Source organism: Leptonotus elevatus, chromosome 9, assembly GCF_054856555.1.
Source record: "Leptonotus elevatus isolate MCC_2025b chromosome 9, RoL_Lele_1.0, whole genome shotgun sequence".
In the NCBI taxonomy this organism is placed as follows: Eukaryota; Metazoa; Chordata; class Actinopteri; order Syngnathiformes; family Syngnathidae; genus Leptonotus; species Leptonotus elevatus.
This window is the reverse complement of record NC_141247.1, coordinates 10,963,759-11,035,847: the sequence shown is the minus strand read 5'-3', so window position 1 is coordinate 11,035,847 and position 72,089 is coordinate 10,963,759. Positions and strand designations below refer to the sequence as shown.

The window sequence follows — 72,089 nt, the reverse complement described above, 5'->3', positions numbered from 1 at the left end:
CAACATTTCAATGAGCTGAACAGTTTAAAATTTCAACCATTGAAATCGGTCAAGAAATGTGGAAGTTAACTAAAATCAACAGTATGTTACTGCCCCTTTAAGAAACATGCACATTCACGCACACACATTTGATTTTAAGTAACATTTCAATGAGCTGAACAGTTTAAAATTCAAACCATTGAAATCGGTCAAGAAATGTGGAATCTACCATAATTAACAGTATCTCACTGCCCCTTTACAAAACATGCACATTCACGCACACACATTTGATTTTAAGTTGTGAGGAGACGTCACGCACCAACACTCCATTGATTTGTATGGGATTACGCTCACCTCAAACAAAAGCCTCTCGCGACTTAACGGTTGAAGATGCAGATTCCAGAAATGGCTCGTTAGAACGGCAAGGGTTTGGGGAACGCGAGCATGTTCTCAGTTTTTTAATCGGATGAAAAATGACCAAATGAGAGCAGGTTGAAAACTTATGATTGATCGAAAATGAAGAGGGAAAAAACGGCGAAATTAACATGGAGGAGATAGGCGTCAAAGTCCGACTTCTCCTCGCTTAAAGTGAAAATAAAGGTACTAAATGACACCGTAGCCAAATAAAACTTAGTTCTTCAGAAAGCAGAGGCTTGTGGCTACAAAATGTGCGAATTTGATGTCTAGTGAGCAAAGATTGTGGCCATGGTGACGAGTTGAAGTGAAACTTTTGGAAATAGATTTTTTGGTTCCCGTCACTGAAGCCTTAATTAGTCACACTCTAAATAGGCGACTTTTCCCCTTTGCTCACTGTCTTTGAACCCTCACAGGGGGGAGAGCTTTCATTCCTTAAAATTTTTTTTGACACTGAGCTAAAGATGACAAAAATTCCAACAAAATGAGCTAATTTTCATATCGGTCGGTTAATGTATGCGCGCGCAGCGTGTCTTTGAAAAAGGTGCTTGATTGGAGTTGATCTCTTTCGGATTCCCATTCATTCCTATGGGACTTTATTTGGGAGTTTTTTGGGAATAGCGTCGCCATGGTAACTGGGAATTCTTAGAAAAATAATAGCGCAGCGAGTCAGATCGAGCCGCATCGTTTGATACCTTATTTGTCGCGGTGCGATCTACGGTACGGCCCCTATTTTTGCGGAAAAGTCGCTGGAAGATAATATAAAAACTAGAAAAATTCCCGCGGAAATTTTGAATGGGCCTGCTAACTCTTGCAACTCTTTTCAATGAGCTGAACAGTTTAAAATTTCAACCGTTGAAATCGCTCAAGAAATGTGCAAGTTAACCATAATCTACTAAAAGTATTACTGCCCCTTTAAGAAACATGCACATTCACGCACACACATTTGATTTTAACTAACATTTCAATGAGATGAACAGTTTAAAATTTCAACCATTGAAATCGCTCAAGAAATGTAAAAGTTAACCATAATCAAGATCAAATAAAGTATCTTACTGCCCCTTTAAGAAACATGCACATTCACGCACACACATTTGATTTTAACTAACATTTCAATGAGCTGAACAGTTTAAACTTTCAACCATTGAAATGGGTCAAGAAATGTGGAAGTTAACCATAATCAACACTATGTTACTGCCCCTTTAAGAAACATGCACATTCACGCACACACATTTGATTTTAACTAACATTTCAATGAGCTGAACAGTTTAAAATTCAAACCATTGAAATCGGTCAAGAAATGTGGAATCTACCATAATTAACAGTATCTCACTGCCCCTTTACAAAACATGCACATTCACGCACACACATTTGATTTTAAGTTGTGAGGAGACGTCACGCACCAACACTCCATTGATTTGTATAGGATTACGCTCACCTCAAACAAAAGCCTCTCGCGACTTAACGGTTGAAGATGCAGATTCCAGAAATGGCTCGTTAGAACGGCAAGGGTTTGGGGAACGCGAGCATGTTCTCAGTTTTTTAATCGGATGAAAAATGACCAAATGAGAGCAGGTTGAAAACTTATGATTGATCGAAAATGAAGAGGGAAAAAACGGCGAAATTAACATGGAGGAGATAGGCGTCAAAGTCCGACTTCTCCTCGCTTAAAGTGAAAATAAAGGTACTAAATGACACCGTAGCCAAATAAAACTTAGTTCTTCAGAAAGCAGAGGCTTGTGGCTACAAAATGTGCGAATTTGATGTCTAGTGAGCAAAGATTGTGGCCATGGTGACGAGTTGAAGTGAAACTTTTGGAAATAGATTTTTTGGTTCCCGTCACTGAAGCCTTAATTAGTCACACTCTAAATAGGCGACTTTTCCCCTTTGCTCACTGTCTTTGAACCCTCACAGGGGGGAGAGCTTTCATTCCTTAAATTTTTTTTTGACACTGAGCTAAAGATGACAAAAATTCCAACAAAATGAGCTAATTTTCATATCGGTCGGTTAATGTATGCGCGCGCAGCGTGTCTTTGAAAAAGGTGCTTGATTGGAGTTGATCTCTTTCGGATTCCCATTCATTCCTATGGGACTTTATTTGGGAGTTTTTTGGGAATAGCGTCGCCATGGTAACTGGGAATTCTTATAAAAATAATAGCGCAGCGAGTCAGATCGAGCCGCATCGTTTGATACCTTATTTGTCGCGGTGCGATCTACGGTTCGGGCCCTATTTTTGCGGAAAAGTCGGTGGAAGATAATATAAAAAAAAAAATAATAAACCCTTTTCTAGGGTGGATAGTAATATGTGCCTGCTTGCTCCGCAAGCAGCAGCTTCGCTGCTGCTTGCTCCGCTTAGCAGGCCCATAATAATATTAAACACTTTTCTAGGGTGGATAGTAATATGTGCCTGCTTGCTCCGCAAGCAGCAGCTTCGCTGCTGCTTGCTCCGCTTAGCAGGCCCATAACTAGAAAAATTCCCGCGGAAATTTTGAATGGGCCTGCTAACTCTTTTCAATGAGCTGAACAGTTTAAACTTTCAACCATTGAAATCGCTCAAGAAATGTGGAAGTTAACCAAAATCAACAGTATGTTACTGCCCCTTTAAGAAACATGCACATTCACGCACACACATTTGATTTTAAGTAACATTTCAATGAGCTGAACAGTTTAAAATTCAAACCATTGAAATCGGTCAAGAAATGTGGAATCTACCATAATTAACAGTATCTCACTGCCCCTTTATAAAACATGCACATTCACGCACACACATTTGATTTTAAGTAACATTTCAATGAGCTGAACAGTTTAAAATTCAAACCATTGAAATCGGTCAAGAAATGTGGAATCTACCATAATTAACAGTATCTCACTGCCCCTTTACAAAACATGCACATTCACGCACACACATTTGATTTTAAGTTGTGAGGAGACGTCACGCACCAACACTCCATTGATTTGTATAGGATTACGCTCACCTCAAACAAAAGCCTCTCGCGACTTAACGGTTGAAGATGCAGATTCCAGAAATGGCTCGTTAGAACGGCAAGGGTTTGGGGAACGCGAGCATGTTCTCAGTTTTTTAATCGGATGAAAAATGACCAAATGAGAGCAGGTTGAAAACTTATGATTGATCGAAAATGAAGAGGCAAAAACGGCGAAAATTACATTGAAAAGAGATCAAAAATGTGCGACTTCTCCTCGCTTAAAGTGAAAATAAAGGTACTAAATGACACCGTAGCCAAATAAAACTTAGTTCTTCAGAAAGCAGAGGCTTGTGGCTACAAAATGTGCGAATTTGATGTCTAGTGAGCAAAGATTGTGGCCATGGTGACGAGTTGAAGTGAAACTTTTGGAAATATATTTTTTGGTTCCCGTCACTGAAAGCTTAATTGGGTATCAGAGTGGCGATTACACTCACTGTCTTTGAACCCGCACAGGGGGAAGAGCTTTCATTCCTTAATTTGTTTTTTGACACTGAGCTAAAGATGGGAAAAATTCCAACAAAATGAGCTAAAATTCATATCAATCGGTTAACGTATGCGCGCGCAGCGTGTCTTTGAAAAAGGTGCTTGATGTGTGATTTTGTCTTTCCTTTTCCCATTCATTCCTATGGGACTTTTATTTGGGAGTTTTTTGGGAATAGCATCGCCATGGTAAGTGGGAATTCTTAGAAAAATAATGCCGCATCGAGTCAGATCGAGCCGCATCGTTTGATACTTCATTTGTCCCGGTGCGATGTACGGTACGGGCTGCATTCTTGCGGAAAAAACTGTGGAAGATTAAAAAATAAGATTAAGAACTAGAAAAATTCCCGCGGAAATTTTGAATGGGCCTGCTAACTCTTGCAACTCTTTTCAATGAGCTGAACAGTTTAAAATTTCAACCGTTGAAATCGCTCAAGAAATGTGCAAGTTAACCATAATCTACTAAAAGTATTACTGCCCCTTTAAGAAACATGCACATTCACGCACACACATTTGATTTTAACTAACATTTCAATGAGATGAACAGTTTAAAATTTCAACCATTGAAATCGCTCAAGAAATGTAAAAGTTAACCATAATCAAGATCAAATAAAGTATCTTACTGCCCCTTTAAGAAACATGCACATTCACGCACACACATTTGATTTTAACTAACATTTCAATGAGCTGAACAGTTTAAACTTTCAACCATTGAAATGGGTCAAGAAATGTGGAAGTTAACCATAATCAACACTATGTTACTGCCCCTTTAAGAAACATGCACATTCACGCACACACATTTGATTTTAACTAACATTTCAATGAGCTGAACAGTTTAAAATTCAAACCATTGAAATCGGTCAAGAAATGTGGAATCTACCATAATTAACAGTATCTCACTGCCCCTTTACAAAACATGCACATTCACGCACACACATTTGATTTTAAGTTGTGAGGAGACGTCACGCACCAACACTCCATTGATTTGTATAGGATTACGCTCACCTCAAACAAAAGCCTCTCGCGACTTAACGGTTGAAGATGCAGATTCCAGAAATGGCTCGTTAGAACGGCAAGGGTTTGGGGAACGCGAGCATGTTCTCAGTTTTTTAATCGGATGAAAAATGACCAAATGAGAGCAGGTTGAAAACTTATGATTGATCGAAAATGAAGAGGGAAAAAACGGCGAAATTAACATGGAGGAGATAGGCGTCAAAGTCCGACTTCTCCTCGCTTAAAGTGAAAATAAAGGTACTAAATGACACCGTAGCCAAATAAAACTTAGTTCTTCAGAAAGCAGAGGCTTGTGGCTACAAAATGTGCGAATTTGATGTCTAGTGAGCAAAGATTGTGGCCATGGTGACGAGTTGAAGTGAAACTTTTGGAAATAGATTTTTTGGTTCCCGTCACTGAAGCCTTAATTAGTCACACTCTAAATAGGCGACTTTTCCCCTTTGCTCACTGTCTTTGAACCCTCACAGGGGGGAGAGCTTTCATTCCTTAAATTTTTTTTTGACACTGAGCTAAAGATGACAAAAATTCCAACAAAATGAGCTAATTTTCATATCGGTCGGTTAATGTATGCGCGCGCAGCGTGTCTTTGAAAAAGGTGCTTGATTGGAGTTGATCTCTTTCGGATTCCCATTCATTCCTATGGGACTTTATTTGGGAGTTTTTTGGGAATAGCGTCGCCATGGTAACTGGGAATTCTTATAAAAATAATAGCGCAGCGAGTCAGATCGAGCCGCATCGTTTGATACCTTATTTGTCGCGGTGCGATCTACGGTTCGGGCCCTATTTTTGCGGAAAAGTCGGTGGAAGATAATATAAAAAAAAAAATAATAAACCCTTTTCTAGGGTGGATAGTAATATGTGCCTGCTTGCTCCGCAAGCAGCAGCTTCGCTGCTGCTTGCTCCGCTTAGCAGGCCCATAATAAAAAAAACTAGAAAAATTCCCGCGGAAATTTTGAATGGGCCTGCTAACTCTTGCAACTCTTTTCAATGAGCTGAACAGTTTAAAATTTCAACCGTTGAAATTGCTCAAGAAATGTGGAAGTTAACCATAATCTACTAAAAGTATTACTGCCCCTTTAAGAAACATGCACATTCACGCACTCACATTTTATTTTAACCAACATTTCAATGAGCTGAACAGTTTAAAATTTAAACCATTGAAATCGCTCAAGAAATGTAAAAGTTAACCATAATCAACAATATGTTACTGCCCCTTTAAGAAACATGCACATTCACGCACACACATTTGATTTTAAGTAACATTTCAATGAGCTGAACAGTTTAAAATTCAAACCATTGAAATCGGTCAAGAAATGTGGAATCTACCATAATTAACAGTATCTCACTGCCCCTTTACAAAACATGCACATTCACGCACACACATTTGATTTTAAGTTGTGAGGAGACGTCACGCACCAACACTCCATTGATTTGTATAGGATTACGCTCACCTCAAACAAAAGCCTCTCGCGACTTAACGGTTGAAGATGCAGATTCCAGAAATGGCTCGTTAGAACGGCAAGGGTTTGGGGAACGCGAGCATGTTCTCAGTTTTTTAATCGGATGAAAAATGACCAAATGAGAGCAGGTTGAAAACTTATGATTGATCGAAAATGAAGAGGGAAAAACGGCGAAAATTACATGGAGGAGATAGGCGCCAAAGTCCGACTTCTCCTCGCTTAAAGTGAAAATAAAGGTACTAATTGACACCTTAGCCAAATAAAACTTAGTTTTTCAGAAAGCAGAGGCTTGTGGCTACAAAATGTGTGAATTTGATGTCTAGTGAGCAAAGATTGTGGCCATGGTGACGAGTTGAAGTGAAACTTTTGGAAATAGATTTTTTTGGTTCCCGTCACTGAAGCCTTAATTGCATATCAGAGTGGCGATTACACTCACTGTCTTTGAACCCGCACAGGGGGAAGAGCTTTCATTCCTTAATATTTTTTTTGACACTGAGCTAAAGATGGGAAAAATTCCAACAAAATGAGCTAAAATTCATATCAATCGGTTAACGTATGCACGCGCAGCGTCTCTTTGAAAAAGGTGCTTGATGTGTGATTTTGTCTTTCCTTTTCCCATTCATTCCTATGGGACTTTTATTTGGGAGTTTTTTGGGAATAGCGTCGCCATGGTAACTGGGAATTCTTATAAAAATAATAGCGCAGCGAGTCAGAGCGAGCCGCATCGTTTGATACCTCATTTGTCCCGGTGCGATCTACGGTTCGGGCCGCATTTTAGCGGAAAAGTCGTGGAATAATAAAAAATAACTAGAAAAATTCCCGCGGAAATTTTGAATGGGCCTGCTAACTCTTTTCAATGAGCTGAACAGTTTAAACTTTCAACCATTGAAATCGCTCAAGAAATGTGGAAGTTAACCAAAATCAACAGTATGTTACTGCCCCTTTAAGAAACATGCACATTCACGCACACACATTTGATTTTAAGTAACATTTCAATGAGCTGAACAGTTTAAAATTCAAACCATTGAAATCGGTCAAGAAATGTGGAATCTACCATAATTAACAGTATCTCACTGCCCCTTTATAAAACATGCACATTCACGCACACACATTTGATTTTAAGTAACATTTCAATGAGCTGAACAGTTTAAAATTCAAACCATTGAAATCGGTCAAGAAATGTGGAATCTACCATAATTAACAGTATCTCACTGCCCCTTTACAAAACATGCACATTCACGCACACACATTTGATTTTAAGTTGTGAGGAGACGTCACGCACCAACACTCCATTGATTTGTATAGGATTACGCTCACCTCAAACAAAAGCCTCTCGCGACTTAACGGTTGAAGATGCAGATTCCAGAAATGGCTCGTTAGAACGGCAAGGGTTTGGGGAACGCGAGCATGTTCTCAGTTTTTTAATCGGATGAAAAATGACCAAATGAGAGCAGGTTGAAAACTTATGATTGATCGAAAATGAAGAGGCAAAAACGGCGAAAATTACATTGAAAAGAGATCAAAAATGTGCGACTTCTCCTCGCTTAAAGTGAAAATAAAGGTACTAAATGACACCGTAGCCAAATAAAACTTAGTTCTTCAGAAAGCAGAGGCTTGTGGCTACAAAATGTGCGAATTTGATGTCTAGTGAGCAAAGATTGTGGCCATGGTGACGAGTTGAAGTGAAACTTTTGGAAATATATTTTTTGGTTCCCGTCACTGAAAGCTTAATTGGGTATCAGAGTGGCGATTACACTCACTGTCTTTGAACCCGCACAGGGGGAAGAGCTTTCATTCCTTAATTTGTTTTTTGACACTGAGCTAAAGATGGGAAAAATTCCAACAAAATGAGCTAAAATTCATATCAATCGGTTAACGTATGCGCGCGCAGCGTGTCTTTGAAAAAGGTGCTTGATGTGTGATTTTGTCTTTCCTTTTCCCATTCATTCCTATGGGACTTTTATTTGGGAGTTTTTTGGGAATAGCATCGCCATGGTAAGTGGGAATTCTTAGAAAAATAATGCCGCATCGAGTCAGATCGAGCCGCATCGTTTGATACTTCATTTGTCCCGGTGCGATGTACGGTACGGGCTGCATTCTTGCGGAAAAAACTGTGGAAGATTAAAAAATAAGATTAAGAACTAGAAAAATTCCCGCGGAAATTTTGAATGGGCCTGCTAACTCTTTTCAATGAGCTGAACAGTTTAAACTTTCAACCATTGAAATCGGTCAAGAAATGTGGAAGTTAACCATAATCTACTAAAAGTATTACTGCCCCTTTAAGAAACATGCACATTCACGCACACACATTTGATTTTAAGTAACATTTCAATGAGCTGAACAGTTTAAAATTTAAACCATTGAAATTGGTCAAGAAATGTGGAATCTACCATAATCAACAGTATGTTACTGCCCCTTTAAGAAACATGCACATTCACGCACACACATTTGATTTTAAGTAACATTTCAATGAGCTGAACAGTTTAAACTTTCAACCATTGAAATGGGTCAAGAAATGTGGAAGTTAACCATAATCAACACTATGTTACTGCCCCTTTAAGAAACATGCACATTCACGCACACACATTTGATTTTAAGTAACATTTCAATGAGCTGAACAGTTTAAACTTTCAACCATTGAAATGGGTCAAGAAATGTGGAAGTTAACCATAATCAACACTATGTTACTGCCCCTTTACAAAACATGCACATTCACGCACACACATTTGATTTTAAGTTGTGAGGAGACGTCACGCACCAACACTCCATTGATTTGTATAGGATTACGCTCACCTCAAACAAAAGCCTCTCGCGACTTAACGGTTGAAGATGCAGATTCCAGAAATGGCTCGTTAGAACGGCAAGGGTTTGGGGAACGCGAGCATGTTCTCAGTTTTTTAATCGGAAGAAAAATGACCAAATGAGAGCAGGTTGAAAACTTATGATTGATCGAAAATGAAGAGGCAAAAACGGCGAAAATTACATTGAAAAGAGATCAAAAATGTGCGACTTCTCCTCGCTTAAAGTGAAAATAAAGGTACTAAATGACACCTTAGCCAAATAAAACTTAGTTCTTCAGAAAGCAGAGGCTTGTGGCTACAAAATGTGCGAATTTGATGTCTAGTGAGCAAAGATTGTGGCCATGGTGACGAGTTGAAGTGAAACTTTTGGAAATATATTTTTTGGTTCCCAGCACTCAGACCTTAATTAGTCACGCTCTAACTGATGCAAGAAAGGCGACTTTCACCCCTTTGCTCACTGTCTTTGAACCCGCACAGGGGGGAGAGCTTTCATTCCTTAAATTTTTTTTTGACACTGAGCTAAAGATGACAAAAATTCCAACAAAATGAGCTAATTTTCATATCGGTCGGTTAACGTATGCGCGCGCAGCGTGTCTTTGAAAAAGGTGCTTGATTGGAGTTGATCTCTTTCGGATTCCCATTCATTCCTATGGGACTTTATTTGGGAGTTTTTTGGGAATAGCGTCGCCATGGTAACTGGGAATTCTTAGAAAAATAATGCCGCACCGAGTCAGATCGAGCCGCATCGTTTGATACCTCATTTGTCCCGGTGCGATCTACGGTTCGGGCCGCATTTTTGCGGAAAAGTCGGTGGAATAAAATATAAAAAAAATAAAAATAAACCCTTTTCTAGGGTGGATAGTAATATGTGCCTGCTTGCTCCGCAAGCAGCAGCTTCGCTGCTGCTTGCTCCGCTTAGCAGGCCCATAACTAGAAAAATTCCCGCGGAAATTTTGAATGGGCCTGCTAACTCTTGCAACTCTTTTCAATGAGCAGTTTAAAATTTCAACCGTTGAAATCGCTCAAGAAATGTGGAAGTTATAATCAACTAAAAGTATTACTGCCCCTTTAAGAAACATGCACATTCACGCACATACATTTGATTTTAACTAACATTTCAATGAGCTGAACAGTTTAAAATTTCAACCATTGAAATCGCTCAAGAAATGTGCAAGTTAACTAAAATCAACAGTATGTTACTGCCCCTTTAAGAAACATGCACATTCACGCACACACATTTGATTTTAAGTAACATTTCAATGAGCTGAACAGTTTAAAATTCAAACCATTGAAATCGGTCAAGAAATGTGGAATCTACCATAATTAACAGTATCTTACTGCCCCTTTACAAAACATGCACATTCACGCACACACATTTGATTTTAAGTTGTGAGGAGACGTCACGCACCAACACTCCATTGATTTGTATAGGATTACGCTCACCTCAAACAAAAGCCTCTCGCGACTTAACGGTTGAAGATGCAGATTCCAGAAATGGCTCGTTAGAACGGCAAGGGTTTGGGGAACGCGAGCATGTTCTCAGATTTTTAATCGGATGAAAAATGACCAAATGAGAGCAGGTTGAAAACTTATGATTGATCGAAAATGAAGAGGGAAAAACGGCGAAAATTACATTGAAAAGAGATCAAAATAGTGCGACTTCTCCTCGCTTAAAGTGAAAATAAAGGTACTAAATGACACCTTAGCCAAATAAAACTTAGTTTGTCAGAAAGCAGAGGCTTGTGGCTACAAAATGTGCGAATTTGATGTCTAGTGAGCAAAGATTGTGGCCATGGTGACGAGTTGAAGTGAAACTTTTGGAAATATATTTTTTGGTTCCCAGCACTCAGACCTTAATTAGTCACGCTCTAACTGATGCAAGAAAGGCGACTTTCACCCCTTTGCTCACTGTCTTTGAACCCGCACAGGGGGGAGAGCTTTCATTCCTTAAATTTTTTTTTGACACTGAGCTAAAGATGACAAAAATTCCAACAAAATGAGCTAATTTTCATATCGGTCGGTTAACGTATGCGCGCGCAGCGTGTCTTTGAAAAAGGTGCTTGATTGGAGTTGATCTCTTTCGGATTCCCATTCATTCCTATGGGACTTTATTTGGGAGTTTTTTGGGAATAGCGTCGCCATGGTAACTGGGAATTCTTAGAAAAATAATGCCGCACCGAGTCAGATCGAGCCGCATCGTTTGATACCTCATTTGTCCCGGTGCGATCTACGGTTCGGGCCGCATTTTTGCGGAAAAGTCGGTGGAATAAAATATAAAAAAAATAAAAATAAACCCTTTTCTAGGGTGGATAGTAATATGTGCCTGCTTGCTCCGCAAGCAGCAGCTTCGCTGCTGCTTGCTCCGCTTAGCAGGCCCATAACTAGAAAAATTCCCGCGGAAATTTTGAATGGGCCTGCTAACTCTTGCAACTCTTTTCAATGAGCTGAACAGTTTAAAATTTCAACCGTTGAAATCGCTCAAGAAATGTGCAAGTTAACCATAATCTACTAAAAGTATTACTGCCCCTTTAAGAAACATGCACATTCACGCACACACATTTGATTTTAACTAACATTTCAATGAGATGAACAGTTTAAAATTTCAACCATTGAAATCGCTCAAGAAATGTAAAAGTTAACCATAATCAAGATCAAATAAAGTATCTTACTGCCCCTTTAAGAAACATGCACATTCACGCACACACATTTGATTTTAACTAACATTTCAATGAGCTGAACAGTTTAAACTTTCAACCATTGAAATGGGTCAAGAAATGTGGAAGTTAACCATAATCAACACTATGTTACTGCCCCTTTAAGAAACATGCACATTCACGCACACACATTTGATTTTAACTAACATTTCAATGAGCTGAACAGTTTAAAATTCAAACCATTGAAATCGGTCAAGAAATGTGGAATCTACCATAATTAACAGTATCTCACTGCCCCTTTACAAAACATGCACATTCACGCACACACATTTGATTTTAAGTTGTGAGGAGACGTCACGCACCAACACTCCATTGATTTGTATAGGATTACGCTCACCTCAAACAAAAGCCTCTCGCGACTTAACGGTTGAAGATGCAGATTCCAGAAATGGCTCGTTAGAACGGCAAGGGTTTGGGGAACGCGAGCATGTTCTCAGTTTTTTAATCGGATGAAAAATGACCAAATGAGAGCAGGTTGAAAACTTATGATTGATCGAAAATGAAGAGGGAAAAAACGGCGAAATTAACATGGAGGAGATAGGCGTCAAAGTCCGACTTCTCCTCGCTTAAAGTGAAAATAAAGGTACTAAATGACACCGTAGCCAAATAAAACTTAGTTCTTCAGAAAGCAGAGGCTTGTGGCTACAAAATGTGCGAATTTGATGTCTAGTGAGCAAAGATTGTGGCCATGGTGACGAGTTGAAGTGAAACTTTTGGAAATAGATTTTTTGGTTCCCGTCACTGAAGCCTTAATTAGTCACACTCTAAATAGGCGACTTTTCCCCTTTGCTCACTGTCTTTGAACCCTCACAGGGGGGAGAGCTTTCATTCCTTAAATTTTTTTTTGACACTGAGCTAAAGATGACAAAAATTCCAACAAAATGAGCTAATTTTCATATCGGTCGGTTAATGTATGCGCGCGCAGCGTGTCTTTGAAAAAGGTGCTTGATTGGAGTTGATCTCTTTCGGATTCCCATTCATTCCTATGGGACTTTATTTGGGAGTTTTTTGGGAATAGCGTCGCCATGGTAACTGGGAATTCTTATAAAAATAATAGCGCAGCGAGTCAGATCGAGCCGCATCGTTTGATACCTTATTTGTCGCGGTGCGATCTACGGTTCGGGCCCTATTTTTGCGGAAAAGTCGGTGGAAGATAATATAAAAAAAAAAATAATAAACCCTTTTCTAGGGTGGATAGTAATATGTGCCTGCTTGCTCCGCAAGCAGCAGCTTCGCTGCTGCTTGCTCCGCTTAGCAGGCCCATAATAATATACACTTTTCTAGGGTGGATAGTAATATGTGCCTGCTTGCTCCGCAAGCAGCAGCTTCGCTGCTGCTTGCTCCGCTTAGCAGGCCCATAATAAACCCCTTTTCTAGGATAGTAATATGTGCCTGCTTGCTCCGCAAGCAGCAGCTTCGCTGCTGCTTGCTCCGCTTAGCAGGCCCATAATAAACCCATTTTCTAGGATAGTAATATGTGCCTGCTTGCTCCGCAAGCAGCAGCTTCGCTGCTGCTTGCTCCGCTTAGCAGGCCCATAATAATATTAAACACTTTTCTAGGGTGGATAGTAATATGTGCCTGCTTGCTCCGCAAGCAGCAGCTTCGCTGCTGCTTGCTCCGCTTAGCAGGCCCATAATAATAAACCCTTTTCTAGGGTGGATAGTAATATGTGCCTGCTTGCTCCGCTTAGCAGGCCCATAATAAACGCAACAATAAACCCTTTTTTCTAGGATAGTAATATGTGCCTGCTTGCTCCGCAAGCAGCAGCTTCGCTGCTGCTTGCTCCGCTTAGCAGGCCCATAATAATAAACCCTTTTCTAGGGTGGATAGTAATATGTGCCTGCTTGCTCCGCAAGCAGCAGCTTCGCTGCTGCTTGCTCCGCTTAGCAGGCCCATAATAAGAAGAATAAACACTTTTCTAGGGTGGATAGTAATATGTGCCTGCTTGCTCCGCAAGCAGCAGCTTCGCTGCTGCTTGCTCCGCTTAGCAGGCCCATAATTAAGGTTTTAAAGTAGGATTCCCAGTCAGGGTTAGTTTTAAATTTTTGAACACTTTTTTCCCTTTCCAAATAAGGGCCATGGTTAAGTAGTATATAGGGTTTCACAACAGGGCTAGTTTTTCAAAATAAGGCTTCAAGTCAGGGTTTCAAGTTCGGGTACCAAAGTATAGCGTTCCAAGTCAAGAAAAACATTACACAGAGAAAATGAACTTGTGGAATGAAGTTTCTGCTTCAGTTTGCACAAGGATGTGCTCAAGGTCTGCTGTGTGCAAGACAGCAGAAGGACCATCTGCGTGTACGAGTGTGCACGCATGTGTGTAGACCAGAACACACACACACACACACATTTATACAGACATGTGCATTTGAAATGGCTTCTTATGGTGTGTTTCCATATTTGAATGCAAACACTGTGAAAACGCTGAGTCGAGAGACGCTTCTTTTTTTCATTTTTAAAATGTGACCTTTCCGATTGTTTCAATGACACCAAGCTCATCTGAAGGCTGATCCAAATCCAAAAGCCGATGATCAGGCCAACATGAGCATATGCGGATTTAGATGACATTGTAGCTACATTTAAAATGTTATTAAGTGTTATTTGATAAATATTTCTCATTTTTTTAATGGTAAATGTTGCTAAAATATTTTATACTATATGCACTATACTAATACAAGTATCTGCTATGTTTTACTTGCAGTTCTATATTTTATTACTTACAATCAAAGATCTGTGTTTGTCCATGTAGGAGGTTTAAATAGCTTTTGTTTTACACTCAAACACCTACATTCCCCCAGAACTTTATACTGAAATCGTCTATTTTGTTTTGAAAAAAACTTTATATTTTGCTTGGATTGTACAGAATCAGCATGTGTGAGCGCATGTGATGTGGATTGTGTCTGGATTCCGACTCAGACTGATGAGGTCAAAGTCCACCAGGAACTCGGAGGAGTCTGCTAAGGAGGACGGCATGATGAAGAGACAAGGAAGGCTGATTTACGGCTCCAACTCTGCACCTCTTGACTTGATGTCGTAACGTTTTACGATGCGTTTTTACTGTGGAGCACACAGCTGAGATACATTTAACCCTCTGCTGTCATTTACTTGAGATGCTGATGGGGTGAGTAACTCGTCAAAACTGATTAAATGCATCTCTAGGGATTGAGTGTTCAGATTATTAAACAGTCTTTTTTTTCCTTTTTTTTAAATGTTGATTAAATGACCATGAAATGCAAAAATACATACAGTACAGGCCATAAATTGGGACACACTTTCTTATTCATTGCATTTACTTTATTCTGATGACTGGTTACTTTGGAGATTCTCACTGAGGGCATCGAAAATATGTGTGAACTGATGTCGAGTTATGTATTTAACAAACAACAAAATGGTGAAATAACTGAAAACGTGTTTTATGTTATAAATTCTTCAAAATAGCCATCCTTTGCTCTGGTTACTTTTGTGCATACTCTTGACATTCTTACCTCTGGGAACTCTTTGGACTGTTGGAAACCCCTTTCAGGTGACTACCTTTTGAAGCTCATCGAGAGAATGCCAAGAATGTGCAAAAAAAGTAATCAGCGAAAAGCGTGGCTATTTACTTATGTATTTATTTTATTATTTTCACCTTTTTTTTGGTTAAGTACGTAACTCCAAATGTGTTCGTTAGTTGTCATAGCTGACGTCATAACTTTGATGCCTTCTGTGAAAATCTACAATGTACATAGTCATGAAAATAAAGCATGTATTGTACGAGAAAACCAAGCATTTTAAAGACAAAATATATAATTTTGAAGGTTAAAAAATGCAAGCAAAATATAGCATTTACAAAAGGAAATTGAGCATTATGAGTGTAAAATACAACCAAAACGTTAGCTTATTAATGGCAAAACTTATTATTTTAGGCCAAAAACCAATTCTGGCATTTCAATACACCACAATGATGTGTACTTATTATAAAAACATGCTAAAAGTTAATTTTCTAATATTTGTTATAAAAGACATATTTTTAGGGATGTTGATACAAAAAAATTTCAGCCCAATACCAGTATGAGTATTCACTCTTTGAGTGCTCTCTAATCCCAGCACTGATGTGTCATGAGTACCATTTAACACAATGACAAAAAAAAAATGCAAAAAGGACTTACTTTCTGACACAATTTAGGATTCGCCACAGCAAAATATAGCATTTACAAGAGGAAATTGAGAATTATGAGTGTAAAATACAAGCAAAACATTAGCTTAACGGCAAAACATATTATTTATAGTTTAGGCCAAAAGCCAATTCTGGCATTTTCAATACACCACAATTAAGTGTACTTATTATAAAAACATGGATACAGTTAATTTTCAAATATTTATTGTAAATTACATATTTTTAGGTATGTTGATTAAAAAAAAAATCAGCCCAATACCAATATGAGTATTCACTCTTTCAGTACTCACCGATACCAACACTGATGTGTCATGAGTACTATTTAACACAATGAAAAAACATTTTTTAAAAGGACTTTCTTTTTGACATAATTGACAATTTACTGCAGTATAGTGCCAACTACTGCCGAGGAGGACTTACTCCATATCAGATTATTATTATTTTTGCCTTAAGTATTGATGGATGGTATCGGCAGCCTCCACGAGCACCTGATACCTTAAAATAAGACCTGTTTTATAATTATTTTTTTAATCATCCTTCCACATAATGCATATCGACACCTGCTATAAATAATCGCCTATGTCATTTTTTTCAGATTTTTCAGGAAACACAAAAATGTAACCGTTTGCATCATGAGAAGATTTAGATTATATTTAAAAAAAAAAAAAAAAAAGGACGTAGGCAATTATTTCAAGAGTGTGATGATTAGTAACACTAAATTTAAAAGCATTTAATGACACAATAAACACAATCACATAAGTTTATATTTTGTCTTAATCAAAAGCCCTCACCATTACACCTAACCAAAGAACAATTTCCAAAACAGTGTATATTATTCAAAAAATTATAACTACTCTACACATGTGTAATATACTAAATTGCAATTTAATTTAAGCATTATTAGGGTTTCACTTCAAAATCAAAAAGCTACATCGCTCACAAACACACACACACACACACACGGATCCTCTGAGTGATGTGAGCAGAGGACATCAAATCCTCATTCTGTTCATTAGGACGTTAAGAAGAGAAAAAAAGATTAAGAACACGATTGTGGGCCAAAGAAGCATTTGGAGAGAGGATGCTCGTGGGAAATTACTGTTTTTAACTTAATAAGTTGTTTTATTCTTTGCAGATTGTGCGAAGATTTCCGGGATTCCAAAGCAAACACACACAAAATCCACGTGGGAACGCTGGCAGGGTTGACAACTAAATAAAGTTCACATCAAGTCTTTTGGAAATTTTACTTTAACTTTGCAAACACGCACAGATATGTATATCTGGGTTGTTGTTTTTTAACACAGATAAAGGCATAATGTACGACTTAAGCGTATTTTCTTTTCTGATCTGCTGCTACACTGAAACAAATGAATGTTTGTGTAATATTTAAAGTGATTCATGTGCTTCCACTTGATAAGACCATACTGCGTGAGAGGCTCGCATATATCCTACATATCCTACAACTCCCTATATTTTAACTTGCTATGAGCATTTTTATTATACTATATATCTCAGGCTTTTATTGCCTTCTCATATCTTGTTAAAAGAAAAAAAATCGGAATCAGAAATTCAGGTTTCAAGCCATGGTCGGTGCGTCAAAGTCTAGAATAGGGTTTCAAGTCTTGGTTAGGGTTCTGTAACTATATATTGTAGTTTACAATAACTATATTTATAATGTCATATGTACCTGTGGCAAAAAAAAGCGAAGTGTGGAGAGTCGCTTGCCAACGAAATGCACGGGTGCATTAAGCAATGGGGTGATCATTGCCAAATGCCTTTGAAATGTCCTCACTCTCGACTTTATTTCCCACTTGTTTCCTGTCTTTGTATTATTATAATAAAGCTACTGTGGTATTAGCCTCTTCCTCATCAATCGTGTTGTGTTGTTTGTGATACAATTAAAAAAAAGTCGGCCTACAGCCAGGTTTAGGGTTTTAAAATAAGGTTATGCATTCAAATTACTGTTTCAATTAAGGCGTTCAAGCCTGATTTAGGGTTTCAAAGCAGGGTTTCATGCTAAGCTTAGGGATTCAAAGAAGAGCTTCAAGCTAAAGATATGATTTCCAAATAAGGTTTTAAAACCCAGTTAACGATTAAACACCATTAAAAAAAGGTTAATGTTTCAAAATTAGTTAGTTCCAAATTAATATGTCAAGCTTGGTTTAGGGTTTCAAAATATAGGTTTTTAAGCCAGCGTAAGGGTTTCAAGGTTTGTTTGGCTCTTTAATTATAAACACAGCACTATAACCCAAAACAGTCCTGATTAATAATGTAGTTTCACAGTAAAAATATATTTTACATCATCTGCATATTGCATTCTTATATTGTTATTGTTGTTTTATATTGTTTGCGTGTGTGTATTTGGATCTTGCACCACACCGCTCTTGACAGTTGGCTTACTTTATTTTGTGCCACACTGCTCCCCCTGGTGGACTTTCGCCTCCACTGCATCAACAAAGACAAATGTCACATTGCTACACAGGATGAACTGTATGGAGAGCCATTTCAGCATTTCTTTGACATGCTTCATGTCCATTTTAAGGTCTTAAAGTATAGAACTCCGACCAGAATTTTTTTTCCCAAATTGAAACATAGTTGAATGCTAATTGTAAACTCTAACCCTGTACTAAAAGCCTAATCCTAATTCGAAACTCTCATCGGATACCCGAACCCTAGTGTAAATTTATTATTTATTTATTTATTTATTTAGAAATTAATGTACCTCTTAATACCACCAAATTTCTGTTGCTATTAGGACATGACAGCAAATAGAGGCTGAAATCTGATTGGACAAAACAATCTAATATCCACAATACAGAGAAACACTATGATAAAAAGACAATAAACTATTGAGAATAAATTGATACAATTTCAAAGTGGGTAGCCTATATTAGAATTTAGGTTGTAAAGTAAATGTAGGTTAGTGCTCCTGATAGTGTTTAGGTTTTAGATTTCGCCACTGTTAAGTAGACTACATTATAGACACTTTATTTTATTTTTTTTATTTAGGTGTGCCGTAACATTTTTCAAAATTAAAATACGTGCCTTTGCACTATAAAGGTTGGGAAATTCTCATCTAGCTATTACAGCATGAAGGCCTGCAGACAGGTGTGCTGGCTTGCCAACGTTCCGCTTTCAAAGAAGCCCAAAACAATATTTCCATCACCCCCGCGATGTCACAACGTGAGACGTCTTCATCGGGATTAACCCACAGCGCAGGCAATTAGCGTTTATTGACCGTCCTTCGTAATCACTACCGGCCAGGATTAAGAGGCTCCGCCCACATGCTCCCAAAAGTGCTTTAATGACTGACAAACAAACAAGCAGGACGAGACAGGGCGAGGGCAGTAGAGGAACACCCAGCGAGTTGCTTTTAAAGTGTGATCCCCTAAAGCCAAGACCCCGGACACCCCCACCCCGACCACGTCTGCCATGTCTGACTCAGCTCACCTGTGCCCGGGGTAATCCCTACCTCCCCCTGTCCAGGAGTCACAGATGTGTCCTGACAAGCTACAGCGAACACCCACATAGGACACCACTTTAGGTTCAGATCACACAAGGGACGACATCACAAGATGGCAGGCAGCCTTATGTGTAAATCTGGGAATCCAGTATAAACTCTGTAGTTGAACCGAATAATCAACTAATCGATGAGTCGACGTTCCCACTCTGTATTGACGTTTAAAGCTTGAAGTCAACTCATCGCTATTAACGTCTTCCATTTGTCCAATTTACAGAGGACTTTAGACTGACTCGCCTTCTGCCATTGTTACTGGTCCATGGTGCAAAATATGTTGAAAAGTGCTGTGCTAAAAAATATCAATGACATCATCATCATCACAGATTTTTACCTTTCACAGCTGAGTCTTGGGGAACGGGGAAAACGGTATAATATTACTTACTAAACGTCCTAGAAGCATTGAGATCACACACAGTGGAGAGTTGTTATACAAACACTGAATTGTATAAAAGATGTTCTAATCAGCAGAAGTGTTGTTTATTTTGTGTCCATCAGCTCAAGGGCCACACTGAATCAATCCTGGTGGCCCTCGGGCTTCCCTTTAAAGCCTTTTATAAAAGCCTTATATATCCGCTCAATCCTAGACTTTTCTCCCGAGCATCCCTTTCCTGGATGTCCATCATGATATGACGCATGTGTGTTAAAGGATGGGGAAATACGTCGAGCAGTTTAACAAGGCTTTTTGAAAAAAAGAGAAATGCTATATTTTGCAATATTTCATAAAGAAAATGATAGATTTTGCCAAAGATTTTGGTAGGTATTTACGTTGGAATATATTATTTTGACAATGTTCTTTACTGAAACAATTACTTATTTATAGTTAAAAAAAAAAAAGTAATTATTTCATACAAAATCCTACTCAAGCTTGAAGACACTTTTACATTCTGCCTAACCGACATGACATCATCATCCAGCAATGTGAGATGACAACAAAATGGTTAAAACGGTTTGAAACCTAAACATGTTTATACATAATGATAATATAGTCGGTCAATACCAACTCAACAATATATACAATAATATTCAAGCTAACATTTGAAATGACCTCAGTGAAACTAAAGAGGCGTGTTTTATATTAAAAAAAAAATTATAATTAACAAAATAAAACTATGAATATAAATAAGTAGAATATACTTAGCATTTAAAGAGCAATCAAACAGAAATAAATGAAATATGTTGTAGTCAAATTGTTCGGTTAAACCAGGATGCCAGGGTTAGGATTAGTTAGTTAGTTAGGGTTTGAAATGTGGACTAGGGTTTAAAATCAGGGTTTCAAGCCAAGGTATTGTTTCAAATGGGTTTCAAACTAGGGTTAGGATGTTGTTTCAGATTTCAAGGTAGGGTTTCAAGACAAAGTTTCAAACAGGATTTAGGATTTTAAATTGGGGTTTTAAACCTGGGTTAATGTTTCAAAGTAGGGTTTCAGGTCAGGGTTAGGGTTTTGAACAAGGGTTCGGCTTTTAAATTCAAATTAGGGCTTCAAACGCGAGCTAAGGTTTAAGTCTCAAGTTACGGTTTCCAATTTGAGTTCTTTACTCCCCAAAAAAATAAAGCACCACTTATGTGAATTCAAAATAAATTAAAACAACAACAAAAATCAGTGCAGCCACATACAAAGTCGTCATCCCAAAATGTACCAGCAAGATGGCAGGGGAAAAGATGGCTAAAAATATGCCAAAGTAATACAGTATAATACCGTCAAATCTTGTTAAAACATTTGATAATGCACAGGACTGCTGGGCTGTTTATCTCTAAATGTAGTTTGTATGCTGTCATTTGACAAAAGCACACAAACATATACTGGCACTGGTGGAGCCACAACATTGCCAACTGAAGGAATTTGCTACAGAGCACACGCAAGCGTCCCATTGTGCTTTTCGAGCATACAGTAAATAATAATGAATAAAATAATGATGATCTTGTTTCGAGACTGTCTAATTTCAAACAGTGGAGAAGGGCAGACTTACCTGAATCATCAAGGACAATGATTCAAATTTTCCAAATGAATCAGGAATCGAGACTTTCAATTAATATAGTAGATCCTGCAAACACAGATATGTAAGGTGAGTTGGAAGTACAGCAGATATGGATGATTCGATCATATTGTTTCGCTGACTGGAATTAGCATACTATTTTGGTCATATTAATCCATAAACTCAAATGAGTGGACTCAGAACAGGTAACAACACGGCTCTGTTTTTGCAGGCAGTGCTGCTGTACTCAGTCATTACAACTGGTACATCTTGATCTTGATTAATGGTGGGTAGTTCGGCGTACAAAAGAGTAGGTCCTCTGACACGCATTTGGTGCATCTGACATTTTGGTGGCAGAAATGTGTCTAAACACACACACATAGCACATATTAATCTAAATGAAGTTTAGCCCTCCATCACGCCTGACATGACCAATGACATCACTGCAGGTTTTGTATAAATAACATGAGGAAGAAGTTTGTATGTGTGTCCTGTTGTGTTGTGGGATTCAGGGATTGGAGGGGGTGGGCCGGTATATGGGGTTCTGTGGTGAAGATTACCCATGTGCCATAGGGAATCTAATGCAATTACGAGTGTTTGCTTACACCATGTGTCCCCTTCCGTCTGCGCTGCAACCGCCGCCATCATCCCCATTCAACCGCCATGTTTGTTTTCAGTATTTGCATCCCCCCTTCCTCTTCCTCATCATCACCCTTCTTACTCATTTGCTCACCCGTTCCCCCCAGTCTTCAATTTCACTAATTAAAGTAAACCAATAAGGTGGCAGTGGAGGGAGAATAAGACGTGTTTGAAGACTGGATTGAACTATAATGGCAATTCAAAAGTCAAAAGAGACATGGAGGGGATGGTCTTGGGGATGGGACGGGGTGTTTGTTGTGTGAGTGTTGGGGAGAAGATGAGGGAGTGGAGGTGGGGGCCTGACAAAATATACATTATTTATCACACAAGAAAGAAGTAAGGCCACAGAGGGAGAGAGCAGGTTTGCTTAAGAGATTAGTGATGGCCTGCTTCTTATTGGCTATTTGGCTTTAACCTTGCCAGCAAGATGAATTCTCGCGGTATTTGCGAGTTCACAAACTCCGGAGAATACATCTTGTACCGCTCCCGCTGATACGTTTGCAGCCGACCTTTTTTAGGTCGGACCAATCAGCCGTTGTTTAGGCAGGACGAAACTAATAAGCGCCGATGGCGGGGGTAAACAAACAAAACTAACATATGAATGGATGCTGCAATTATGTTCTCACAGAATTACTTACCGTTTCCTTGTTGAATTTGAACAGCGAGAGGCGTTTTGTGTATTTTTATCTGGTAAAACAAAACGGAAGACGAAATTTTCATCCGTTGCCCTAATGGGGTAGATGACACGGACTTCCGGGTTTTACACATCAGCGCCGTTTCCGGCTACCGCGGCCCACACGTCACAAACCAGAAACGGAAACAAAGCTGATGGGTGAAAACCCGAAAGTCGGAAGTCCCGCCTCCTCCGTGGCATATAGTCCATAGGTCAAAACAAATGTGCAAAGATGCCGCATTGTCCGACCAGCTCGAAGTATTGTACAGCAAGTCCTGCCTTTCCCGAACGGGTCTGCCTAGTGAAGTACCAGATTGATAATGTGAAGAACTCCCTTGAGTGAATCACAATTATCAATCCAGCTGGCGAGGTTAATTTAGCTTTAGTTCTCATTTGCTTTTTCAAGACTCCCCATACTTTGTACAGCCACACTGCAGCAATGTAGATGGTTGATTAGCTGCCTTGCTCTAAAATCTCATGTGACTCAGATTAGATTAGATTATATTAGGTTAGATTAGGTTAGATTAGATTAGATTAGATTAGATTAGATTAGATTAGATTAGATTAGATTAGATTAGATTAGATTAGATTAGATTAGATTAGACTACAGTATTGTGGTATCTGATTAAGATGAATTATCTCTAAGTGCTTTATTTTGGTAGACAGAGCATGTGCAATCAGCATTAAAAATATCTTATTTTTTGTGCCTGGACAAGTTTACCATGTTTGGGAATTTAGCAGACCGCGGTGTGCCATGCTGAGTGCCCAGGGCGTTATCTTTTACACGCCCAAATTGTGTTTTTTAACCAAGCGTTGGGTTTCAAATTAGGGTTTCAAGAAAGGTTTCCATTATTTGTTTTTTTTAAATAAAGTTCACATCCATGATTGGGTTTTAAAAATTACAGTTTAAAGTCTGGATTATGTTTTCAAACCAGGGTTAGGGTTTCAAAGGAGAATTATAAAATAAGGTTAGGCTCAGGGATTTGGTCTCAAGGTTCAGGTTTCAAATTAGGATTTAAAGACAGTTTTAGGGTTTTAAAGTAGGGTTTGTAGCGTTTCAAGGCTGATTTATAGTTTCAAACACATATTAGGGTTCACAATTAGGGTTTAGAGCCAAGGTTAGAGTTTCAAATTATGGTTTTAAAACATGGTTAATGTTTCAAGAATGGATTAGTATTTGAAGTCACAGTTTCAAGATGGGTTTTTTGAACAAGGACCAGGGTTTAAAGCCAGATTTAGGCTTTCAATATAGGGTTTCAAGTTAGGGCTGTGATTTCGAGTTAGGGTTTCAAAAAAAGTGTTGGTGTTTCAAAGTAGGGTTTCAATTCATAGATTTAAACGTAGGTTTTCAATTTAGGGTTTTACATCTTGCTTAGAAATCCAAAGAAGAGTTAAGGTTTTAAGTCTGGGTTAAGAATTGAAACAATAAGATGAAGAGGATACACGGCGCAGGAGCAAATACCATAACTTAAGCAACAACTTTGTCATTCTGAATAAATGTTTTCAGTATTTCACACAGAGACAGCTAACAGTCCATCGCCACCTTCCGCTCACTGCCTTTAGCAAAAGTCTCTTCAGCACTTCTTGTTTGCCTTTTACCTCCCAAAGCCCTGCTGGCAAACACAAACACGCACACATTACTTTAATATCGGCGGCGGCGCTGAATGCACACAATGAAATGTCACTGGGGTATGTTCACAATAAGCAAGTCCAACCTCAAGGCCCCCCACCCCGTTGGACCCCCATACACATATTTACTTATTGGACATGACTCTCCATCATAGGCTCTTGAGGAGGAAGTCATAAATCGAGTTTTTATCTCAGAAATATGAAAGATGCATTTACAAGACAATGACCCAGTAAAAAATCCATATATTGACCTGCAAAATGACTGAAAACATGAAAAGTAGTAACTAGGAGAAGTTTAGATGTAATTGTGGTGCTTGCTCTAGTAGTAGAAGTAGTAATAACAATAGTAGTAGTAGTAGTAGTAGTCATTGGTATTAATACTACTAGTACTAGTTATTAGTAGCAGTTTGTAGTAGTTGGTAGTAATAGTAGTTTGTACTAGTATCAGTTAGTAGTAGTAGTTAGCAGTAGTAGCAGTATGCAGTAGTCAGTTAGTAGTAATAGTGGCTTTTTAAAGCTGTCAGGCACCAAACAATTTTTTCCCACTTTTCATTGAAAAGTGTCAGGTGCAGCCTCTAAAATCGCCGTCTTGCAGTGCCGGGCAATTCTTACTATTATGAACTTCACAGACATTCCTGGAGTCACTTGAGCCCCAAGTCAGTTTGCAAGGTAACTAAATCTCAAAGCGCTCTCCTTGTGATCTTTCCCTCTGAGATTAGAGCGTAAACATACGTAAATCTCTCGCCTTTCCTCCGTATCGCTGCTTCGTGAGGAGAGCATTCAGCCGTGGCAGACGCCGCCGGCTGGGTGTTGCCGGAGACAAAAGGCCGCTGTTATGTTGCAGGTCAAAATGTTTTGCATATACAGTATTACACAACTCATGGATTCTATTTTGAGGATTTTTCTATATTCACAAATGATTATGCTCAATCCTCCGGCTACATTCGTTCTTTGGTAAAAGCAATAATTTTCGTGGGTCAGTTCAACCTGGGGAATGTGTAAAGTGAAGCATTTTTTATATATTCATAGTTCATATGATATCATACTATTCAGCATATTAACTCTCACGGGTCCTGGATCAATGAGCAAAATAGTTTTTCATATAATAAATGTGTGTGTAAACTATTTTTAATGTGCAAATAAGTACAATTGTGTGTTGATGATACAGAAAAAGTGGCAGTTGGATTACTTAGTAGTATAATAGTATAGTAGCAAAGGTGGTTACAGTACTCAGTTGGTGCCAATGGTGCTTTTATTAGTAATAGTACTATAGTAAAAGTAATAGTAATAGTTACAGTGGGAGTAGTAATTGTAGACGGTAATATTAACAGTAGCGGTCGTGGTGGTGGTATAAGTGACATCCTGATATATTCGTTACCAGTAAGACACAGTCATTTACAGCACATTGAATTCTCTGACCAGCCCAAAGCGATTTAAGAGTAGTAGTAACATAGTGATAGTGGTGTTTCACACTAACCCTATTATGGATGTAGCATACCAAAGAACCAAACCCAACACAGGAACAAAGGTCAGCACGTGATGAGTTTGAGACAACTTATCCATCAAACTGCATCACACCAGCGCTGCACCGCCAAAGACACACAAAGGAGTGCCGCCATTGCACTTTAGTGCTAATCTCACAACCACTACCTTCAGTCAGACACAACACAACAGCAGCTTAGAGGCTGTCACGCACGCACCTTCTCATGTGTGTTTATCTATCTGATGCTGCTGGGTAATATTGGTGTGTGTGTGTGTGTGGGTGTGTGTGTGTGGGGGTGGGTGTGTGTGTGTGTGTGTGTGTGTGTGTGGTCCGTTTCATTCCTGCGTAACACACACTTACAGGAACACACACACACACACCTACACACACAGAAAATGATGCTACTGGTCACATAGTAGTAGTACTTTACTTGAGTAATAATTAGGGATGCACCGAAAATGTTCGACTAGAAACGTCCCAGAAGGTGATGTTCGGTTTTGGTCCGGAAGACTTCTGTCACTGAAACAACACCACCCAAAAAATTAGATTGTAATGACGCAAGCATATGTGTCGATGGCTCGCTGAAAACTGACCACAGCCAAATTTGAACATAGTTATAGACAAATTTGGCAAAGTACAGAAAATAATCCAGTCCAGGATTTATGGGGGGGAGTTTTTCCTTGATTTATTTATTTTTAGAGTTTTTAAGGTCCATGTATTATCATTTCCTTCAGCGTTTTGGTTTTGTTATCCTCATTTTTCGTTTTTTTCAATTTTGGCGGCAGAAATTTCATTTTGTTCCATCCTGTTGCTTTGAATCAGTAATTCTACTTTCACCATTATTTTTTACACAAGTCATAATAATAGTAAGAGCAGTCATATTATTAGTAATAGAGATGATGGTAGAAGTAGTAGTAGTAGTAGCGGTGGTGGTCATAGTACTTATTTTTCATAGTAGTATAGTTAGCAGTAGTGGTCATAATAGTTGTAGTAATAGTAGTAGTCCTCGCAGTTTTTAGGAGTAGTGGTCAGTGGTTGTCGTAACAACTACCTCAGTCAGTCAGGCAAAATAAAGTAACGGCTTAGAGGCTGCCAGGCATGCACCTTCTCATGTGTGTTTACCTGCCCGCTGCTGCTGGGTAATAATGGCATGTGTGGTCTGTTTCATCCCCACTTCGTCTATTTCGGTTTGCTGTGAAACACACTCAAAAACACACACACACAAGATGATTGGCAGGTTACAGAATAGGCAAACATATGGTCTCAATAACAAAGAGCATGATACAGTCATTATCAAGGCCGGCGGTTTGAACCCAAAACACAGAGCTCACCATTGAACGTTCCATTAACAACGTCTATTAGCTTCTTAAAGTGTGTCATCGCTCTATTTTCCACGCACTTCGTGGTGGATTTGGTGTTTGCACAAGACACTTAATATGCCCCCTTTGCGCAAACCAACGTCTGGAACGCGACACTGGTACAGTGTATTATGTCAAAGTGTGTTACCGTGTGGAAAAACGTCAACATTGGCCCCCGTTTAGAAGACATTTTGTCAAGAAGTGTTGGGCTCAAGCTGAGAGCTTGGCCGTTTTTTGTGGCAATTAAACTTTTACTGAGAACACTTCATATAAGTAGTGGTAGTAGGAGAAGGAGAAGTAGCAACACAGTTGCGATAGCAATAGTCTGAAATTGTACTTGTAGTGGTGGTAATCGTAGTTGTCGTAGTCATAGTAGTAGTACTAGTAGTAGTAGCAGTAGTAGTATAGTGGTAGGAAAAAATAAAATATAAATAAATACATACAAATAATATCAAATACCAAACTACATTTTTACATTTTGTCTCAGTTTTAGTTCCAATTTCAATCACGCTTGTAAGTTTTTAATCATAGTTAGTCAAGCTCATTCCGTTTTTATTTAGTCCATTTTTAGTAGACTATAAATCTAGCATTTTTTGTCTTTATTTTAGTCCAAGAAAACATAATTTTATTTGTCTAGTTCGTCAACAAAAACTGTCAATGTTTAATCAGGACAATAATTTTACCCCTGTCGCCTATAGTTTTTGTCAGCAAATTATGTTGAACATTTTGGATCTAAAACCATTTCACATAATTGTTTCTATCTTTTTGATGAAAACAACTTCACACACAATTACAGTATATCAACAAGAGGCTTCTATGACTCCATGCTATGAGCTCGTAAATTAGCCAGCATTAGTTAGCGGTCGGATTAAAATTATTGTTGGAACGTCATATCCGTTGGATTAATGTTACGTTAAACTATAATTTACTTTTTTTTTCCTTTTACTTTTTTTTTCTCTTCACCGTGAATCCACCTCCTGTCTGTCCCATGTGTTTCTTGCTAGCTGCAGATTTGAAAGGGTGTGTGTCACTGTGTCACATGACAGATTAGCAGAGACAAGATTTTACTAAATCAAATAATTTTCATCTCGTTTTTGTTTATGAACTAAAATGTCCATAGATTTTAGTCCAGTTTTTATTAAGTGAAGTACATTTTCGTCTTATTTTTAGTCGACGAAAATGCATACTGATTTAGTCCCAGTTATTGTTTATTAATGAGGGTTTTAGTCTAGTCAAGTCTAGTTTTAGTCCGGTGAAAAATGTGTGTTAACGGAATTAACCCTATACACTATTTTTGTTGGTTTGCTTGTTTTATAAAATTAGAAATGAATAGAATTGCATATTTAGCAGGTAATAGAAGTGGTAAAAAGCACACGATGGGCATTAGGAGCATGTTGGAATGGTTGAACTGCAGAGCTCAGTGGCGTCTATGGAAGAGCGTCCCGCCTAAGTCACTAAAGACTGCCGTCGAGCCTGCAAGTCCCCTGTTTTACCGGCAGATCCTGGCTATTACGCAGCTAATGCCTGTCACACCATAGGCTAGCTTTAGCTGCGGCAATATGGGAAATACATAGAGGATGATTTTAATGCGCCCCCTCGGCCTGACACATTGTTATGAAGCGTTAAAGGATAGACACTTTCATCTCCAACAAGATATGACAAATTCTCTGCTCTAGCCCAACACTTGACAAAATTACTTTAAACTGCAACCTACTACCACCAAAACTACAACCCTTACTATTACTACTACTACTACTACCTGTGTACAATGCTTATTTACGACCACATAACATAAGCATGCTAATGACTCCTTGTCTTTTTTTTTCTTCTTTTGGCCATGTAGACGTTTGTGTATTTATTCAATGCTTGATTTAATATCCTCCATCAATATCCTATGCACGACTAGTAAAACAATAGTGTCTTACTATTAATGTTTTTTCAACTACTACTAATGTATTGGCAATTTTTGACCTGCTAGTAAATACACCTTACCATAAACAACTGCTACACTACTAACAGTACTTGTTATGTGCTATTAGTACTACTACTGTAGCGTTGGATGTTAACTTGTAGAATTTAGCTGTACTAGCAGCACGCAGTTGTCAAGTAGTGATCACCAGCCCGGGGGCCATTTGGTGGCAGGCTAAACAGATTGATTGATATTTTTGTCATTGTAGCGTAGTAGTAGTAGTAGTAGTACAGGTGATACTTCTTTACTATTCTTCATCCTGATTTCCACTCCTATTCCCAGATGAGCGAGGACTCGGAGACAGAGATGTCTGAGCCTCCTCCTTGGCAGTATCAATTTACGCCACGACGTGACCCTTCCGGGGGTTTGCGGGGTTCAAACGCGTGGGTTCCGCTCGTCTTCTTCGCCAAAGATGATAGGTCATCATGGTGGCGTGAGACACAAACCTCCCTTTATAAATTGGCTACAGCATGTCCGCTCGCACCTGTTCCCTCTGCTCAACCTCCTACTCAAATGTGAGCGTTTGGCCAGATTACTGAGTAACTCGAGATGAGAGTATGAATGATGTCATTTTAATGAAGGGTGTCGCATGTGGCAAGAATTTGTCATGTTATCTCTATGATGAACAGAAGGATGCATGGATAGAAAAGCAATGTTTTCATGTTGATTGGCAATGCATGGACAAGAATGCATAGCTTTTTACATGACAAAATACTGTCATCTAGTGGCCATTTACTACAACTTCAAAAAAGGAGAAGCGTCTGAATAAGTCATCTTGTTCCCATACAAAACTACGGTGTGGAGTCTGTGAACACTTTTTTAAAAAAAAAAGACAATAAAATGAATTAATAAAATTACAAAATAAAAACACAAATAAAATTATAAAACAACCTCAGCAAACCATAAATAAAATTACAAAAATTACAACACATTCATTTAAAATTACACTTCATTTCAGGTGATTTAATAATATTTACTTGAGTCACATTTTGAAATCTGTAGGGTTTACCTGCCAGATGTCAAAAGATTGCATTTTTCAGTGGTAGCAGTAGTATTAGTAGCAGTGGTGCAGTGCACGACTCATTCGTCATAGAAGTGGTTTGTAGTAGAAGTGATTGCAGTAGTCGTAGTAGTGGTTATTGTGCTTAATTACTACACTGACAAAAAAAAAAGAGGGATATTTACTTGTCAAATTAATTTCATAAGGAGAGTTCGCTACGACTATAGTAGTAGCTCTAGTCACCTCCTGGACCTCATGAGGAAGACGTCTAGTAGCACAGGGAAGGCAACTATTAAGTACCAAAATATCCACTTGTGGTAAGGAATATTTATGCATGCTCACAAAATGGTAACACGCGATTGAATTAAGTTAATCCAAAGTGACATGTTAAATTAATTAAATTAATCCAAAATGAATATATTAAGTTAAATAAATTATGCGTTAATTAATTGGTCAACAATTCAGTTTAATCTTAAATTTCGGTTGTATATTTATGTATGAAATTTGTTTTTTGTTTGTTTTTGGTTTTTGACCATGTTGAATTTTTAATTTGCCAATGAACCGAATACATTTTCATTCATTCATTCAAAGTGGTTCAATTCTCTTTTTAGAGTGTGCTAGTGGTGAATGGGATAAAGGGATACTGTAACATTAACTTTAAAAAGCATATTGAGAATATGAAGAATATTGAAGAAAACAAAATATCCATATACTGTACTACAATAATCGGTAAAATATAATAAAAATGTCCAAACGAATTACTATATAATACTGTAGCACTGGTCCAGCTTCCTGGCCTGTTGAGTGTTGTTGACATTATTGAGTGACAGAACATATATTTTGCAAATATTTATATGTATTTTAAGGTTATCTGTTAACACCGTACATTACTTTATCTCATCAATAACTGTACTTCAATCATTGATCAGTGACTGCAATGCCCATAGCCCATTCCGTATTTGCGACACAATTTGTCCTCTCATCACGACACTAAACACAAATAGCTTTACGGCAGATTGTACACAGTACACACACGTGTTGTCGCCTGATGGAGAATTGTGGGAATTTGTAGTCGCTGCAGAAGTTGTAGGTAACGCAAATGAAATACAATCTATATGCTTTTGTACCATTTTCAGCATTTTGATGTCAAGTTTAAAATAATTGCGTCGCGATGTGTTGTAAAAGTCAACTGATTTGCTTAAAAGTTATTTATACGGTCGGACCTAGCTAGCAGCTAGATAGCATTAAGTTGTGCTCATTCACTCGTCTACTTGAAATTCTGATGTTTTGTTTTTCAGATAATTTTAAAGAATGTCTTACAGAGGAGGCGGTGGAAGAGGTGGTGGGTTTAACAGGGGAGGTGGAGGATTTAATAACCGAGGCGGCGGTGGTAGAGGAGGCTTCGGCGGTGGCGGCAGAGGAGGCTTCGGCGGCGGCAGAGGAGGCTATGGCGGCGGCAGAGGAGGCTTCGGCGGCCGTGGTGGTTTCCGACAGCAAGACTATGGACCCCCAGAATACGTTGTTGGTGAGAGTTGATGTTAGAGCAGTATGAATCTGACTTTGCAGAGATTACACTGCTCTGATTTAATTAGCAGTAGCGCATGTTTTTATTTAGGCAGTGGATATTTTTGCCGTGACTCTTTTGCTAACACTATTTTGCCGTGAAAGGCTCTGATTGGTCAATCGCCGGACTAACTCATGCACTGGACGTGGTTCCTGCCTCTTCACCCGCTTTTGTGTCTTTTAATTAAGTTTTCGTTTTGTTTTGCCACCAAAGATAGGCTGCTATCGGCATTGCCAGCCTAACCATTTGACCATTATGCAACGAGATGGTACACATTGACTGGTGCAAAATTTGTACTTGTAATTCTCGAGGCATTCACGGCAACAGAGCGCTATCAAGACAGTTGCCTGTCATAACCAAAATATCCACTTTGTTTCATTTAATTTTTTAATTTAATTTCATTTATTTATTCAAAATAAAACTTTTAATGGTGCGGTGCAGACTGACACCACAACAAGTAAGGACAAACGTTTAAATATATGCTTATTAGAGCTGAACAGTTATGTAAAATAATGTAAAACTAAACTTGTGATGACTAAAATGTGTTTTGTATAAAATGTGAAGATAAAACATTAATATTGATAATACTCATTTTGGAATGTCCCCAATTAACTTAACTTAACATAACTCTTGTTCCATCTAGCTTTAGGAGAGTTTGTGCATCCCTGCGAGGACGACGTTGTGTGCAGATGCACGACTGAGGAGAACAAGGTTCCCTACTTCAACGCGCCGGTGTACCTGGAAAACAAGGAGCAGATAGGAAAGGTGGACGAGATATTTGGACAGCTACGGGACTTTGTATCCTTTTCACACCGAAAGTCTATTTAATTTGTTTTGTAAGAACAATGTAGCTTTTTAGACGCTCCTTGACTCACCTGTTCAGTATTTTACTGTCAAACTGTCTGAAAACATGAAGGCATCTTCTTTTAAGAAATTGCAGAAGGTAATAATTCACATTTAGTTTCCATGCAAATCTACGCATCGAACTGTAATCTAATTGACCAACGTTCTTGTTTAGTTTTATATAGATCCAATGAAGCTCCTTCCGCTGCAAAGGTTCCTGCCAAGGCCACCTGGCGAAAAAGGTCCACCAAGAGGCCGCGGTGGGGGTAGAGGTGGCGGTCGTGGAGGTGATTAATTTTATTGTTTTGTTTTTTTATATGTTGGGGGGGGGGGTGTTATATCCCGGTTTTCCGATGTCTGTCCTTAGTTGGTGGGGGTGTCAAAAGTCCTGGTTTGCTATGTACCTTGGTGTAATTGTCACACTTTTTTAGGCATTTAAAATGAAACAAAAACATACAGATAATAATATATATATATATATATATATATATATATATAATTTTTTTTTTTTTTTTTTTAAACATGTATAGTAGCACAGAACGTGAATAATCCCTCCTACACACACACACATCACCCCAAGACTAGTGCAACATTAATAGTTTGTAGTTTAAAAAAGTAAACTGCAATAGTTTGTCTTCATAGTCGTGATAATCATTGTCTTTATCGTTTATCTTCATTTTAGGAAAGTTCAGCATCATTAAGTTGTGTACTTCTTTTTAGAAGATCAATAGTTTCTCTTTTTAGGATGGTGCAACATTGTTGTTTTTACTGCTGTTTAGGAAAGGGCAACATCTATAGATTTTTTTTTTTTTAAGGAAACTAACAGTCATTTTAGGAAAGTACAACATCTATATTTGTCTTCTTTTTTTTTTTTTTACGACGCCACATCAATAGTTAATTTTCAGGAACGTGATTTGCTATTTTGTCTTTTTAGGATAATACGACATGACTGATGTCTTCTTTTTAGGTATTTTTGGGATAGTACAACATCAATGATTTATCTTCTCTTGAGCAAATTGCCACATCCATAGTTGGTTGTAATTTTACTTTAACTAGTACCGTTGCTTTTTATCAACAGTTGTCTCTAAAATGCTGCTGTTTCAGGTGGATTCCGGGGCGGAAGAGGAGGAGGTGGCAGAGGTGGTTTCGGAGGAGGTGGGAGAGGTGGAGGATTTGGAGGAGGCGGACGTGGCGGCTTCAGAGGAAGAGGAGGTGGCGGAGGACGTGGATTCAGAGGTAGGGGCACATTCTGAATGTCAATTGTCTTTTATTTTGGCATTGTATCAGTATTGAACATCTTTTTGTTTTGTTTGCAGGTGGGAGATGATCTGCTAAGGGTCCTCAGTTTATCTCAGTCCTCTGTGAGGGTTACAAAGTTGGACATTGCCTCTTGAGTGGATTTTTTTTCTTTTAGTATTTTTTTCTAACTCGTATGAGTGATGGACCATTGTTATTTTATTTAAGAGGCTCATATCATGCTTGCAATAAACCTGAGTCATGTCGTATGAACCTGAACACATGCATTCACGAATTGTCATTACAAGATTGTGAGTTCAAAATTGGTTGAAAATACTTTGTATTCTGTCTGCAGAAAATCATGTAATTTTCTTCATTAAATGTTTTTATGTAAAATAATTTTTTCTCAGTTACTATTTGCTGCTTCTGTACACAAAAGGCTCTTGCTATCATGATTTATGGCCATGGTTATTAGGTCTCAACAATTTTATGTGCTTAATCTCTACCCAAGGTCATGGGTTAAACAGGTGTTTGTGGACAAAGTCCTTCACTTTGGCCTGTCTCAAGTTTACACATAGAAAATGAAATAATAGGAAAAACAATATATTTAGTGTTTATCTCAAACGCATTTCCCAAAAACTGATTTTCACGGCTTTTTACAGTACAGGACGTCAACTCTATTCTCGATTCGGATTGGTCAGAGCGTCTTTTCCGGCTCGCCCTGCAGGACTACATCGAACTACTTTTGGAGAAAACGGCACTGGTTGAGCCTTAAGTATCAAATACTTTCCCCCCTAAATTTAACAAAACAAACGCAACTTGGGTGAAACTCAAACGCGATGACGTTTCTTGAGATAAATATATTTTTTCGCGGTTTAGCGCTGTTCTGGAAATACGTCATCTCTATCCTTGTGTTAGATTGGTCAAAGTGTCTTCTAGTACGGCTGCGCACACCTCGCGGTCCTGCCTTCGACTTCGAGACAGTGGAGATTGGAGAAGCATGGCGACATCTGGTAAAGTGGGTAAAATCTTCAAACTTACTTTTAATTATAATGCGAATATCATCCATTTAATAGTGAACTTCATTTAACTTTCAAATGTCATTACGTGACTGATGTTTTGTTGCAGTTTATCGGCACATTAAATTAGTGCAAGTTACATAAGCTCCTAGAGAAGAAAAATGGCTGGACTATCGTTACACGTAAACACACAAGGATATAATTTATGTGATGAATAACGGAGCACGTTTTTTTAATTTTATTTTATAATGAGTTCCCTTTCCCACAATCTGTTAGTTCAAAGTTCACACTACTCCACACCGACTGTTAAACATCCTCTAAGTAACGCCTCATCGACTCCACCTATTTACTGACATTTATTCTGCATTTGAAGCAAAATGGCCCATTAAAAAAAAAAAAAAGGCCACTCTGTGTGCTTGACTTTCCAGGTGATCAAGTGCAAAGCTGCCGTAGCCTGGGAGTCCGGCAAGCCTCTGACCATTGAAGAGGTGGAGGTGGCCCCACCCAAGGCCCATGAGGTCCGGATTAAGGTAAGGCAAGGCTGATTTGGGTTGTGTACATAAAATAAGGCTGGTCTAAGTGGTGGACTTTGCACAATCAAGTGGAACTTAACACAAGCATTGACTAATGTTTTTCAGATCTTTGCTACCGGAGTGTGCCACACCGATGCCCACACCCTGAGCGGCAGCGACCCCGAGGGTGTCTTCCCTGTCGTCCTAGGCCATGAGGGTGCTGGCACTGTGGAGAGTGTTGGCGAGGGTGTCACCAAATTTAAACCCGGTAAGGAGTCTCAAGTCAAATTTTGGATTTTAAAAAGTATTGGTATTTATGTAGGCTGAGAGATTAATGATGTATGTATGTGTCAAGGTGATACTGTCATCCCGCTGTATGTGCCTCAGTGTGGTGAATGCAAGTTCTGCAAGAATCCCAAAACCAACCTCTGCCAGAAAATTAGGTACACTTGTCTTAATGCAACGTTCACTCCCGGGAGTTTTAAATACATGGTTAATTTTATGGGTTGAAATAAGTTCTTGAGTAATCACAGTAACTCAAAAAAACGAACAATAGTAGGGAAGGACATCGTGGGAGATTTTAACTCTTGAGAAGCCGAGGAGGTTTGACATGGCAATAGATGAAATGGAGCAAAAATGAGAATTTGGCCTTTATCGTTTCTACTTGATTTTTTTTAATGCAATCAAATTACTGCAATGGGAAATTTGATTTAATAATGTTGTGATTTTTATAATTTTTTTGTCACTAGATTATTTGCCATTTGGTGTGGCCTGTGACAGGAAAGTTTATTCAGCTTTTATCATTTACATTGGATTTTTTTTTTTGTCTTTGGTACACACACACACACAAACTAGTTTGTAAATATCCTGTTAGTTTCCATTAGTCTTGTTTCTTTTAGGCCTTTTGGCATCGATTTACAATAAGTGACTTAACGGAACTGGCAAAAAATGCCCAGTTCAAGGCTTATAACATGTACTTTACTTTTGTTAACATCACCAACGTTTGGAAGATGTGTGTTAATCGAAACATGCTAATGCTATGCTTTTTTGGCTCTTCCCACCCTTCAGAGTGACCCAAGGTCAAGGCCTGATGCCCGACGGGACCACCCGCTTTACTTGCAAGGGAAAGAAATTGTTCCACTTCATGGGGACCAGCACCTTCTCTGAGTACACCGTGGTGGCGGACATCTCCCTGGCCAAAATCAATGAAAGTGCTCCCCTTGACAAGGTGTGCCTCCTCGGGTGCGGCATCTCCACGGGATACGGCGCTGCGCTGAACACCGCCAAGGTAGGTTTGCCAATAAGATCACCTTCTCGTACAGCCGCAATATCCTCTTGTTTCACTTAAACTATTGTGGTGATAATGTGCTTTATACAAAACAAGATGAGGGAATTGTTTGGAAACAAAAAAAGCACTTGATTCACAGATAGACCAAGAAAAACACACACACAATGCATTTCAGCGGTCTTACGGCCCTGCAGCAAGTGTAAACCTGCACATACTGTACATATCACAGTACAGCTCACAAAGCTTTATAACATACCTGGTGGGTTCCTTCCCGTTTAGGTGGAACCCGGTTCCACATGTGCCGTCTTCGGCCTGGGAGCCGTCGGCCTGGCCGCCATCATGGGCTGCAACGTGGCCGGAGCGACGCGCATCATCGGCATCGACATCAACCCGACCAAGTTTGACAAAGCCAAGGAGTTTGGCGCCACAGAGTTTGTCAACCCCAAGGACCACAGCAAGCCCATCAACGAGGTGCTGGTGGAGATGACCGACGGCGGCGTGGACTACTCGTTCGAGTGCATCGGCAACGTGCAGCTCATGGTGAGATGTTGTGTTCGCGTGCCTGTCAATTGTAGTAGAAAAAGAAATGAACCAGTTGAATATTCCAGCGAGCAGCTCTGGAGGCATGCCACAAAGGCTGGGGTGAGAGCATAATTGCCGGTGTCGCCGGAGCTGGGCAAGAGATCTCCACCAGGCCTTTCCAGCTGGTGACGGGACGAGTGTGGCGGGGCACTGCCTTTGGAGGTGATGATTTTTTTGTGTGTTTTTTTTATTTTTTTTTATTTTACATGTAGTGAGTCTTTAACTCATTTGCTCCCAAAAACGTATAAATACGATCTATTTTAAATGTTTTAAGTGTCCCAAAGACATATTTATCCGTTTTTTTTTTATGCTAGAGCATACAGAAGGCTTTGATGCAGCCTCTCAGCTGCAGAGAACGGTTAGGAAATGTTAGTTACTACAAAAACGGAGAGCGGGGGGCAGCAGAGCTAAAGAGATCAACCAGGGCCATCTTGAAAAGAAAAAGCTAATTCACCCAAAGTTCTGTACAGATTTGTGAATAATGATGAAACTCAACTATATTCTAATGCTAATTGCTGCAAAACCTAAACAGATATAAATATATTTTTTCCTGATGAAAGAAAATACTCTAATCTTTCTTTTGGCAAGTTTCATCTTTTTATAGCAATCGAACGCAATATTCTGTGGGCCTTGCAAAATCCAGTAAAACAGCTGGGGTTGAACGGGAATGCTTCAGTGAAAATGGCTGGGAGTGAATGAGTTAAAGGGTACACCACATCTGCCTCACTTTTAAAGTTGGGGGTTCCAATTTGTACATTGCCAAACGCAATTAAAACTTCATACCCCAAGCCGACTTCGCGAAACATTCAAGAATGTGCCACTTATTTGTACATTACACCGCAGCTGGTGTTTCAGTGTAATCCAACTGGCACTTGAAAATGGCAGCTCCTCGCCTAGTCTAGCTGCCAAATCATGGCAAGAGAAACTGTTTTGGGGGTACATTTAAATAAACCCCGTTGTGAAAACATAATATGGTAACATTCACAAGGGTTTGTTCACATTAAAAAAATAGTAGCCTATAAGATTTGACTGTAGTTTTACGCTTAATGGGTGGACAGGGACCGCAGAGACCAAACCATTTGTATACAAGCAATTTAAAAAGTCATTTTTTTCTTTAATAAGACCACTTTAAACATTGTTCCCCACAGGCTGGAAAAGTGTAGAAAGTGTTCCCAAACTGGTGGAAGACTACATGAGCAAGAAGCTGAAGGTGGACGAGTTTGTCACGCACACGCTGCCATTCGACAAGATTAATGAGGGGTTTGACCTCATGCACTCTGGAAAGAGGTATGCTCGTTAATGCCTTAGTCCTTTATTTAATTGATTAAAATGTGTCCCTAACACTGTCACGATTTCTCTTCTTCTTCTTTTTTCTCTTGTGCAGCATCCGCACAGTCCTGACCTTCTAAAGTGCCACGGCCAGTCAACCACCTCCCAACTGGCATTTGACTTCAAGCATTCTGAAAGCACTTGATTTCACGTCGTTTTCATTGTGAAAAACACGTTTGTCTGAAAAATTTCACAAAGGTTGCAACAGTTCTATTAAAAAAAAACATTCAAAAGCTGTCTCTCTCCCCTTTTTAATATATTCATTTGCTGCACATCATGAATATTGTATCTCAATAATATCAGCACAATTGTCTTAGATTTATTAATTTATCTTTTTGGCTGGTTCCCATGTTTTTTTGTTTTTTTTGTTAATGGTCAATGTATGGTTTTCTCCTGTGATGCTGGGGGTGCATGTGTGACCACAGAACTTAAATTTTCTATACTTAAAGTGTGATTGCGCTCTCACTGTCAGAGTTTGGAAGGTTTTAGCTCTGCAGATGAGTACTGCTTAAAATTGTCTAGACAAATGGTAGTTGTGGCAAAATATTTTATTCTTCCTTGGGTGGGGGTTGGTTGGGTGTAATAAATAATTGAGAAGCACTGCCTATAGCTGTAAACTACAGCCCCCAATTTTTTTTTGGGGGGGGGGGGTGAAATTTTGCACTCTATCTATATAATAGACAAATTGCACTTTAAAAAAAGCAACTACAGTACTAAAATTATTAGAAATCTTAAATTTAGCACCGATGCAAAATACATTTCTGTGCAATGTTTCACAGCACCATGTTTCAAGCACAATTGAATGAATTGTAAAACAAAAACTGCAAATGTAGGTATACAGTTATAAAAAATATTAAATGATTTAAATATATTTTATTGTATATTTAATTTATTCTTAACTATTTCTAATACAAAAAAAAGAAAAAATACAACTTAGATCATAGGTGTCAAACTCCGGTCCTGGAGGGCCATAGTCTTACAGGTTTTGGATGTTTCCGTTCTCCTACACAGCTGATATAGGATCAGCTCATCAGCAAGGTCTGCATAAGCCTGATAACGATCCTGCTGATTGGAATCAGCTTATGTTGGAAGAGGGAAACCTCCAAAACCTGCAGGACTGCAGCCGTTGAGGACCGGAGTTTGACATCTATGATTTAGATGCACATTTTTATTTATATAATTTGTCATGACTAAAAACTAATAATCATTTAATATGAATTAATTAAAGACATGCACAAAGACTGACAGGTAATGTGTGCCTGCCCAAAAAGTCATTAAGATCAGCTTGGATTTTGCCATCAACTTTTTATCATCTTCACAACTTTATTTCTTCTGAGTTTGACCTGTCTAAGACAAAGAGATGGTTTGACCCTGCTTCCAGCCAAATGGAGCCAACATGTTCTGTACTCAAGAGTGTTGGATTATGGTCGTGCTGCTAAGCCTCCTCCAGGTAAAGACAAACAATTTGCTAAATTCAGACCCTTTAGAGTTTAGAGGAACTGTTCATCTTTGATGATACTGCTCCTGGCTGGGGATGTTGAAGTAAACCCTGGGCCTCAGTTCCAGTGTTCAAATATTTTGGATGGGCTAAAACCACATTCAATTGGGCTACCACCACAGCTACCTAGGCTACAACAAGAACTAGCTGGGTTACCACCACACCTAGCCTTGATACCACCATGCCAGACTAGGCCACCACTGCCAGCTAGAACACTACCATGGCTAGCACTGGACTGGAAACCAATATACCCGTCCAGGCTCTCAACATTGCTAACTGGGCTACCATCACAGCAGGCCAGGCTCTCATCACTGCCAGCATGGCTGGCTGGGTTTCCACCACGGCTGGCCGGACTTCCACCACACCAGGCCGACCTCCCACTACAGCTTAGCTGGGCTTCCATCGCACAAGGCCAAGCCTCCACCGCGGCTGGCTGGACTTTCACCACACCAGGCCGACCTCCCACCACCGCTAGCTGGGTTTGCACTGCACCAAGGCAGGCCTCCACCAATGCTAGCTGGGCTTCCACCACACCAGGCCGACCTCCCAACACAGCTAGCTGGGCTTCCACCGCACCAGGCCAGGCCTCCGCCACAGCTGCTTGGACTTCCTACGTGGCTGGATGAGGTCCGATCGTTCCACCAGAACAGTTTATTAGCGATCCGCCCTACTGCTGGCCTTGTTGCCGACCCCGCTGCTGACCAGCCTGCTGCTGGCCCTGCTACAATCCGGCCTGACAGTTCTGATGCCGTCCAGCCTGGCCAAGGAGCTAGCCCTGCTGCTAGTGGACCTTCTACTGGTACTGTAATAATTGATCGGGCTAAAGTTTGCAATGTATCATGTAGTGTAGATACAGGATGTGAACAAAGATGACACCTCACAAGGACCAAAACTTCCAATCGCGCAATACTCATGCAAAGAACCCTAAAGCTTTTTCAAACCGTAAACCATGCTTAAGTTATTTGGAATCCTCAGACAAAACCTAGAGGAGTTTTTGGAGGACATATTAATGTAAGGAGTATATTACCAAAAAATACATAAACTGCTAACGGACTCAAACTTGGATTATCTGTGTATATCTGAAAGCTGGTTGAAACCATCCACTCCAACAAACTTGGTTAATGTACCTGGTTACATATGTTACAGGAGGGATAGGGACAAAAAAGGGGGTGGGGGTGTATTAATAGTATTCAAGAGCAATTTAAATGTGAAGAAATTAAAATGAGTGCAACATTAGAATGTCTCGGAATACAAATTATCCTGTCACCAACAATGAAACTTAATTTAATGGTCATTTACGACCCACCAATTTATGATAATTTTAAACGTCTTCTTTCAAGTATTGACAGGGGAACGTAATGTATAATCATGGGTAATTTTAACATAAATTGTCAGGATAAAGTTAAGTTGAAATGTTTAATGGATAAATTGGAATACAAACAAATGATAAATCAACCTACCAGGATCACAAGACATAGTGAAACATTGATTGATTTAATCTTTGCGAACAGACCAGAAAGAATAACAAAATCTTATAATTTCATCACAGGGATCGCTGACCATAACAACGCAGCACATCCAAATTATGGCATCACATAAACAAACGGACTAATTCAAGTTTAAAAAAAACATCAAATTATAAGAGGTCTTAAAATTGATGGTATTAGCGTTAATGATAATCAGTTAATTGCAAACTAATTTAACAGATTATTTGTGCAATCAGTCCAGGATTTAGCAAATAATTTCAAGAGTATGCCATCATCTCAAAGTGAACTTCAGCTCAACAGTAGTCATTTTTGTTCTAATCAAAGAAGTCTCACTCGACAAAATTAGGGAAACTATTTTAAGTCCCCCAAAAATATGTCAAAAGATTATCATAATGTAGAGTTAATAAAAACCCACTTAAATACCTTACTAAAGCCTATTACTCATCTTAGAAACCTTTCAATGCAAACAAACACTTTCCCAAATCAGGTGACAAGGACCAAGCCAGTAACTACAGGCCTATTGCTGTCCTTCCTGTAGTATCAAAAGTGCTGGAGAAAATTGTGGCCGAACAATTAATGGAACATCTAAAGACGAGCCAACTGCTGTATCCCCAGCAGTTTGGCTTCAGAAGTCATTGCAATACAGAAACCGACAACATTTACCTACTGGAACAAATAAAATGTTCTTTTGACAAAGGTAATTTAGTGTGAGCTATGTTTTTAAACCTAAAAAAGGCCTTTGACACAGTGGGCCACTGCATTTGCATTATTATGAAAATATTGCAGCAATTTGAAATGTCACCTCCAGCTCTTATGTGGATCAAGTCCTACCTGGAAGGTAGAGAACAGTGCGTTAAGTTAGGAGACATCAGGTCTATTCTGCTTTCAAATAACCTAGGAGTGAATCAAGGTTCCATTTTGGGTCCCTTATTGTTCACAATGTACATAAACGACCTTCCAGACTGCTGCAGGAGTGTTAACTGCCAGCTTTATGCGGATGACACTCTAATTCATGTGTCAGCCAAAACATCTGCGGAGGCCTTACACAATATCTCACAATGTCTTGAACAATCCCGTCTAACTTTAAACATTAAAAACCCAAACATTTTCAATGTGTTTCTCTATCAGTAAGAGATCTTCAAATGGTACCTTTTGAAGTTTCTTTAGAGCGTGACCTAATTATTGAGGTAAATGAAACAAAATATCTGGGTATTGTTTGGGATAAACATCTGAAGTTTTAAAGTCATGTAAACCACGTTTGCAAAAAAAGGTTAAGTCAAATCTAAATGGTGTTTGCTTCATTTGAAAAGAGCTACCACAACAAGCTGCCCTGTTGTATATGCATCTGTCATATTGCGTTACAGCATGGTCACAAACATCCACCTCCATTTTGAAGCCAATAACTTCTCTGTATAAAAGGGCAGTTAAGATTTTTAATAGGAAACCAATGAGCTGGCACCATTGTGAAATCATTCAGAAACACAAGCTTTTTACCTTTTGAACATTTTTGTATTTTGAAACTGTCTTTTAAATGTTTGTACATCTGTGTGTCACCACTGCTATCTGGTCTCATGATGAGATGGAGATGAATAAAAGTGTCTGGCTGAAGTCGGGCCAAAACCGCTCTCGTTGAATGGGAGAGATTAGTAAGCACTGTCAACTGTACAGGAAATGTACTTGTGTAATATTGTTGGAGATTGATTTGGGATTTTGATGACTCTCATTTTAGGCTGTCTTTTAAATCCGCCCGAGGGACTGCCAATGAAAATTAGCTTGACTTAGCTAACTTGGGAACATTTACACTGTAAAATGTTGATTCATGTGCTTGTCCCTCTTAAATAAATACATTCAAATTCAAAAATCAACGTAATTAATTTTATGGGAACGAGCAAAGTTACAGGACCCCGTGACGTCACAGTCAATAGAGCACATGCGAGGGCAGCGGCTTAGCTTTAAAGAAAAAAAAAAAAGAAATGTGTTTTTGGTTAGTTTATCATTTTGGCGAAATTCCAAATGCATAAATGTAAAATTTATGCGAATGAAGCCATCGTTTTTGGCTTTCATTAACGAACTGAGGCTTTATAGTTTGTCAATTATATGGAGAGGAAGAAGAAGAAAAAAAGCAACGATGACTATTTCTGCTTGTGTTGAATGTCACATATTTGTCAAATTTTATTTGGAATGTATACTTAGTTATCCCCCTAGCGTTTTGTTTAATGTTCAAATGTTAAGGTATTGTTTGATGTACCTGATGTTTGATTGTGAATTACGATTGTTGAATAAAGTTTGGTTAAAAAAAGGAAGGGGCGGGGGCGGTTCGCCGAAGCTGGTCCAATCAGCTTATTTAACAAAGGGGGAAAAAACGCGAAGGCAGGTTCTCCAAGATGGCGACTGCCGTTACGGTGAGTGCCCTGGCAAACACCAGTAGTCTTAAAAGTCGCCTCATGCTCGCTCGCACATTTTAGTGTACGCCAGTCAACGTCGTGTATTGAGCATTTAGACGCGTAAATAGAATAAAATGTCTGGTGTTCGTAAATTACCACTCGCTTGCAAGGGATACCGTAGCAGATTTTGCAGCAGCCTCTCTCCGGGGTACTGCCACAAACTTGGCTCTGCTTATTTACTTTATATGTCGTGTAACTGATAAGATAGTTAAATAACACGTCAGTTTAAGCGCAACTGCAAATAATAGAAAGCTTTACCGAAAATGTGAATGTTGTCTGTACGTCCCTTTTCATTACCGCTCGCATCAGATGAAGTCCCCGACGTGAAGTTACACAGCTGATTATACTTTTCCTGACGAATTTACAACGCGTGTTGCGGTTTAATTAGTTGCGTGAAAAATCAACTAAACGATTTTTAAAAAGTAGTTGGTAATGTTCTTTTTAAAAAGAACACATATGGGCTTTAAATGTATGTAATATGCAAAGGGGAGGATTAAAATATGATTTTTGTAAAAAGAAAAAGAAAGATTTATTTTAGGGCTTATCGTCAAATCAGTTATTGCTTAATTTGTAACCCTTAAACCTTGTATTCCTTTTTGTTGATTAGGTGTTACCATCCAACACTCAAGAGCCTGAGAAGGAAGAGAGTGAGACGACTGTTCAAAAACTGGTTGAAAGTCCAGACTTGTACATCAAGCATCCGTTGCAGAACAGGTAAGACCCAGAGTCTGGTTCTCCACTACTACCCTCGTCTGATGTACTTTTGACTATAAAACAAATGACAGTAATGTTTATGTGTAGGTGGGCTCTTTGGTTTTTCAAGAATGACAAGAGCAAAACTTGGCAAGCCAATCTTCGTCTCATCTCCAAATTTGACACCGTGGAGGACTTCTGGGCGTAAGTAATGTTTTAACAAAGTTTCTGTGGAGAGAAGCAAACATTGAGGTTATTTATTTATCAATGAAAGATGTGTCCTTTGTTCCTTGCCAGGTTGTATAACCACATTCAGTTGTCCAGTAACTTGATGTCCGGCTGTGACTATTCACTCTTTAAGGTAGGAACATCCTCCCTCCTGGCTTACTTCTATGACATAAAGTTCATAAAATGCTTTGTCCACAGGACGGTATTGAGCCCATGTGGGAGGATGAACGGAACCGGCGAGGAGGCCGCTGGCTCATCACGCTCTCCAAGCAACAGCGCAAGGCTGACCTGGATCGCTTCTGGTTGGAGACGGTAAGTTTTGCTCCCGTCGTGCTTGCCCGTTATGTCGTCCCTCGGGGCCCTCTCATGAGAGTAAATCCTTGCACCGCAGCTCTTGTGTCTTGTGGGTGAAACATTCGACGACCACAGCGACGACGTGTGTGGCGCAGTCATCAATGTACGAACCAAAGGGGACAAGATCGCTATCTGGACCACGGACTATGAAAACAAGGAGGCCATCACACATATAGGGTGAGAAGAGGGCTTCCTTCCGTCTTGTCGTTTTGTGTTTGAATAACCGTTTCTGTTTTGTTAGACGTGTCTACAAGGAGCGGCTTGGAGTCCCTTCCAAAGTGGTTATCGGCTACCAGTCGCATGCCGACACGGCCACTAAAAGCGGCTCCACCACCAAGAACAAGTTTGTTGCTTGATGACGTCCACATTTTGTTCTTTTTGGCCGCCTCTTTTCACATGGACGTTAACTTGCAAGAGATGGAGACACTTGGTTGCGTCCTATTTTTGTAAACTATTTAAGTTTCAGGACTGGAGTACAGTGAAATGACTGCACCCCTCCATGGAGAAGTCTATGATTGTTTGTTGAGAGTATATTTTTGTTTCCAGGAAAGCCTTCGAGTCAAACCACTTGTACAAAGTGTGAATATAAAGTAATAATAATAAGAGACATATTTTTGAAGAGAGGAATCATGTGTAATATTGTGCAATATTTATTTATAATTTTTTGGGGCCTAATTGACACAGTTCATGCTCTTTGTTACTTTGAATCTGCTCGGTTAATTGAGGGCCAGTGTAATTGGGTTAAATTTGTCAGAAGTTTTGTTTTTGGTACAAGTCAACCTCGATTTGATTTTGGTTTCAGATGTGGGTTGTAGTGCTGCCATCTGTGTCATTGAACATTAATGTGCACACCAGTGAGGCAAATAAAAGCAAAGGGTTGTTTTTCTTTCAACCAGCCGTTGAGTAGTCAGCAGACTCCTAGCACATACTGTATCTTTATAGTGACCAAATGTCCAAGACACTATTCTCATCTTATTAGGTAGTACAACAACATATTTTGGCCTCTAAATGTGATTTTTAATTGTCCTGGGTTAGTTTGAAATGGGGCATTTTTTAATTCTCTAAACATGTCTCAAATGGGGGGTCGGGGGATCAGAATAAACAATAACATTTATGTGGTTATTAAAAAAAAAGAAGAAAAAACTCAAATGAGCCGTTTTCATTGGATAAGTTGATCTAAATTAGTTATGCCAAGCAATAATTTGATATCAGTGTGGTCAGTTTAACCTGCAGCATAATTTGTCACATTGGCCAGTTTTGCCCCCAACAATGTTTCATGTCTAAATGAATGATCATTTTTGGAAGGACTTTTTCTAATTAAAGGAACAACTAATTAGCATGATGCACTTCTTTGTGATTTTAGCCTGAGGCTGTTTTAGTTGGGTAAAATGTATTCAGCTAGGTAACGAATAAATACACATAAAACCTGATGACAACTTGTTTGCTAATTCTTAATTAGTTTGCCAATCATTTGAATACTGTTTAAAAACATGACAAATACCCAAAAATTATTGCAAAACATGCTCAACCGTGAGCGTCATGTTACCTTGTGGGTCTTTTGACATGTATTAAAATTTCAAACACATTTACAAAAAATAAAAATGGGCAGGCACGCAAATGTTTATAAGCAAAATGTATCTGCTTTCCTGCCCATTTCACAAAAATAAGTTATATCAGTGGTTAAATGTGCAGTCAGTCATAGTGAGACATGCATACATATTTTTGGTGTCCCAAAGAAACAATGATCAATAAAATGGTCTCAGTTAACCCAAGTTTTGGAAACTGCTGTTATAGTTACTTCTAGTCGATTTCCAGCAGGTGTCAGTATAGCTCCACTTTTTAGGGTTGCCATCTTCAAGTCAAACGCCCTCTTAATTGGAAATTGGGATTCCGCTGAGCTCTACTCAGTTGCGCGCTGGCAAAGGAGATATCTGTAAATAGCAGCTGGGCATCTTATTTATTTATAGGACCCCGTGTCTACACCCTTCACCTGTACTCTCCCCCGACCAACAATAAAATGTCTTACCGCAATCCCCCCGGCAAGGGACCACTACTATCCTGATGCTCAGCAGCTTCTGTGCATCACACAGGGGCGGGGCGGGGGGCTAATGGGGAATTCTCTGTTTGTGTGCACAAGTGCACCACTTTTAAACCCCGAGACATGGCACCGATGAGGCCAGTTGTCCCCCCTTCCTCCTCAAGTGCTCCCTGACAGACATGTTGGCGGTCTCAGCGGGTAGGATATTAACCGAATGGATGCTGACTGTCTCATGCAGTCGTTAATAATGTTGTCACCCCTCCATCTGACATGCTGGAATCGTCTCGGTTGCCAAATGCTATTCTGGGATCGTCGTATGACAACACGCATGCACAAGTATGATTGGAGATTATGCGGCGGTGGCTTTACATATGGAACATATCCACTTCAGCTAGGCTGTACATGCAAGGAGTAGGCAGATGTAGACAAACTATTGATGGATAGCAGAAGATTTAACAATTTATTGGCGTCTGCTTATAAAGAAGTAGGCTTGGTATAGCAACACTGGGCCTGGCATGGGCAGTTTATTTAAATATTGATGATGGGCTGTGGGGTGCCTGGCTGCGTTGGGTTAGGGGCGCGGGCCGTGTTGGGGTGGGGGGCGCTCCTGGGTTTGCTCTCCGGCCGGTGGCCCCGGCGGGGCCCGGGGGTCGTCCTTTGGCGCTGCCGCGGCCTGGGGGGCCCTGAGGTGTTGCGCTTGCTCTGTCCTGGCAGGGGTCGACGGCTCCCCTCTTTGGTGGAGATTTTCATGCATGCCAGATCCACCACACTCGCATCTATCGAAACTCAGACACAATCTGCTTCTTCCTCTGGTCGTTGAATCGGTGGAGGCTGGTGTCTGTGGATCTCACTCTGCTTCGTCTGTCCTTCCTTCCTTTCCTCAGTCTCTCCTTTAGTCTCTTGAGGTCTCCCTGATTTGTTGGAATTGAGATGTTTCTGGAGTTGGTGAAGGACTCTGGTTGGTGGCCCGGTGGGTGGTGGGTGGTGTCTGGTCGGTGCTGGATTTCACTTTCCTTTCTTTTCTTTGGTCCTTCCTCGGGTCTCCTGACGGCCTCACGACTCTGGCTGGATTCTGAAGTGTTCGGTTTAGATTTTTAAATAGGTTTTAGGTGAACTAATGAATACACACTCACACGCACACTCACACGCACGCACACACGCACATGCACATACACATACACATACACATACTCACCCACATACAAAAGAAAAAGAGAAAAAAAAGAGAGCAATGATGATGACATGTCAAATCGGTAAAATTACCGAATGAACAATACCGAGCTCTCCAGAAAAAAACAAACATATATATATATATATATATATATATATATATATATTGATGATATCAACATTGGTATTAATCAACAGTGTAGGCTGTTTGAGCATGGACACCAGCAGATGGGGAAAGAGTGTTCCCTCGATACTTTTATTGCAGCTTCACTCGATCACGGGGCTTTCATGTGAGATCATAACTTAACCCGTTGCAGGGTTACCTTGCTATTTTCTTCCTTCTAAGACAGACCAGTAAAAAAATATGCAGATTTTTTTTTTGGAGGGGAAATTTGTTTTACAAAACCAAAACCATATTAGAACAATATTAGAGCTCATCAGCCCTAAAATCCCCGTTCTCTCACCGTGGAGGCATTCGGAAATACGCTCCGAGCGCACTGCTTCACTATGGCCATTCGGAAACTCAGAACTTTCTTCTTTTGCATTTTAAAAGTTGAATTTATTAAAGGTATAGAGAGGATTTTACAACAAATTAAGTTGTCTGATTCACTTAAAATCGCTTTATCAATCGGTAGCAGACTTGTACTTATGGTTAACAAAAAATAAATACAATTATTCATAATCTGTGGACGTGGTGGGGAATGTCCTGACTCCTGGCTTGTCAGTAACAGTTCTTGCGTATGTGCCCCAAGTACGTAGTTTGCGTAGGCCACTAACGTGGCAGTGTTTACCAATGTGGCGGCGGTGTAGCTTCTTCCCACTGTAGCTAGCTCCTCGCGTGTGTTCAAAGTAAACCAACAATGGTAGAGAGGGATACAGGACCAATGAGCCGTAAAAGAAAGACTGTTCTTGAGGTTGCTGAACGGAGGAGACAAGGACTGAAAGAGGAAAAAGCCAAACAAAAGTCATTTGGGGCAAGTTACTGATCTGAATATATTACTGGATAGCCGATAGGCCAAGACTTTTGAAGCCGCAAGGCCGCCATATTACTCCTCCCAAGAAATGTTTCTCGGCATACAATCCTATACTGTCCACTTGTTTTTTGTTTTGTTTTTTGAACTTGTTACAAAATAGTGACCACCCTACCACAAACCCCTACAAGCTGTATATGTCTAATCTGAACGTGTACGTATAATTTATACAGTAGTCTGCTCGCGAGATAGGAAGAGTAAGATGGGCTGCTATCTAGTAATATATACAGATCAGTGGGGCGAGTGTTTGCAGCGATGGTGTGCGATAAAGCAGCAGAGAGGTCTGAAGATGGATGCTTTGGTTGCTAAGTTACTGCTGGACAGGTAACTTCAGTTAATTTTTGAGTAAGAGCTATACTTTATGAACAGGCTTGGGGAGTAACGGAATACATGTACCGCCGATACGTAATCAGATTACAATTTTTTTTTGAACTATTCCTTTACAGTTACAGGGAAAAAAAGTAATCAGATTACAGGTACATTTATTAAAAATTGGGATTACTTCAAGTGATTACAATTACTACGATGAGAGAAAGTGCGAGAGCGAGTGAGAGAGAGAAAGAGAGAGAGAGAGAGAAGGAGAGAGAGAGAGAGAGCGTGCGTTGCTACTGGAGCTGTGGGGGAGGAGGAGAACTGACTAGTCCGTGTCCTCCACACGCGGGCAGTTTAAAAAAGCTTCATGGACAAGAAGAGGAAATGGCGATTGGTATTCACTGTTTAGAACTTACTCAGCTTGCTGAAGGAACGAAAGTTTGAGCTGAGAGTCCAGCGGCATGCTACGCGCTGCAGCTTATTGCTAGCCCGCTAGCCTACAACCATAATGTGAGTTACACCTTCCAAACAAATCTTCCTTCCACCAATTCATGCGCACTATTGAGAAAACTACAAACTACTCCATCGCCGCGAAATCCTCTCTAATACCTTTAAGTCATTAACCTATTTTGAGTAAATTTACTTGGCGGAGGATCATGGAATGCATCTCCAGTGAAAAGTGAGGGAACACTGTTCATCAGAAAATGTTGTTTTGATGGGGTGTGTAATATGTAAATGAGTGTGGCAATTGTATGATAAATCCACTGTATATATATATATATAAATATTTGTGAAATAGGCCCAGTATTTACTTTGTATTGGTCAATACCAGGTCTCACAGTCCTGCACACTACTACACTAGACAACACAAATGATTCACCTTATGTCAAGCTTGGCTGCTTCGTTAGGGCTGGTAACTGCTCCCTGGCAGAATTTTTTGAGGACAGGTTTAACAAAAAAAAAAGAAAAAAAGGAGGCAAACATCAACTTCTGGACTGTTGGAACAATAAAAAATACATAAACATATTTAGGAACCTCATCAAAAGTGCATTCTTTAAGTGGAAGTACAATTCCAAATTGGACCGTCATTCTCGTTGGAAAAATACCAATGACAGTCATGTCCACACACCCACGCACACACACTTGGACCCACATGTCCTCGGCACCAGCTGGTCACTGTCCAGATGTCCAGAGTCCGAGGCCTCTGGCCCCTGCCTTCACCCGCCGCCAAGACCCGAGCCTCTGCCAGTGGTTGGCTGCCGCTGCCCAAGCGCTCTATTTACGACTATTTATAAACTCAACGTGTCACATGCATCAGAAGAAGTGCTGATCTACCCCTCGATATTTGTTGCCATGGTGATCAAATGTGTCCTGTCAGGACTGTCCTTTTGTCTAAAAAAATAGACATTTTCATTTTCTTTTATGGCCAACTAATATGTTTGCAGCCCAAACACTCGGAGAGCTGGCAGGTAAAGATTGAGTCTCAAAGAATCCCAGCTTGTAAGACGACATCGCTCTGCTAAGCGAGTACACACTCTATGCTAATTTATTTAACAGTTAATTAAGTGGTAGAGTCGGAGTTCGGCGCGATCCTTCCACTACATCATCGACATACACACAGCTGCTAAATTCTGTCTTGAGGTTTCTTGAGGGGGGGAGTTAATTATTAATCTAAGTTATTAAAGCAGATATAATGCTGCAATAAGGCACTCAATTTGGTCCGAAATGCTACTGCGCGAGAGATTGTCTTCACTGTTGGACCAGCTAGCGAGCAGAGAAATCTTGTCACATGACGTCTCTGATCCCCACCTATTGATCCGGCAGCCATTTGTTGGGTCAAAAATTTTGTGGCAAACAATTGCGGCCAGCGAGACAACGCAAGATAATCGTGTTGCCTTCTAGAAGTTACTTACTGATTTATTCATTTGTTCATTCATTCCGGATTTTCATGAACCGCTTCATGGATGCAAAAATAGGGCGCACAAAGATGTGACACGAAGTATTCATTTGCCACACATTGTGTGCCACTCACGGGTCCATGGGAACTGACAAATATGTATCCGGAATTGTAAAGATAAATCGAAAGGATTTCCAACCGACCAAGTCTACCAAATTATTAGAACAAACTTGCAATATTTTGCTTTATATTACGTAACGTCAGAAGCTTGTGATACCAATACGTGCTATTGGTACTCTCCCTTCCCTACAAGTAATAGAAGTAATATACATTTTTTCATATTGACTGGCTGTTGATGACCAATTTTTAGGTAAAAGCCCCCCCACTTGTGAGAGACTTGAAAGATCTGTATCCACTAATTTAGGATCACAAAATTATTCTATTCTTCATTCGGTTTTCTATTTGTAACTATTAACCTGAAAGATGTTTTTTTTTTTAGTTATGTATAATTGATGCTGATAATAACTAATGGCATAAGTGCCCTGGCTGCAAGGGTACTAAGGAATAGAAGGCCTATATATGGCCTAGAATTTGGTGCGACGCCCGGCCCTCATGACGGATGGATTGAGCAGAATTCAAACTAAAAGGGTGTGCAATGTTGGCTAAAGACCAAACAATGGCTCGCCATTCTTGGGCACAAAGGTTCATGTGATCCTGCTGCCTGCCCCACACTGGTAACTATTCCCAAACGGCAGTAATCCGAGTCGCAGGCGCTTGCAAAACCCGAGTATGGTCTGTGTTTGCATAGCCGTATTGATCGGCGAGGCTATGTAATCCTCCACTGTGACAACGGTTAGCGAGATTAGGGTGCTTGGGCCGCCGAGTCGCCCCTTTTAGGCGGGTAATGGGCAAAAAAAAGCATGTTAATTGCCCTTGACTGTTGAAAGTAAATTAATTATTGATCGCTCTCCCGACTCTTCTTCTGTACTTACATAGCCTTACAAATCCTTTTTATCTCCAGCTCTGAGCAAGAACATTTCCTCGTTTCCTCGTCATTATGCAGGCCGGCGTGCGAGGACCACGAGCCAAACCCTTCTCACCGGCCGCTTACTGTTTTACTTACAAATTTCATTTTTCTTTACATTCTCTCCTTTCAAACGTTGCCTCATGTTCTTGCCCCGCATGCATTCTACACGCGTGTGATTCCGGGGCGCCCCCGTACCCTTACAAATAAACAATAGAGCGCATGAATAAAAAGCGAGGTCTGCCGTGAATTAATGACGCCGGATGTGTGCGGTCATGGCAGCGCTGCACAGACAACAGCATCATTATTTTGCCCATTGATTTCCTCGTCCTCCCCGCAGCTTGAGGAGTGGGTTGAAAAAACAGTCTTGTGTTTGAAATGGGATTTTAAAGTCCGACATCTTGCAGCAAGATGGCATTAATGCTTGAAAATGAGCTGCGTGTCCATGTGCCTGCGTGTATCTCACCCGATATCGCATTCACTGTCACCCTGCATTACGTTGTTGCATTGTGGGCCCGTCAAATCGCATCTCCGGCTCGAGCCGCAGAAGTATTGCGAAGGTTTGAGTCGTGACGCTCACATGGACAGCAATGCTAATACCTAATATAGTGGAAAAGTGGAAATAGCCCTAAAATGGATGCTTCCAACTAAAATGTGGATTTTCAGGCATTTATTTTTCTTTTCAAGTAATTGTTTTTTTGTGGTTGTACTCATGATGGCGAGTCATCAAATTTCGTCATCACACATGCAATAATAAAAACCCTTTAATTTGGGGGGGGGGGTCATAAAGAACATGAACATCATTGAAGTACATTTGAAATTATCAAAAGACTTGAAGCTGGCTGGCTATGTCAAACCCAAAATGGCAGATTGCACGTGTGTTTCCAGGCATGCCTCCTTGAGAATATTTTTTTTTCTTTCTTGGGTCTGCTCAAGATAGACAAGTCTTCCTAATTTCATGTTGCATATTGAAACTGTTATCTTGGGCTGAATTTTCAAAATACCCAATACAACTGTTTATACTAATAACGCGATCTGTTCCACGTTGGAACCTCAGATTTGCTTATTTCATAATTCATGGCTACTGATCATGGTTCGCCATCATGTTTTGCATTCGCACATGTACAAAAAACCAATTTTTTTCACAGATTCACAATTAAGCACCACCCTCTTGGTAGCCATTAGTGATGGGTGAAATTGCAGTGGAACACTTGAATTCAATATGATAACTATTAATTTCTTATTTCATTTTTTTTAGACCAATATTGATACTTTGTGCGATTCCTTATCAACCCCAATAAAGCACATGGCAATGACTGAGCATTTAAAAATAAATAAAATAATATAAATATATGTTTTTATTTAAATGTTTTGCTCATAACATATTAGTAATAACAAATTGCATTACTTATTTTTTTATGAAGGATACGGAAGAGTAAACCTCTGAAGGTACACGTGAACTTTACTTGAACGTCAGCCTAGCCATCATTGCAAACATTCAAAACAATGAAAATGAGAGACGAGCCAATAATGAATACACAAATAAATATTCAACATAAATATGAATGACATAAAATATAAATGAATTCAATAATATGATATTTTGCTTTGTCTACCTTCGATGAGCATGATTATTCATCAAAACTAATGTCCTGACAGAAAAGTAAATGATAATAATTTATTTACAAATTGGTTAATTATAAATTAAACTGTAAAAAAACATGAATATGTGAATTTTACATTTTTGTGATTCTATTAATGGTCAATTTGCCAACCAAAAATCATGTTGCTAAGTGAAACAGTCTCTTGGAGGATTTTTTGTTTGTTTGGGTGGAGTATAATCTCTCAGGCCTTCCTGGGTTACATATGGAGACATGAATATATGATATGAATCATGGTTTGCAATGTATTGTCTGGGATCATCCGACATTATACTACATGTTGCGTTTTTACAGATGAAGGGCCTGTGTGTCATTTGTTCCTCACTTTTTCCATTACAACGCACATGAATCATGCAGCAGCCACTGTGTTTGTTGCAGTTATTCATTTTTCATGGCGGCTTTATCTTGGAAAAGTCATCTCCAGTCCAGGACCACCTCACCGGGTCGCCGTTGCGTCGGAAGATGAAGTGCCACCGCTGGCATTTATTTATTTATTTTTACCTCCCCCTCCTTTCCCGACTTGCAGTAATTCATAAATTGTGAATGTGCTACTGATGGACTTTCTTGTTTTCCTCTGATGACATTTCCATACATGGATGTCGGTTTGGGAAATGTCATTTTCACTCAGCAGCATGACCCACCGTGCTCCATATGATAATGTAAGTGGCTCCAAATAGTGGAGGGAATAAACAGATTTATTTATACATTCCCGCTGTTTTGCATATCCTCTCTGCCCCGAGCCCACACGCTTTATTTCAGTCCAAATGCTGTTGAGTCAGCCACTTCCTGTATGGCTGCCCCAGATAAGTAGCTTGAAGCTCAATGACCAAAATATCACATGCTTTGGAAAAAAAAAAGAAGGAATTCAGGCTTAACTAAAACCACTGTCCAATATACAAGGTAGGCTAAAAGTCAAGGGTGGGGGTTAATATAATACACATACATTTGTAGAAGAATAAAGCAAGGTATAGGGTTCCAAACTAGGATTTCAAGATAAGTGTTACATGGAAGGTTGAAGATTTCAAAGTAAGGTTTCAAGTAAGAAATAAGCTTTCAGTGAAGGGTTTCTTGTCAGAGATTGGGTTTTAAATCAGGTTTCAAGCTCGGGTTAGACTATTAAACAAGGGTTAGGGGTCCAAATAAGGGTATGCGAGTCCAAACAAGGGTTTTAGGGCAAGTATTACGGTTTTAGGGTTTCAAAATCAGGTTTCCAAATAAGGTTGGGGTTTCTAGCCAGGGTGTTAGTTTCAAGCAAGGATTTTCAGCCTGGGTTAAGGTTTGTAGCCAAGGTTTCAAGGCAGGGTTAAGGTTTAAATCCTGGGTTAGGGTTGTAAACACGATTTCAAGGCAAGTGCGTGTTATGATTATCTTCCAAACAAGCGTTTCAAGGCAAACAAACAAACAACAAATGAAAGCCCATTCTATGCCTAACCCAAAATACTGTGTCAGCTACAGACACACAGCCATGAAAAAAGGAAACATTTGCTACCAATTTTTTTTTAAATTGTATATAATGAACACTGACTCAGACTGACTCTTTTGGACTTTTACTGGACGAACTGACTCTGACTATTGTAACTGACCGAGTTTTATTAACTGATTTGTTGTATTGCGTCGTGACTGACTGACTGACTGACTGACTGACTGGCTGGCTGGCTGGCTGACTTACATGCTCTCCATGACTGACACTGACGACCTGATTTGACTTACAAACGGAATCTGAATGACTAGCTAACTGACTCATGACTGACTGACTCCGACTCACTCTTATTGAATCTTAGTTTGACTGACTCAAACTGACTGATTGACTTCTTCTGACTGACTGACTCTAATTGTTTGACTCTGACTATGATTGATGGGGGGGCTGACTGACTACTAAATAATGCCAAATGACTGACTCATAACTGACTAAGTCTTACTGACTGACTCTTACTGAATGACTGAGTCTTAGTGACTGACTGTCTTTGCTTGAGTTAGGGGTTAGGGTTGAAAGTGACTGACTATGATTTACTCTTACGTAGTCTGACTGACTGACCCAGACTCTAATTGATTGACTTCAATTGACTTGGATTATGATTGACGAGCTGAAATTCTTACTAAGTTTGAATGACTGACTGACTCATGACTGACTGACACTGACTACCTAACTCTGACTTACCAAATGACTCTGAATGACTGACTCTGATTCACTCTTACTTACTCTGACTGACTGACCTAGACGGACTGACAGACTGATTGAAACTGATGATGGACTCACTGACTGATTGGCTTTGATTGTTTGACTGCTGATTGACTGCTGATTGACTGAATCATTACTAACCGACTCAAACTCACTTTTACTGCCTCTTACTTTGACTATGATTGGCAGCCTTACACTGACTGACTCCTACGACCTGACTCTGATTGACTGACTTTCACTGACTTGAAATAAATGACTCGGACTGAGTCAGGCTTATTCTCCCAGACTGTATCTGACAGAGTTAACCTTAACTCAACTACAGCAATCAAAATAGCACCTCCATTATGTTTTTTCATTGCATGGCAGAATCAAAAAAGTGATTTTTGGCCAGCAGTGAACAGTGTTTGTATTGCACCCATTGGAAGAAGCAAACCCCCAAATAACGCCATTAATCCTGACAACATATTCCAGAAAAGGTCCCAACAAAATGGATTGCCAAAATCTATAACGCTTTAGAGCAGAACCAGTGCAAGTCCATCTAATAGTTGAAGCACACACACACACACACATGTACACTCACACCCCCACACCCTCATCTGTTTTTTTTTGTTTTTTGTTTGTCTTTATCAGAGACACACAGCAACCCAAGTATAGAAGGTGGGACAGGGTGCTTCGGGGGTCATCCCAAATCCCCCCTCAGGGCAGTGGACTTAAGAAAAAAAGAAGTACCGGTCATGTTTCTGCAGCTTTGAGTGTTTGCTCGAACGTCAGCACACCTACAGGAGTGTGCTTATGTGCATTTATGCGTGTGTGTGCAAGCCCTCTGGCTGTGCTCTGCTAATGTCCTGTCTGCCTCTAGGGGGCGCTTATCACCAGGGTCTCACTTCACATTGCGGTGCCAGGTGAGGATGGCAGCCTCATTTAGCTGTGCTTTTGTTTCTTTTATTTCAATTTCTTTTAAGCCACAGAAAAAAAAAGGAGGCATCAAGCCCTTTTTCTTCTTCTTCTTCACCACATCTCAAGATTAATAATGCAGCAGCAGAAGCTCCTCTCTTCCTCTCCCATCCTCCAATACTCAACCAGAGCCACCTTATTCTATCTCGGCCAGATAGTGCTCAGCCAGCACGAGCTAATTTTAGACGACGACACCGCTGAGTGCTTACGATAAGCAGCGCACAATGAGCGAGGTGGCTGGGGGGGGGAGCGGCGGTTGGTGGGGCGGCGGTGGTAGCCGACGTTATTTTTCTCTTTCTCTTTCGTGCTGCAAAAGCCTCTTCAGGTGCAAATCGGCGTAAACACGGGGCCTCCTTCGCATATCGCTTGACCGCACCGGCAAAATCAGGCATGGTGATGCAAACTCGCTACTGGCTGGCATATGGAATACATGCCATAAATACACTCACTAAACATTTTTAGGTACAAGTTATCTAATAAATAAAGATATCAATATATGTAAATAAAATAAATACATACATACCTGGACGTTTGTTACTTCCTTCATCTGCCCCTTTCAACATCTAAAAAAAGCCGACACACAGTACTGACTTAGAGAGAGAGACTTTTGGTAAGACTTTTAGACTGACTTACTTAAGAAAGGATCTACTCTCTCTCTGACTTGGCTAAATAAGGACTTACAGACCAATTGACTTACAGACCGAATTACCTACCGATTGACTTGCTTAATTATGGATTTACAGTACTAAATTACAGATTGACCTTCTTATTTATTTAAACTGATTTACGGACAGAATGACTCACTTAAGGCCGGACTCACATATTCACGTAAATTGACTTACTTACGGACCAACTTTACTAACAGACTGACTGACTTTTTACAGACTGACTGAAACATTTAACTTACACATGGACTGACCTGCTTACTTACTTAAACACTAACTGGCTTAGTTTCTTAGTAACATAGTTAGCTCCCCCCATTTTTTTTTTTTTTAGGAACGTGCAACAGCAATTATCTTTTTAGGAAAATGGTAGCTTGTCATCTTTTTAGGAAAGTGAAATAAAAATACAGTAGATTGTCTTCTTTATAGGAAAGCGTACACCAATAATTTCTTGTCTTTTTAGGAAATACAATTTCAATCATATATCGTCTTTTTTAGGAAAAGTGCAACATCCAGAGTTTGCATTTTTTTAAACTCATTGAATCCCAGCCATTTTCATTGGAGCAACCCCTTCAATACCAACCGTTTTATTGGATTTGGACTGGTCTTGCAAGTTCCCAGAATATTGTGTTCTATTGCTATATAAACATTGAACCTACCTTTCAGCAGAAAAAAGTATATTTCTATCTTTTTCCGTTCTTTAGTTATCAGCGTTAGAATGTTGCTAAGTTTTGTCCAAATTCCAATTCCTGACAAACAAAAAACCAGTAGAAAAGAGCTTTTTGTGAAACAAAAATTTCAAGCGCAACTTGAACTACTACTATTTTCTTTTTGTGACAGCTCAAACATCTACATAATGTTTTCCAGCTATAAAACAACATTCCAAAAAGTGCCTTTGATAGCAAAATAACAGTTTTCACACGCCCACATACACACATATATATATATATATATATATATATATATATATCCTACTGTGCTCTGACTCCCTGTTTAAGGCACACAAAAACCTCCATGCAGTCACTTACAAATAAGTGGTATATATATATAATAGTTATTTTATTAAAAGTTGAGATGTCTCCTGTTTGAAACATCAAAGATCTCTCTTGAAAGGAATAAAAACATCCTACCCTTCACACCACCGCCCCCCCACCCCCGCCCCCGGAATTAACTGCAAAAGGTTTGGTCGATAGCAGTGAGGGACATGACTGTTTAGCATTCTGCTGCGACTGTTTATTAAACAACATTCATTATTAATTTCCCAGCCTGGGAACATATTGACCCTGGTATTGGTCTGACATAGTCGTGTTCATTTTGAGCCCATGGTAAGACAGCTTTAATTACACCGTGGCATTGTTTGTCAACTCCAAAAAGACGCCACCAAATCTTTGTTACTTCCTAATTTGTTGACCGCTGACATGGAGAATGATAATTGCAATTTATAGTGCATAATTGAAGACAGCAGTGCATCTTTGGTGCAATTGATGGCAGCCATATACTCCTTGGAACACTCTTTAATTGCTTGTATACCAACTGTTAGGTCTTTGGAGTACCTGTCCACCAATCAAGTGGGAAATTAAGCACCCAATTTAATCTTTAGTGAGCCGTTGACAGCCCAAAATGTGTGAGGGAGACCTTCAATTTGGCAAAAGCCAACTCGGATTAATTTACATAATACCACCCCAATGTCAAATTATCTACTCATGACGAGCCAGAAGGTAAGCAGAGCTGCATTGTGTTTTTTTTTTTTATGCACAGATTACCGTTAAGAAAGTGCAATATCAATAATTTAAGGATAATGCAAAAGCTTTGTTATTCTTCTTTTTCGGAAAGTGCCACATCAGTAGTTTTTCTCAAATTCTTCGCTGCTTCATCATTTTGGAATACTAGGCTACGCTCTGTGTTCACTGTATGTATCAGGAAAAAAACAAGGACAAAAATTCTACACGTTTTGCCACTTGTTAAATTGAGGGCCCTCAGAATGGTCTTTTTAAAGGCACATTAGTACGGGAAAATGTTGGTCAAATTCCAAATTGCATGACTTTTTAAGTGTTTTTACACTATTCCGTTATTTGCCGTACGGGTCCAGCAGATTAAGGGATTAAAAAGACTCTTCCCAATGAAAAATGACTTTTATGGATGATTTGGAAGTAAATAGAATAGTTCAAGCTGCCTCATTACACATTTTCTATTAAAGCAAAGTCACGGTATTATCCTTTTTTATATATGAAGCCAATAAAGAGCTTAGACTTTGCACAATGTTGTTGTAGCGTGGTCTTTATAATCTCGGATGCGGGAACTCACTTGTGCGGGGTTGGAGGGGGGATTCAAATGTTTGACAAACGAGCGCCGCCAGAAGACTTACGACACATTATTAGTGCTTGGCTGTCGTTAATGATGTGGGCGATCAGGATTATGTTGAGATGATAAATCATTTCCCTTTGCTGTCATCTGGGAAATAATACTGCTTCAGGGTTGTGGAGTGGGCATTAGTGGCGGGTCACAGATTATTCCGTCACTCGCTTTAAGGCGGATGTTTTCAATTTGGGCTTTTATTGTGTGAGGTTTATGTTTTTTAGCCACGTGCGTGGACAACAATGTTGAATTTTCGCAGCTACACTCGAGGTGAGCGCCCTTCCTGTTTTTCGATTTGTCGGATTTATGACAATTCAAGTAATCTGGATTGCTGGTGGTTTATGGGGGGAAAGCAGTGTGTGCGGCCTTACCTAATGCCCACACATTAAAGTGTTTCACCTTCCATCGCAAACCACCCACATTTTTTAGACACCAATGCGATTATATCTATACCAACCAAAATATAGGCTCACTCCTAAATTAGTTTCGTATTTTGATATCTGCCTCCAGAGGAGTCAGTGTCTTGCCAGTCATGAACCTCACCACCCGTCACTGCCTGGCAGGTATATGTCAGGGTGGTGAATGATGTGGAATTTTTAAAATAGCCTATACAGGTGGCAGTATTTGTGCATCCATAATTGGGACCCAAATATCTAATAGGAAAATAGGACCAGAAAATGTTCACTATGTATGACTGCGCTGCTTTGCCCTTACAAGAAAACAGAATACCTGAGTGGCCTGACGTATGAATATACTGGTGCAATATTCTGTAAGTCCTCCTCGGCACTTTTAAAGAATGGATCGCGTTGCAATGTCCCATCTGCAAGAAGAATGCAAGATGGATGCTTTCCGAGGGGGTTTTCGATCATCGCTTTATTGTTGTGCTTCAGCGATTGTGGGGGTGTAAATACAAGAAACGAAAGGACTGGGATTTCTTCCAACACTCTGGTAAAAGTTAAAAGGTAGGCCTACTTCTGTAAATCCACCAGTAGTTAACTTGTACAGGTTAAAATAAGACTATTGTAAATTCCCCAGAAGTTTATACAGATGATAAAACCTACCACAAATGCTCCAAAAATTTCACAAGTTAAAATTTGACAACCATAAATCCCCTGAGAACTTGGATTAAAACAAGACTCCCATAAATCTTCATACAGTTGCACAAATTGAAATAAGAGTAAAGTAAATACCCCCAAAAATCCATCCATTATCTGTACCAAATGAGCAGGTAAAAATCTAACTGCCATTAAAATCAAAACAAATGTGCGGGTTAGAATAAACCCACCGTAAATCCACCCCCGCAAAATTATTCAATTTCTCACCACGCTTGTGACATTAATAACTTCTTGGCTTCTGTTTTATGCTCTCATGCATTTCTTTTTAATCTTCCAAGACAGAAGGTTTAGCTTTAAATAACAGTGATGGATGGAAAATGTCATGCCAGCCTCTCGTCTTTTTTTAACACTGCCAGCCTTGTCGGAACGGGCTATAAGCCTCCAAGCGCATCATGCTAGCCGACAAAAATAAAAAATCACACGGTGCCCTGTACCTGAACCTAAGCACTTTTTTTTCATCAGAGTGCAGAGCTACTGGGTGATTTTTTTTTTTTTGCAATATACTATCTCAAGTATCCAAATCAATTTATCCACAACAAATAAGCAGTGTTACTACAAGTCCGCTGACATGCTACATGCCTTCAAATCCCATTTGTCTTAAATAAAAGTCCTCCACGGACCCGAGCCGCAGCTGGAGCCGGGCGGCGGTTTTGATTGAAAGTTAAATGGAGAATATCGACCGCTCACTTGTTTCACCGACTAAACCATCTAATAAATAAGCTGCAGCACCTCCCGTCTCATCACTGCATTCATCTCAAAATATATTGTTTGGTCAAATAAAATCAAATAAAGGGTTTTCAATCATTGCCGTCCTCCAATTAGGTGGATTGTTTGATCACAGCGCTGAACACAAAATAAGCTCTGACACCGGGTAGCATATTTTGTTCTGTCATGCATTGATAGTCTTTTTTCTTTTTTAAGTTGGGAAGACATCTTATATCAGGTGCAGAAAAGCAGCCCTGGAACACAACTGAGACAAATCCTTCTGATGCTGGACAGCACATTTAGTGCCTTCTAAGTCGAAGTAAGAGATGATTACTACAGATTGACACCCAGTGCATGATGTAGCCAAGCAGCCCCAGAACTTAAGTGAGACCAACCCGGGTACTCGGGATGGGCGAGTATCGATACCAGAGTTGAGTACTCATACTGGTATCGGTCTGAAAAAAGTGGTATCGAACATCCCTCATCTATTAAATGAAAAGAACATCAACGGTCACTGAAATAAGGTGGAAAAAGATAAAAGTAACAATAAATTAAAATCTACTTTGTGGTTAAATGATTATAAACAACTCATGTAAGCAGGCTGGGACTCACTTCATCTCCTTCCGGAGATGTTGAATTGGGTTTAGATCAGGGTTCGATAGTTTTAAGATTTCATTTTAACTTTTTTTTTCTTCTATTAGCTGGTCTTTAGTAATGAAAAAAAGATAAAATTGTGTTATTATAATTGTATGTGGAGGCATAATACATCAGAAAGATTTCAAGCAGATACCAAAAATACTTTTCCCTCGAGACATCACACCATCTCAGACATTTTTGTCCACAGAATGAACTCATGTGAGGATTAAAGGAATATTTGTCTGAGTGGGTGAATGTAAAAAAAAAGTTTGAAAAAAGCACGATATATTTTCTTTTTTTAAAGACCTTTGTGCCCGTGTGGAGAATTGTCTTCCCACATGGGCTTAAGGAGCATGAACCGATTAAGACAGTGGGAGCTTAACGCTTTGAGATAAGGCGCACATGTTTTTTTTTTATATATTTTTTTACATAAAATGGATATTCAGCATTAGATTCTTTTCTTCTCCTCAATGATGTTTCCTCGCTTCACAAATCAAGATAAAGCAGAGCTCCAGTATTCTGACTTAAGCACAGCAGCAAACTACACTGACATCAGTGCCCTCGATGGTTCTTTAATGCCTGATGCATGGAAATCGCCTCTAAAATTCAGACAAATATAAAGAGAGGTTGAATTAAAATAAAATGAAGCAATACTAGTCACCCTTTAGTGTAATGGTGGAAAATCACACAGTCAAGTCATTGCCTTGTCAAAAAAAAAAAAAAGATTTTCTGCCATCATGTGGCATCAAAAGGCAAACCTTTTGGGGTGTGCATCAATTATTCACCGATTTTTGCTATTTGTGGCAGGGCTCAGTTCTGATTTCCCACCAATAGGAGGAACAATGTACTATTTGAATCCAGTGAAAGATGGCACGATCAAAAAAGCGGGCCTAAGCTGGAGCTGCTACCTCCAGTTCAGTTCAACAGGACAAAGGTTAGTGCAGTGCTTCACAAGGTACATTACCTCCGATTAGATGTGGAGTCCACCGGGCCTTTCTTTTGAAGAGTTATCTTTGTACCTTTTGAATTGGCTCGATTAATAAAAAAAAGATCATTTCATTCTCTTGCTGGGTCGCAAACTCAACAAAACAAGCTGACTTTATTGTGGGAAATTCTGTGATTAGTGTGATGGTAGATAAAACGTTTTCAGGGATCGTTGGCGAACAAGATGACTTTTTAGGATAGAAATTGCTTGCAATGAGGCAGCCTCAGCTATAACGCAAATGTCCATGTTTCGCTTAAGATCTAAGCTGTGGCAACACCTCTTCATCATTCAAACAAATAATATGGTCTAGGATTGGGATTCTTTCAGATTCAGCTCCCAAAGCCAGTTTTACTTAGCAGCATGACATTTGGTTGATACAGAATGAGTAACATGAAAAGAGCCACACACAAAAAAAAAAAGACTCGACAAGCTAAGCTTGAAAAGACAGAATAGGCCTTCCATTTTGGATTGAAGCGGACATCTTAAGGTTATTTTATTTTCCAGTAGTCCAACAAAGGCAAACTTTTCCCAACGATGTTGTCCAGTTGTTAACAAATCGGAACCAAGAATTTGTCGGGGTTTGGTCAAGGTTGCCAACGGTCGCAAAAACATTCACCACATTTGCAAACCATTTTTCGTGTTTAAAATGTATATTTATAATTTAAAAAAAAATCGTTATTCTTAAATGTTACTGTTAAAAAATGCACTTCCAATTAAGTAAAGTGGCAAAACTGGGTGTCATTTTTATGTTAAACGGGGTTGTTGGCAAGTAAAAGCAAGTTGGGTAAGTAGTGCCAATTTTTACTTAAAGTTTCTTTTACGCAAGGGGATTACAGGAGTGCCTCCAACTAAAATATGTTCACATAGTTTATGATGTTGTGCATCCCTGGGAGCAATCACGTTGGATCTTCAATATCTGTTTGAGAAATATAGCTTTAGAAAAAAAAAAAGTGGTTTTGTGGCCTGGTGCGGGGTAGGTTTAAGTCATTAAAACAGAAGGAAGACAAATTCAATCCAAAACAGAGGCCTTTTTCCTATCCAGCCTTTTTATCTTCTCTTTCTTTGTGAGCCTTCTTCAACTCCATCTTCTCGGGTTTGTCAGTCACATTTCCTGTTTTCACTTTCTTTATTATACAATTTCTTTTTGTGAATTTTGGCAAGGGAACATTACTTTCTGAAGACACATAACCCAAGTAAGTAGAACAACCAGATTTGTCACTTGGTGAGTACTCGGGAGGGTAAGCCTGAGCCATTTTTTTTTTCTTATCCCTATATTATTTTTATGGCCATCCTGCAATTTTTTTTTTATCTCCTTTCCAACCTGACGTATGGTTCACTGCTCTTTCCAACTCCTCAAGAGGAGTTGAAACCCTGTCTGTTTTCCTTTTGTATCTTGTGGCATGATACATTTTGGTCGAAAAATTAAGAATGACATACTTTTAGTGATCAAATGTAAGAATACATTTTACAACAACATTAAAACACAATAAAGTAATATAGAGTAAATAATCATAATTTAGGGGAAGTTGTGCCATTGGCACAACAACTTAACCCAGGTCCTTTGGCAAAAATTACCCTGAGCCCACCATTTTCAAAAAATAAATAAATAAAAGCATTCGCCAGCTGTTTTGAGCCAGCATCATGCTAACCATGATAGACTCATGATGTAGCTTACTAAAGCACTAAAACATGTGTGAACTATTTTCAAAGTTGTCTATATTTGTTCAAACACAACCCAAAAAAAAAACCTTAATCATAGAAATGTTACTTTGGAGGGGAAAAAAGTTTTTTTGAACTTATATGTGTTTACCTCTCAAGCCACGGATGTCTCTTCAAAAATATGTGGTCACATGACCAACATCTTCTATGGTTTTCTAAATAACAGGGGTGGAACCACTTGCCCCTTGGCCCAAATTACCCCTCTCCCCTATTGTAATCAGTCAAATTAATTACTTTTAAAAGCAAGTAATCAGTAAAGTAACTACATTACTTTTGCAGGGTAAATTATGACAACACTGTTTTGGTCGCTGGATTCACTTGAAACACACTATTCTCTCAAAAGTTAGCTCATTTACTCCCCAAAACGGATAAACATGTTCTATTTTAAATAGTGTGACGGCCCCAAAAACGTATTTACGTTTTTTTAATAGTTTTTTTTTTTTAATGCTAGAGCATACAGAAGGCGTTGATGCAGCCTCTGACCTGAAGAGGTCACTTAAAGCAATGGTAGTAATTACATAAAACGGCCAGCATGTGGCAGCAGAGTATAAGAGAGCAACCAGTGCCATATTGCAAAAAGCTCTTTTTCCCAGTGTTTTGAACAGGTTTGTGAATAATGATGAAACGTAGCTATATTCTAATGAAGCACGGACTTATACTTGTACTTTAGAGACACAAAATAATGTGAAAACGCGGCGGAGAAATCAATGTATTCAAGCGAGGCTTCTTTGCGAGTGGGACGGAGTTGCGCATACAAGTTATTACTACAAAGACCAAGATTCCTTGTGAATAAAATAAGCGATGAAGAAGAAAATACGACAAAGAAGAAAATAGACAGCATGCGCACAGTGAAAAACAATGCGCCGTTCAATCGAGGTATTCCGAATGTGTTTATATGCGCAAGAATTCGGGTTATGAAAGGGGTAACCTAAGGGTCTTATTCGGGTTTCTAAAAACCCGTTCTTGCCCTAAATTACTAGAACACTCTGCTACAAATAATAAAACTCACCTCATTAAACCCAATGTTATTATTTAAAAAGTTAGTGAGGAGTACGATCGCTGTTATGAAACGTTTATTCACTTTTTTTTTTAAATGTAATGTACCGGTAATGTATTATTTAATTATGCAAGTTATGCTCACAGCAAATTGCTGAGGGTAAGATAGTGCTTCAGTAACCTTCATTTCAGTGCTCTTACATGTCATGTGTGAGAGAATATGTGTGCCTATGACATTGGAGTTCTTTCCTTTCCTTGTTTTCTATTGTTTGAAGGAAGCACTTTGTGTGACATTTTTTTGTATGAAAAAGTGCTATATAAAAGAAGTTTGACAGAGTGATCGATCGAACTACATTACATTGTACAGTTTGTTGTACCGTACATACAGTACATTTGTATTTGCTTTTATTTTGCTTTGTTTTAGTCTGCTGTCTGCAGTCAGGTCGGCATTGCCAATGGGGCTTGGTTCTTGCCTTTTATGGATAACTTAAGGTTGAATAAGTACATCAATTTCTATGATCAATTATTGTAAGAAAGGAAGAACGACAACAATCCCTAGAAATCGCCCTTCTCGGAAATGAGTGCATTTATGTAGCAGGATTTTTCTCACCTTGAATTTGGCCACTTGAATAGGTTCAACTTTTTTATTGCCGTTAAAAGGAAACAAAAGGCAACTGGATAGACTATATTCTTTGCAAAGGCCTATTTGACAGCTTTCCTTGGACACAAAGTCACATTTATTCCACATCAAATAATCTTTTTGCATGTTGGTCTTACATACATACACAAGGCTGAATTTAGTGTATAACAGAATATTGTCTCCTTCTCTATGACTCATTTGTTTGTTACCTACTTTCCATTCAAAAAATAATAATGAATTGTTTCTTTTTCCATCCGCAATTTTTCTCTCTCCAATTTTTATGGTCAATTAAAATCAAGCAATTAATTAGTCACTTTTTTTAAAATTGCTAACACAATGAAAAAAAAAAAAAAAAAAAAAAGGAACAAATGATACATGGATTGAAGATAATCCAAATGAGAATCATCTATAATGGTCACGTATGTTAAAAACATACAAGGAATTTTTCACTGGTGTAGTTTTAGCCTCTAGCAAACAAGCCACTATAACAAAATATACATTTAGGACATAAACACATGAGTCCAGCGATTCATTGAGCATAGTAAAGGTACCAGCAAAGTGGTAAAGCAAATCACGCAGAGTGACGTAGCTACAACAATGGATATGGTAATATCACAACAGAGATGTGCAAAATTAGCAAAATGTCACAAAGGAATTCTCCACGTCCTTTCGATATGCAGACTCATTGTCATCGTCAATGAGGCAGATGACTGTGGTGCGGTTGTTCTCGTGGAGAGCGAAGAGCAGAGGAGAAAGAATATATCCTTAGGGGAGCCCAATACTTATGGTGCGTGTTGGGAATTTCATGACCACAGATGTCAGCGTGGCAGGCCTGTAGTTATTCAGACCTAAAATTGCAAGTTTCTTGGATGATGGTGGAGCGTTTGAAGGCTCTATCGAAAATCTGAAATGAAAACTGGAGCTCGAAGATGAGCGCAGACTTTCAGGCAGAAAAGACACACAGTCCAACCCTGGTGCCTTGTTGAGCTTTTGTTTCTTAAAGAGTCGCCTCACATCTTGTTTGTGAATGGTGTGGAGGTGCGAAAGTATGTCTTTTTCAAATCTGCGGTAGAACATACAGTATTCAAATCTTTTCGACAGTGCTTTATTGTACTGCGCTTGGGGGGCGGGGTCGCCTGAAGTTGGTGATGGATTGTAGACCTTTCCACATTGACGCAGTGTCAGAGGCCGAAAAATGTTTTTCAGATTTTCTGCATACAGTAGCTTCTCGTAGCGATTTTAATTTCCTTTGTCAGCTGTTTCTGGCCTGCTTTTACAGCACTCTGCCCCCATTCAGACAGGCACCCTCCTCAGCCTGGCAAACTTTTGTTATTGAATGTGCACAGCACCTTTGTTGGGACACATGTGTCTTCACAAAAGCGGATATGGGATATCACAGTCCAAGCTGAAGTTTCAAACACACGGCAATCTGTGAAGTCCAAGCAATCCAGTAGCTGCTACTTTGCTTCATTGGTATCATTGATTTTAACACAAGATTTGCAAGTTTGAGTTTGTGCGAACGGTTGCCAAGTGAAAATAGAAATATCGAATTTATACACACATATCTTTAACGAACATGACTTTTCTCAGACTTCTGATTGAGTTCAACTGCCTTGGGCTAGAGTTTATAGAGTCACTTGTTGATCTGGCATATTTTCTGAGTTATATAGAAGATATTTAAGATATGTATGACATATTAAGTGTGCTCATTGTCGTTTAATGATATGACAAATGAGCCATGACGTGATCCTAATAAAACACAATGTAGTCATTAAAAGTCGACCACAGGACGGATTCCCCTTTGAAAGTGTCCTGATTTTGCAATTTTTCCACTGTCAGAATGTATTAATATTAACCAATTATGCTAGTGTCAAACAATTTTGGAATATATATTCGAAAGTGAAATGCCCTTGAGGTGATATAATTTAGAATACAGCAGCAATTTGGTGCAAAACAGTATTAGTAAGGAGTACTTTCTGTCTCTGTTACAATATCTAATGGCCAGAAAATAAAGTACGTTCCTGTACTGGCTTATACGCCTTTTTGACAGTGAGTTTACTCCGTATAATAACCCAACGTTGATCCTCACATCCAACATGATGTGATAGTGGTTCCGTGTTGCAAAATGGTAGCTCTTTGCTCTATCCATTCAGCGTGTGGCTGGCCTTTGTACCTCCTGGATAGATGAATTGGATTAGTTCTAGCATTCCAGAATCCTCCATTACATGACACAAGGAGCCAAAGTAGGACTTCAGCTGGTGAAATCCGACCAAATGTGGAATAACAGATATAAAATTATTTGCTTTTGGATGTCCACAGCCTTGAGCCAGATCTTGGTAAGCATTCACTTACCAGAAATAACTGGTAAAATCCCCTTACTATGTTTTCACTGACTAATTTCCCCCATCTTAAAGAGTCAGAAAATTAGAACACACAGCCAAAATGTAAGCTTGAAATGTTCCAATGGTGACTTATCGGATGAAATAGATGGTGATCATTTACACACACAAAAAAAATGCTACATGGAGTCTTTGGCATCTTTGTGACTACGCATTTTTTAAGATTGAGGCTGTTCGCTTTTCATGGAGAACGTGACACAAATGTAAAGAAGCGGGTCATAGTGAACCGGCAAACTTTCCGCTGCGGTGACATTGAAATGTCATTCCGGCAAAACACAAAGGCGCAATCAGGCGAGGCGCACAGCTTTTTGGAGGCCGACAGCTCCGGCTAGGAATGACATGTTGGGAATGGGGAAAATTCCCAACCCTTTCACTCACTGATGCCTTTTTTCTGAGAGGCTCAGACGGGCAGGGGGTGAGATGACAGGAGGGGAGAGTAATGACGTGAGGCAAAGATGGAAAATGACAATATAATGTGATTTGATTTGTGGCTTCTCAGTGTGGTTGGTAGTGGAGGGCTAGAGTAATGGCGACACAGGTGGATGGCGGCGCAGGGTGAGGCTCCAGAGTTCATTTAGCATTCTGTGATGAGTGGGAGACATTAGGTGGACTTGCTTAAGGCCGCTGATGTTATTTGAGCACAGCAGGCCTCCTTCTGGCATCACATCAGAAATATCCACAAGTGATTGATGTTTAACTAGTTGATCCCCGCATACTCATGGTTTACGCATTTGTTTGTTGAGTTTTTGTTAAAAAAAAAAGAAAAAAAATAATATTTTTGTTTTGTTTATTAAGGGGTTTTATCCCCCTCCCCATTTTTTTTTTTTTTTTGGAAGGTGGGGTAAAAAAAAAGTTTTCCAACAATAACAACCATATTGATCCTTTTACTGTAGTTTAGCGACCTCCTCTTAGCGATCAGCCATGTTAAATAGCGAAAAAACAGTAATGGGAATTGAACTCGGGTCATCTGGTCGTATGTCAATTGTTTATCTCACTGAGCTAACAGGCCAGTAATAATCTAAGTGTTTTTTCTAGTGTTGACACATATGTCAATTCGCCGTCGGACTAGGGGACAGGATGAGGCTTTCAGTGAGGTTGTACAGTACACGTTACGTCTTTACATGGGACACTAATGGTTGAGATTAGGAAAAGGCACAGTGAGGTTGTAGACCATTAGAAAACATGTAGTCAACACTAAAACAATCACTGTCCAAATAGCTCAGTAAGATAAACACTTGTCTACCGACCAGACGGACTGGGTTTCGAGTCTCGCTTTTGTATTTTTGCACAATTTAACATGGCCGATAGAGTTCAGCACCGGTTATGTGTTAATTCTTTTGACATTTACGCTCATCCTCCTCTTTTTCTAATCAGTTAATTACTTGCATAATTTAAAATGGGAAAAAAATGACCCCAATATTTTGATATGAACAAATATTCTAAATGTGATACGCAAACATTTATTAAATGCTTGACTTTAATGCATGTAGTTATGTTTAACTTTTTGTGATTAATTAATCAGTTAACGCTTTAACTGTGACAGCACTTATATATACTATATATATATATATATATATACATACATGTGTGTGTGTGTGTGTGTGGGGGGGTGTGTGTGTGGGTGTGTGTTTGTGTTTGTGTTTGTAATTAATTTTTTTCCCTCAATGCATTTTCAATGGATGTTTTCTCTATTCGCGGGCTGGCCCGGATCCTATCACCCGCAACTAGTGGGGGTCGACTGTGCCTCATATGCTATCTGACTTTTTAGTATTGATTAAGGCAGAGGATATGCTAACTAACTAGTTAGCGAAAGGGATTTTCAACTACAGTGGTGCCTTGAGATATGAACGATCCAATTTACAAGTTTTTTTGAGATACAAACTCCTGTCCAGATGATTTTGTTTGTGTTGACTTACGAGCAAAAATTGACATTCGAGCGCTTTATGGTGGCAGTGAATTTAACTTAACCCATTTGACAACATGCAGCAGTTTGGCAGATGTAGCACCGTCATTGCCACCTCCACATGAAGTTTACTGTCACTGTGTGCTAATAGTGTGCATATACTCTGTGGATGTGTAAAATGAACTGTGTGACAATTTGCACATTTGGTAGACACAATCCTGAGTGCACGGCTTACCTTCTGTTTGTGTGAGCAATCAAGTTCGCACATGCAAACCTTTAACAAATCAGGTCTTTATATTTAGTAGGGTTTGGAAGGGTATTAATAGGAATTTTAGGGTGCGGGTTTGGATTAGGGTTTGAGTCCCATCAGCCAACCAAAAGGAGCTC

At 39.4% G+C, this 72,089-nt stretch overlaps 3 protein-coding genes across 4 annotated transcripts; all 3 read left to right on the top strand.

Moving 5' to 3' along the window:
• The first annotated feature begins 31,249 nt into the window (after nucleotides 1-31,249).
• On the top strand, nucleotides 31,250-34,286 carry gar1 (GAR1 homolog, ribonucleoprotein). 2 transcript variants are annotated; one of them, XM_086084452.1, is made up of 7 exons: nucleotides 31,250-31,334; nucleotides 31,543-31,769; nucleotides 32,452-32,606; nucleotides 32,692-32,751; nucleotides 32,827-32,938; nucleotides 33,756-33,887; nucleotides 33,968-34,286. In XM_086084452.1, the coding sequence occupies exons 2-7, from the start codon at nucleotides 31,556-31,558 to the stop codon at nucleotides 33,976-33,978; spliced, it is 684 nt and encodes a 227-aa protein (XP_085940578.1). In that variant the 5' UTR covers nucleotides 31,250-31,334; nucleotides 31,543-31,555; the 3' UTR covers nucleotides 33,979-34,286. The 2 variants fall into 2 exon arrangements, with proteins under 2 accessions (XP_085940578.1, XP_085940579.1); XM_086084453.1 differs by having other exon boundaries at nucleotides 31,291-31,330.
• A 536-nt stretch (nucleotides 34,287-34,822) lies between these two features.
• Nucleotides 34,823-38,854, top strand: LOC147168357 (alcohol dehydrogenase class-3). The gene is made up of 9 exons (XM_086084451.1): nucleotides 34,823-34,905; nucleotides 35,335-35,436; nucleotides 35,545-35,686; nucleotides 35,774-35,861; nucleotides 36,487-36,706; nucleotides 36,986-37,246; nucleotides 37,315-37,450; nucleotides 38,437-38,575; nucleotides 38,673-38,854. Exons 1-9 carry the CDS (start codon nucleotides 34,888-34,890, stop codon nucleotides 38,695-38,697), a joined length of 1,131 nt encoding a protein of 376 aa, XP_085940577.1. The 5' UTR covers nucleotides 34,823-34,887; the 3' UTR covers nucleotides 38,698-38,854.
• Nucleotides 38,855-43,950: 5,096 nt separating this feature from the next.
• Nucleotides 43,951-46,658, top strand: eif4ea (eukaryotic translation initiation factor 4ea). Its single transcript, XM_086084454.1, has 7 exons — nucleotides 43,951-44,004; nucleotides 44,654-44,760; nucleotides 44,848-44,943; nucleotides 45,037-45,100; nucleotides 45,166-45,279; nucleotides 45,359-45,498; nucleotides 45,563-46,658. Exons 1-7 carry the CDS (start codon nucleotides 43,987-43,989, stop codon nucleotides 45,675-45,677), a joined length of 654 nt encoding a protein of 217 aa, XP_085940580.1. The 5' UTR covers nucleotides 43,951-43,986; the 3' UTR covers nucleotides 45,678-46,658.
• Nucleotides 46,659-72,089: the final 25,431 nt, after the last annotated feature.

Coding starts and splice junctions, on each gene's coding strand:
- gar1 (XM_086084452.1), top strand. CDS start 31,556: ATGTCTTACAGAGGAGGCGGTGGAAGAGGTGGTGGGTTTAACAGGGGA. Junction 31,770..32,451: donor ACCCCCAGAATACGTTGTTG/GTGAGAGTTGAT, acceptor TGTTCCATCTAG/CTTTAGGAGAGTTTGTGCAT. Junction 32,752..32,826: donor CTTTTAAGAAATTGCAGAAG/GTAATAATTCAC, acceptor GTTCTTGTTTAG/TTTTATATAGATCCAATGAA.
- LOC147168357 (XM_086084451.1), top strand. Junction 35,687..35,773: donor TGTCACCAAATTTAAACCCG/GTAAGGAGTCTC, acceptor GTATGTGTCAAG/GTGATACTGTCATCCCGCTG. Junction 37,247..37,314: donor TCGGCAACGTGCAGCTCATG/GTGAGATGTTGT, acceptor TGAATATTCCAG/CGAGCAGCTCTGGAGGCATG.
- eif4ea (XM_086084454.1), top strand. Junction 45,280..45,358: donor ATCGCTTCTGGTTGGAGACG/GTAAGTTTTGCT, acceptor CTTGCACCGCAG/CTCTTGTGTCTTGTGGGTGA. Junction 45,499..45,562: donor GAGGCCATCACACATATAGG/GTGAGAAGAGGG, acceptor CTGTTTTGTTAG/ACGTGTCTACAAGGAGCGGC.